Here is a 59,702-nt window from a genome sequence, read left to right as displayed (position 1 = left end):
AGAGTGGAAGGAATGAGGCCATCGAGATAGTGAAGTCTAAAAGATGAGGCAGATAAGGCAGACAAGGCAGTGCCTTGCAAACCATAATAGGGATTTTGGCTTATACTTTGAGTGAAATGAGAACCCTTACAGATTTTGAGTAGGAGTGTGCCGTGATTCTAGTGTCTGATTGTAATTGGGTTGGGATAGGGTGAAGGTTGGTGGGTAGCAGGAAGGGCAGAAGCAGACAGACCAGTTAGGAAGTCATTACAGTTATCTGTGTGAGAGATGACTATGGTTTTGGCCACTTTGGAACGGTGGAGGGCACGAGGGGTGTTTTGCTTATGGAGATGTTTCACAGAAAAGCCCAGCCAAATTTGCTCAAGGATTGGATGTAGACTTGGAGGAAAAGAAAGAAGTCATACATTAGTCCAAGGGTTTTGACCTGAATGACTGCAAGAACAGAAGTATCACTTATTGAGATCAGGAAGGATGCAAAAGGGACAGGTTTGAGGTTTGAGGTAGTGAAGATTCAAGCACTTGATTTGCAACAAGAAAAGTTTAGCAAATGTTTAGCAGGCAGTTGGGTCTAAGAGTCTGGAGTTCAGGGGAGAAGTCTGGGCTGGAGATAGTAACTGGGGAGTCATCAGTAAATCAATAGTTTTGAAGCTATGAACCAGGATGAGAATGCACAGAGTTGCAGAAGAGAAGAGGCCCAGGACTGAGTCTTAGCTGTGCCAAGTCGGAGAGATAAGGAGAACCCAGAAGGAGACTGGGAAGGAATGCAGTGATTTAGCAAGAAGTTGGGAGGGAGGTGTATGGGAATGGCAATGGAGGAGGGCAGTATGGGGTCCCAGAAGCTAAGTAAGAAAACTTTTCAAGATCTTTTAACTGTGTTAAATACTGCCAGTAGATCTGATGAAAACTGAGAATTGGTCAGTCCAACTGAAAATTGGATTTGGCAATGTGGACGTCATTGGTGACCTTAACGGGAATGATTTCTCTGGAGTGATAGAGGAAGAAACCTGATTGGAGTAGGTTTGAGAGACTGGAAGGAGACTTTAGAGACAGTGAGTACAACAACTCTTTCAAGGAGTTCTGGTGTAAAGGGGAGCAAAGATGAAGAGACTGAGGGTTCAAATATGAGAGAAGTTGTAGCATTATATGCTAATTAGAACCATATATTAGAGCAAAAAAAAAATGATGATGTAGTAGAGAAAAGATCATTGCAAGAGTGAGAGAGTGATTTCCTTGAGTGGACAAGCAGGGATGGAAGTCAATGCTCAATGGGGAGGAAGCTCTTGACTGAGTTCATTCAGGTGAACAAAGGAAGACACGTACAACAGGTAGACACATACAAGTAGGCTAGTAGAGTCTTGGGGGAGGATGTGGAAATGCTCTTCTGGTTGCTTTGCTTTTCTGCATGAAAAATGAAGCATCATCAGCTGAGAGAGAGGAAGGAAGGGGGTGTTGGCAGCATAAGAGAGGAAAGGAGATATAAGATAGGGGAGAATGAACAGGCTTAGGAAAGTGGGGGGGGTAGATAAGGTAGTAGGATTGCTGCTCCCTCTTGAGGTTGGGACCCAGTCATGAATTTCGAGTAAAACAGTCAGCGTGGGTATTTTCTCCAACTGCATTGAGCTGCTCAGGCTCTGTGTAGTCCAGTGGTGAGTTGGATTTAACCTGGGTAGAGGAGAGTGGAATAAGGTAGCCGAGCGTAAATGTAGAGGGATGATTAAAAGGATGGATCATGAGCTTTCAGTCCAATGCAGTGGGGCTGAGGACTTGTTGGCAGCAGAGGGAGAGAATTAGAGGTCGTAGCTAGAGAGCGGGATGCTGGCAAGTGAGATTATGGAGAGGGTACAGCCATTGGCAATAATAATATTTAGGGTATAATGAGGGAATGGATGGCTGAGGTGGGATGCAGTATAAGATCATTAGCAGAGAGAATATCAAAGAACTAAGAAGTGGGGGGTGTGGAATGAAAGTATCTCTACGTAGTTATTGGAATTACTAGAATTATGGCAGGGGTGGTATTGTACTTGGACGGTGAGCATTGCTGAAATACTCAGTGAATGAAGGAGTGATGGGACTCTGTGGGTGATGCAACCAGGAGGGGTAGGTTTCAAAGACTGATCTGGAGGTAGCAGTGAGAGTCAAGGACACCTACATCATTTCCAGGCCGTGAGGTGTGAAGGGTGCAGTTGAGGAAAACTGGCCACTAGAGGGCGATGTGTTTAGAATGACATTTACATCTAAGTGCCCTGATCCTTCTGAACTGGATCACCTGGAGAGCTTTCAAAATAATACTGATGCCTGGTGCCATCCTGGACCACTTAAGTCAGAATCTCTGAACATGTATGAGAGTTCCTGTTTCCTCATGATCTGACCAACATTTGGTATTAGATGTTTTAATTTTTGTCCATCCCAGGTGTGTACAATGGTGTCTCCTCTGTATTTTCCCATATTCTAATAAGGATTTATTCCTTACTATATGTTGAATCTATTTCTTTTTACTTTTCTGTTATCCATCTGTTTATATCTTCGCTAATTTCCCACCATTGGGCTTATTACTCATTTTCCTATTGGTTTGTAAGAATTCCTAATATATTTTGGATATTAATACTTTTGTGGTTACATGTGTTGCAAATAATTTTCCTAGACTGTGACTTGTCTTTTTTTTTTTAATTCAGCATATTTGGATTTTTTTTTTAAGTTTATTTATTTTTGAGACAGAGAGAGACAGAGATGAACAGGGGAGGGGCAGAGAGAGGGCGACACAGAATCGGAAGCAGGCTCCAGGCTCTGAGCCATCAGCCCAGAGCCCGACACGGAGCTGGAACTCACGGACCGCTAGATCGTGACCTGAGCTGAAGTCGGACGCTTAACCGACTGAGCCACCCGGGTGCCCCAGCATATTTGGATTTTAATACAAATTTTAAGTTATCAATTTTATTTTTAATGGTTTGTATATTTTATGATATAATTTTAATATAACCTGTTTTTAAAGCTGTTGATGGGGTGCCTGGGTGGCTCAGTCGGTTAAGCGTCTGACTTAGCTCAGGTCATGACCTCATGGTTCGTGAGTTCAAGCCCTGCATCTGGCTATCTGCTGTCAGCACAGAGCCCACTTTAGATCATCTGTCCCCCTCTCTGTGTGCCCCTCCCCAGCTCATGTGTGCGTGCACCCGCGCGCATGTGCGTGCTCTCTCTCTCTCTCAAAAATAAGCATTAAAAAAAATTTTAAGCTGTTGGTAAACAAAAGTAATTGTTGATTGATTTTTCCAGGGAAAGGAAGGCCAGTGTTTTAAAAAGTAAAAATCATCAAAATAATGTTTTGCTTCTCTATTGGGATAGTATATTTGCCATTTTTAGACTGTTATTTTACCTATCCCACTATGACACTTTTGTTTTTAAAAAATAAAACTAATGCATGCAAATAGTAATAAAAAATTCAAAAGGGACAAAAGAGCATAAAATGGTGAATATAAAGCTCTCTCTCTGTTGGTTCTTCTGCTCAAAGGTAACAATTTCTTAATTATCCTCTCAGAAAAAAAATATTTTTATGCATATATCAGCATAGGTATGTAGATTCTTGTATTAGTTTCCTGTGGCTATCATAACAATTTCCCATAAAATTGTGTGGCTTAAAACAGAGATTCATTCTCTCACAGTTCTGGAGGCCAGAAGTCCAAAACCAAGGTGTTGACAGGGCTACTGGTTTCTGATGCAAAACTCCAATCTCTGCCCATTTTCTAGCCTGCTCCTCTCTCTCTCCTTCCCTCCTCTGTGTGTCTCTTAAGGATAGGTGGACGGCAGCCTGGGGTAGTGCTGAAGCACACAGATGCTGGTGCTAGACTGCGTGTGGATTCAAACCCCAGCCCCACCGGTGACCAGCACGCACAACATTGATTGGACAGTTACCTGATTGCTCCTCCCCCAGTTTAAGTGAGGATAATGATAGTACTTACAGCATCTTTATGAGGGTTAAGTGACGTAATATTTGTAAAGCACTCAGAACAATGCCTGGCAAGGAGATAACCTAAGTACATAGACCAGATTTTATGAAAATGATAGCACGCTCTCCATACACTTCTGCACCTTGCTTTTCTTCACTTATTAGTATATCCTGAAGTCTTTTCATCTCAACAAGGAAAAATGTAAGGCTTATATAGAATTCCAAAGCTCCTTAGTATTGTAACTTCTCTTGTGTTCCCTGTCCCACCCACTTTATAGTCATTATCTTCCCTAAAAATCATAAGTACTCCCATTTTAGATAAATAAATGGAGTCTTTGTGAGATTAAGTAATTTGCCCAAGACCACACAGCTAGTATTTGGCATTGTGAGTTCAGCCCAGTATGATCTGTTCCTCTGCCGTCCTGTCTTCCATGTTACCTGACTTCTGTGGGTTTTGTCATGTCCTTAAAGATGTTTCTCAGAATTATAACAGCTCCGAATAGCAGCATTATGAAATGTCCTAGTGAGGGTTTGTTAAGTCATTGTGCAATGTGACCAAATCTGCAGTGATGTGTCTGTGTGTGCGCACGTGTTGTGTGTGTAAATACGTGTGTGTGTTTTCTTCAAGGCTTTAGTCCAGTGTTGCTTAAAACTCCCTTAAAACCCCAGCCAGCCCCTTTCTCCTCTGCCTGTTGCACAAAGCTGGTTTCCCAGTGTCACAGATACTCACTACTCCCTAGCTGTTTCCTTTGGTTGGTCCATCAGAGACCCATCGGCTCCTTGCTGACCCTCCCCACCTAAGAAGACTTCCTGTTATGTTTGATGACTAAGAATGAATAGTAAGAAGCTGGCCTTCTCTTCCTCCTGAAAGCAGAAGTGATTCTCATCCAAATGTCTCACTTCGTTATGGGTCAGATTGTAGGGTCTTAACTTGTTTTTTGTATAGATGAGGTAATGCCAGACAGTGATTATAGAATGGTTATTTAACTTATATGTTCATTTCTTTACATATTAGTCTTGATTAAGTGGAAAGTCTGGGGAATTGGATATCCTGGCTGCCTAAAGTATCTGGTTAACCAGACACCTTCTTTTTGTATTAACCTTTGTTGATTGTTCTAAAATTATTCTAAATGGCCTTCAGAAAATTGATTTTTAGTCCTGCAGCATCTGTGTTATTTATTATTCTAGAATTAAGAATTAATGCATCTAATAATACAAAATGTTGGGGGTGCCTGGGTGGCTCAGTCTGTTAAGCATCAGACTCTTGACTTCAGCTCAGGTCATGATCTGACAGTTCGTGAGTTTGAGTCCCATGTCAGGCTCCTTGCTGACAGGGTGGAGTCTGCTTGGGATTCTAGCTCTCTCTTTCTCGCTCTCTGCCCCTCCCCCATTCTCTCTTTCTCTCAAAGTAAATAAACTTAAAAAGATCATAATACCCAATGTGGTCAGAATGTGGAGAAACAGGTTCACAACTTCCCCTAGATGTGGCTATATATGTATCAACTACTAAACTTTCCTTGAAAGTTGATTTTTTAAAAAACAAATCTTGGACCTAAGCTTATTCTGCTTTAGAGTATCTCATCCAGCTAAAATAATGCTCCAAAATTGCTTGATAATGGTGGGTTGCAATGATTTTTGGAAATGTTAAATATCCTGATCATGGAAAACAGGCAGTGTTCAATAACTTTCTCCTCTGGGTGACAATTTAACGTTCTGGCTGCACACTTTGCAGATAAACATTACCTTAGAAAAAGCATTTTTTCTTCACACTGAAATTGTCCTAAGTCGTGTGCTCATACGAATTTAAAAATTGGATTACTGTTTTAGTCTGTAGCCCAGGAAAATCTGCTGGCCCACATGCTTGTCACGTGACTGTTGAAAGGGAAATTCCTGTCTAGGAGTAATTCCAGGAAGGTCCAACAGATGGCAGAAAACGGTTTCTATGGTCCTGCTCTACTTCCACGAAGGACGCGCAGTTTGTCAAGCACTTTTATCTTCCTGATCACTTAGAAGTTACTTTCTCTTCTTCTGAGAAGGAAACACGTCGGTAAGTAAAAAGGCTTTTATGGCTTTTTCAAATTGTGGAATAATTACTTCATATATGCAGGAAAATATCAACAATTACATAGGAAACAGGTACTAAAAATGTTTCTTTGAAATATTTGCAAGATGATTTTAGGTGTCTTTTTAAAATGTTGTGAACGTCCTTGGGATTCACAAGGCGGATAAAAAGTAGGGGGTCTTTTTATGACTGTCTTGAAAAGGTATAAAAGTCACTAGCACTGCAGCCATAGTTCAGGGAAAAACAGGATGTTGGTTCTGTTTTCGTCTACATTTCTCATCACCTCTCTCCAGTTGGTCTCTTTCAGCAACATGCGCAGCAGTTTCTGCCGCTCCACAACTTACATATTTTTGTAGTAGGCATGGGCATTTGATCTTCCCTGCACACAGCACTGTATTTGTTCCTTGGTCTCTGTCACTAATGTAGAAGTATTTTGAAAGCAGTGCTGTTCATAGTTCTATCCCTGGCTCCTGCCGTCTGGCATAGTGCTGGCACGTAGTGCCCTCTGAATAAACATTTATTAAATGGAGGAAGTGGCAGGGACGGGTCTAGCCCTGATTTCTTCCAGGTCTCTTATCTAAACGTTGACAAATAAAGCAGTGTCTTTCTTGCGTATTTGCTAACTTGACTACGGACTCACACTTAACCTCATTAATATTTTTTCATCTTGTCTTTTTCATAGACTGAATTTTCATGGATCCTATCCACCACAGTTTCTTCCCACTTGAAACAGGGCTTCTTCCATCTGTCTTTTTTTTCTCCCTCTTTTTATTTGATGCATTAAAGAAAAAAAAAACCGTTTACCTTTTATCTCTCTTTACTTCCTTTTAAAACAAATGATGAACTCTCTGAACTTCTGCTCCCTTTTTCCCCCTCTCCTTTATTTTTCTTAAATAGAAAAGCTCCTGACTGGCTTAAGTGTATACACGAGGAATCACTTGAGGATATAAATGCCCTTGGAGGAATATTTGTGTTTGGGGGGCAGGATGCTCACAGGGCAGCTGGTCAGCTTTCCGACAAGGTGGCTAAGTTTCAGTCCCCTGAACAGACACCGTGGAGGGACCTCTGGGTGGGTTCCCAGCCACAGCGTCAACCATCTAGCATCGTGTGGAAGACGTTCTCTGTATATGTCGATACCCCAAATAATACAAGCATACTTCTTTAAATATAAAATATTTTTACATTAGCTATATTTGAGGTAAATCTTTTGAGTTAAAAACAGTTCAAAATTAAAAATTTTGCAAATATACACAAAAGTATAAGAAAGAAAATTAAATGTATCTATGATTCAGAGATGCAGAAATAATGACTATTAACATCTGATATATTTCTTCCCATCCTTTTTCCCTAGGCTTTGTGTATTTTGTCAGATTTTATCACATTTTACAAAATTAGATCCTCCTACATGTACAATTTTGTATTCTCTTATTCACTTAACATTATATTATTTATAATTTATATTTAAAATAAATAGAAATAGAAATTATACTTATATAACATATTGCTTCAAAAGTGCAATATTTGAGGCTGCATGCTATCCCATGTCATAGGTTTAATAATTGATGAAACTATTTTCTACAGTAGACATTATCATTTTTTTCAATTTCTCATCACGCCAAGAGCATTTTCATAGCAATGTTTTTAGGTGTATTTCTGATAATTCCTTTAGAAGAAAATTCTGAAAAGTGGGATTGCTAAATTAAGGGTAGGCATGTTTTTAAGGAATTTATATATGTGACCAAATTGTCCTTCAGAAAGGTTGTACTAATTTTTCATTTCTGCCAGTAGTAAACAAGAGTTCTTATTTTAGTCCCACTTGCCAACACTGGCTGTTATATTTTTGAATATTTCAAATTTGGCAGGTAACAATAATACCTCTTTTTTTAATCTTTAAGAAATAAAAAATCCCATTTGATTCACTTTATCTTTTTACGGTTAAAAATCTTAAATTATAGACATCCTAACATTCCATCTGTAAGTGCTTCATTTTATATCTCTAAAAGAAGGACATTTTCCTACATGACCAAAGAACATTATAAAAAATTAACATTTATTATTTTTTAATAGAATCTAATACTGGGTTCATCTTAAAATCCTTTCTCCCCTTGTTACTCAAGTGCCTTCTTTGCTGGGTCTGTCTAAACTGATCACGATTCATCTAGATGTTATGTCCTATTTTGTTTTAATGTGCATTTTTAAAAATTGAAGTATAGTTGATATACAATGTTACATTAGTTTTAGGCATACAACATAGTGATTCAACAAGTCTAAATGTTATGCTATACTCACTATAAGTGTAGTTACCATCTGTCACCATAAAACCCTATTATAGTAACATTGACTATATTTCCTAAGCTGTACCTGTTATCACCTTGACTTATTCATTCCGTAACTATAAGACAATACCTCCCACTCCACTTCACCCATTTGCCCATCTCCCCACCCTCTCCCCTCCGGCAGCCACCAGTTTGTTCTCTGTATTTATGGGTCTGTTTTCTACTTTTTGTTTGTTTATTCATTTGTTTTGTTTTTTAGAGTCCACATATAAGTGAAATCATATGATATGTGTCTTTCTCTGACTTACTTCACTTAGCATTATAGATCCATTCATGTTGTTGCAAATGTCAGGTAATAATTATGGTTGAGTCACAATTCCATTGTATAAATATACCACATCTTCTTTATCCATTCATCTATGGTTGGACACGTGAGTTGCTTTCATATCTTGGCTTTTATAAATAATGCTGCAATAAACATAGAGTGCATTTTTATTTTTTGTGAGATTGGGCATAATTCATATTATTAACTATTGATTTTGAATTTTTTGGTAAATGTTCTGAGCAAATAATGTGTTCTTCTTAATTTTGATCGTTGAAAATTAAAAAAATACAGGTAACAGCTAAAAGGAAAATAAAATTCCCTTATAATCCTACCATGTAGAGATGATTACTATTAATATCTTGATATGTATCTTAATTTTTCCACATATATCTACATGTATTTATTGCTACCTGTTTAAAAAATAAACTTTATGTCACTTACATAAAGATAGTAGCAATTTCCCATGGAATTAGATTTTCATTATTTTTAAAGGCCACGTAGTCATATTTAGTTAAATGGAGATAGTAATGATTTATTTGACAACCCACTATTTTTAGACAGTTAGATTTCTTTTTCAAAAAATAATTTATTTTGTACTGACTGCTTTATCATACTCTTTTACTGGTTCTAACAGTTTTTCCATTACTTCTCTTGGATTTTACACACTAACAATCATATAATCTAAAAAGAGTGATATTTTTATTTTCTGCATTCCTGTATTTCTGTCTCTCATTTCCCTTTCACCTTAATTGCAATGGCTAGAACTTCTAGAACAGTGTTAAATAACAGTGGGCATCTTTGACATTGAATGTAACAGAAATGCCTTTAAGTTAGATACTTAATATATTTTTCATCAGGTTTTCAAAGTATCTCTTCTTTTTTTTTTTTTTAATGTTATTTTTGAGAGAGAGAGAGAGACAGAGAGAGAGAGAGAGACAGAGACAGAGTGTGAGTGGGGGCGGGGCAGAGAGCAAGGGAGACACAGAATCCCAAGCAGGTTCCAGGCTCTTAGCTGTCAGCACAGAGCCCTATATGGGCTCGAATTCACAAACCCCAAGATCATGACATGAGTCAAAGCTGGATGCTCAGCTGACTGAGGCACCCAGGTACCGCCCTTTTTTTCTTTAAAAATTTTTTAAATGTTTATTTTTTAGAGAGAGAGACCTAGCACGAGCAGGGGAGGGACAGAGAGAGAGGGAGACACAGAAACGAAAGCAGGCTCCAGGTTCTGAGCTGTCAGCACAGCCTGAGGCAGAGTTTGAACTCACAAACCCCAAGATCATGATCGGAGCTGAAGTCAGATGCTTAACCCACTGAGCCACCCAGGTGCCTCTCAACATATCTTTTCAATATCTACTTTAATTAAAGTTGTATATTTGGTCAAAGATGAATGCTAAATTTAACAAGTAAATTTTTAACACCCATGGAGATGCTCATCTGTTCTTTTCCTTTTATCTATTGATGTGTTATTGTCATAGATTTGCTAATAATAAGCCATTCTTACAATATTAGAAACATATTAATTAATCATTATGTGCTATTCCTTCAGTACAGTGCTAGATGGATTAGGGTTTCTTCACTCTAACTTCTCCCCACCCTCAAATGATTCGAGTTTGTCTCCTTCGTTGTATTTTCCTTTTTTTTATTAAAATTTTTTTTAACGTTTATTTATTTTTGAGACAGAGCATGAGCGGGGGAGGGTCAGAGAGAGAGGGAGACACAGAATCCGAAACAGGCTCCAGGCTCTGAGCGGTCAGCACAGAGCCCGACGTGGGGCTCAAACTCACGATCTGCAAGATCATGACCTGAGCCGAAGTTGGACGCTTAACCAACTGAGCCACCCAGGCGCCCCAGGCGCCCCTCTTTTGTTGTATTTTCTAATAATTACTCTTAATTTTATAATATACATACTTAAACTTGTATTTTTCTTGAATTAACACTTTGAATTAACTTGTCTCTATCTATAGATTCTCCTCAATCAGGCAAGGATCACAACATAGTTGTAGTTCACTCTTTCCCTCTCCCCCACTGTGTACTAATTCCCTTGTAATTATTGGCAATTTTAGTTCCAGATCATTACTAAAATTTTTGTCATCAATACTTATTGGAATTTAGCAATAAACTTTCCTACTTTCTTTGCAAAATATTCGTTCTAGCATCCCTGTTGTGGCTTTTTTGGGGATGGGGTGAGAAAGTTATCAGCTTACTTTTCAGAGGATCGTCCATCCTCTGGTAATTCAGATGGTGGATCTGTCTTGCATGTCTTTTAGTATTTCTTTGATATATTCTGTCTCTTATGCTTCTTGTACTATGTTTTGGGGAAATTCCTCTTCTTGGTCTTCTCACTAATTCTCACATCAGCATTGCTACTCTACAATTCAACTCATTTAATGAGTTGTCTATTCCGATGATTAAGTTTTTAATTTCTATGATTCCTACTCCATTCTTTTTTAGAATTCTTCTCTCTCTCTTAGGATATCATTATCAATCAATCCTCAGTATCTGAGGATACCATTGATAGTTTCCTTGGGTGTTAACTTCTCTTGTATCTTGAGTTTGGTTACTTTCTATTATGGTGTTTGCTTTGTAAGTGCCATGCTTTTTGATTGTGCAACCCAAAATGTGGTTGAGGCTCCATATCAAACTGCTTCTTGATCTGTTTTCACAGCCTATTTATCAGGAGGGTGGACCAAAGTAGTCTGTATTAATTTTATATTGCTGCTATAGCAAATTACTTCAAACTTAGTGGCTTAAAAAACACATTTATTATCTTACAGCTCTGTAAGTTAGTACTCCAACATAAGTCTTTTTGGGCATATATAAAGGTGTTGACAAGATTACATTTCTTCCGGAGGCTCTAGAGGAGAATGCATTTACTTGCCTTTTTGAGCTTCTGAATGCTACCTGCATTTCTTGGGTCATGGTCCCTTCCTCATGGCAGCTCAAGTCCTTCTTATATCATATCACTCTGACCTCTTCTTCTGCCTCCCTCTTTAGTTTTTAAGGACGCTTGTGATTACATTGGTTCCACTTGAATAATCCAGGATAACCCTCTTATTTTAAGGTCAGCAGATTAATGAATTTAATTCCATTTTCAACTCAAATTCCCTTTTCCCTTGTAATAGAATATTCACAAGTTCTGGGATGAAGAGTTGGACATCCTTTGGAAGTTAGTACTCTATCATAGTCCAATCTGCTTGTGGACCTCAGAGACTTTTCTTGGTTTCAGTTTCCCTAAAGACTTTTCTTTCTTTTCTTCCTGTGTGTGCGTAGTTTTCCACAATCATTCTGGGGATTTAGAGCAAGAGGAGAAGATTAGAGTATGTGCATATCACCCTGTTGACTCTCATACTTTCTAATGTTTGCAATTGAAAACGCAATGTTTTTGATGCAGAAAATGTTTAGGACATTTAAAAAAATGGTTTAAAAAGTTTATTGTGGGGTGCCTGGGTGGCTCAGTCAGTTAAGTGTCTGACTTTTGGTTTTGGCTCAGGTCATGATCTCATCGTTTGTGAGTTCTAGCCCCACATTGGGCTTTGTGCTGACAGTGTGTGGAGCCTGCTTGAGATTCTCTCTCTCCCTCTCTCTCTGCCCCTCCCCCACTCACTCTCGCTGCTTCTCTCTCAAAAATAAATAAATAAACTTTTTAAAAAATTTTATTTTTTACCCAAAAATATGACTTTGACAATTTCTGCTTTGGGGTATTTATTAAAAAAATTTGACTTAAGAATCAATATTAGTAAATGCTCCATGAAACCTGGGGACTTAGATATATAATATACTTTTTTTTATAGAGTCTAAGTCTCTATTAAATCCTTTATTAATTATTTCATCCAAATCCTCTTATGATTGTCTTACGCTGTTTGATCTAATTGTAACCCAAAGAAATGCACTAAATGTTTTCACTATCAATATCTCCTTGTGTTTTTAGCATTTTTACTTTGTAAATTTTGATGCAGTTATTCACTGTGTAGGTGTTCTTATCCGTTATATTTTCATTGTGGGCTATTTATTTTTACCAGCATGAAGTAGTAGCCTCTTTTATTCTCATTGCCCAATTCTCTGATACTTTGACCTAATGGAGTATTATATATACAAACTGTAATTTCTGTTGATACGGCTCCCTAGTGTTCCTATCTTTAACCCCTTTACAAGTATTGTATGACTTGCACATCTCAGAATGTAATATGTACCCTCAAGTCCCTCCCTACTTCTTTCCCCCCCAGTTTTATTGAGATAATTAACATACAACACTATAAATTTAAGATCTGCAACATAATTGTGTGTATATGACCACCGCAAAATGGTCACCACAATAATGTTAGTTAACACATCCATCACCTCACATAATGATCTTTTATTTTTGGTTGTAAGAATCTACTCTATTAGCAACTCTCAAGTATATAATACACTACTGTTAACTATAATCACCAGGCTGCACATTAGATCCCCAGAACTCATTCATCCTTATATCTGGAAGTTTTTAACCTTTGACCAACATCTCCTCATTTCCCCTGTCCCCCAGACCTTGGCAACCCCTTCCCTTTCTACTATCTGTTTGGCTTTTTTAGATTCTACATATGAGTGAGATCATACAGTATTTATTTTCTCTGACTTTATTTCCCTTGGCCTAATGCCCTTAAGGTCCACCCATGTTGTCAAAAATGGCAGAATATCTTTCTTTTAATGACTAAATAATATTCCATTATATCTATTTCTATCTCTCTCTAAATATCTCACATTTTCTTTACCTATTTATCTGTCAGTGGATGCCTATGTTGTTTGCATGCCTTGGCTATTGTGAACGATGCTGCAATGAGTATGGGGATGCATGATTTTCAAGACAGTGATTTCATTGCTTTCAGATATATGCCCAGAAATGGGATTGCTGGATCAGATGGCAATTCTATTTTTAATGTTTTGAGGAAAAAATTAAACATTAAAATGGAAACTCCTTACTGTTTTCCACAATAGCTATACCAATTTACATTCCCACCAATGGTGCACAAGGGTTCCCTTTTCTCAACATCTTTGTCAACACAGGTTACCTTTTGTCTTTTTGATAATGTCCATTCAAACAAGTGTGAGGTGATAGTTCATTGTGGTTTTGATTTTCATTTTCCTGCTGATAGTGACAATGAGCATCTTCTGATATGCCAGTTGGCTATTTGTATGTCTTCTTTAGAAAAATCTCTACTCAGGTCTTCTGTCCATTTTTTAATAAAATTATTTTAAAAATTTTATTATTACTATTACTATTATTATTATTAGCTATTGAGCTGTATGAGTTACTTATATATTTTGGATATTAATCCCTTATCATATATTTGTTTATTTTTGTTTTTGTTTCCTATAAAACATAGGCAGATGGTGTCAGATCCCAAAAATTATTGCCAAGACCAATGTAAGGAAGATTTCCCTCCATGTTTTCTTTTAGAAGTTTTATGATTTCAGGTCTTATAGTTAAATCTTTAATCCATTTGGAGTAATTTTTTTTTGTAAGTGGGGTAAGATAGGAGTCCACTTCTTTTACATGTGCATATATCCAGTTTTCCCAACACTATTCACTGAAGAGACTACACTTTCCTTATCAAGTATTTTTAACTCCCTTGCCAAATATTAGTTGACTGTATATGCATGGGTTTATTTCTAGACTCTTGATTCTGTTCCATACTATTTGTCTGTTTTTATGCTAATAACATACAAGACCATACTGTTTTGATTAGTACAGCTTTGTAGTATAGTTTGAGATCAGGAAGTGTAATGCCTCTAGCTTTATTCTGTCTTAGGGCTGCTCTGGATGGTTGGAGTCTTTTGTAATTTCATATGAATTTTAGAATTCTTTTTTCTGATTTTGTTAAAAATGCCATTGGAAATTTAAGAGATTGCACTGAGTCTGTAGATGACTTTGGGTAATGTGGACATTTTAACAATTTAACAATTTGAAGAACTTACCAATTCTGATCCATGAATATGGGTATCTTTTTATTTATTTGTGTCTTCTTCAACTTCTTTCATCAAAGTCTTATAATTTTTAGTATACGGGTCTTTCACCTCCTTGGTTAAAATTATTCCTAGGTATTTTATTCTTTTTGATGCATTTGTAAATGGGATTGTTTTATTTCTTTCTTTTTCAAATAGTTTGTTCGTGAATAGATATGCAACCGTTTGTAAGTTGGTTTTGTATCCTGCAACTTTACTGAATTTAATAGTTCTTGGAGTTTTTTTTTTTTATGAAGTCTTTCAGACTCTCTAAATGAAAGATCATACATCTGCAAACAGAGATATGCGAACAGAAAGAGGAATAAAATTCTTTCCCACCCTTTGTCAGGAAGTCTATTTTCCTGAGACAAAGGTAGAGTATACCATGTTTTCCTTAATATATTCCTGATACCTCTCATGAGTGTAGATGCTTTTGGATCCCTCCATTAATTTTCTACCCTTCTTTGTTTTTGGTGGCAAGGTGAGTTTTAAAATTTCTGTGTTTTCATGGCTGTTTTGCTGGCAATTGGGAGAGGTTCTACAAGAGAAGAAGTGAGGGACTTTTAACCATATGCCATTTTGTAATGAAATTCTCCAACCCAGAAGAGTTTTACTTTTTTCAAAGACTGGTTAATTGAAACACTACTTATCTCTTAACTATTTTACTATTTCCAATATACCCTTAGATGATGAACAGTGGATCCTTTTGTTAATAAAACTGAGCAACAAGTAGTCAAAAATCTGCTTTCAATTATTCCTGCTACACAAGGTCCTACTTAAGAAATGTTGTTGTCTGCTCTTGTCTCCTGGGAGCTTCTAGATATTTACTTGTGCAGATCACCTCCTGAATGGGGTAGAGTGAACCTCACATTCCAACCGTTTGTACCAGTTCCAAGTATGGGGTCTGTGGGTTCATGCACCAGCCTCCACCCTTCAGACAGTAATCTTTCCTCATTCACTTAGCATCAGTGTCATGAATATCATTGTCTGTAATTTGTCATAGTACAGTGAAACTTTCTGGGCTCTGGAAAAGCTGTTATCTCTTATATACAGCAGCTCCAAATTTACATGCTTTCTGACTTCTTCTTTGTACTTTTTAATATCTCTCTATCTTTTCCTGTTTTTTCAGTGTGTCAGCTGTAGGAACTTGATGTATTCAGATTATCATGTCTCTCTCAATTTGTTGCTTTCGGTCTGATATAAGTTGGAAAAAACACATATCCATTTTTATGGGAATTGTGTCAATGAATGAGATCCTATGACTAAAAAAAAAAAAAAATTCCTGTGTCCACAAAGAGTAGAGTATATGTTATCTTGTCTGCCTTTTCCCGGTTTGTAAGAATACTTCTAACGTCGACCTGTAGGTGTTTCCTAGGCAGGTGTGGTTGTGGGCGCTCCAGTGTATGTGCAGGATGCTGCCCAGGGGCCATCCCAGCTGCCATTGCTGCTTTTAGGATACTGCAGTTGGAGTTAGGCAGCTGTGGAGCCCCATCTGTCCTGCTAGCTTGTGTTCCCTGCAGGAGCTCATAAATTATTTTCCACACAGATCAGAGCTGGAATGGTATAGACTCATGAGTGTATTTCTTAGTTTCTGAGACTAGATTCTTGCTTGCCCTTTTGCACAATTATATCCCCACCCCTTTGTCTCAGTCACAAGCATGGGATCTGTGGGCTGGTGTGCCTGCTTCCACCCCTTCACCAGTCATGAATGCCCAGTTTGGACTATATTAATCAGATCTTTTCAAATGGCTCCATAAACAGTGGTATCACCTGTGCCAGCCCAGCCACAACTGGTTTTGGTGAGGTGCAAGTCATGGAGGTGGAGGGAGTAGGTGGTTCTTCCTTGTGCCACAAACTTGGCCTTATTCCAATCTTCACCCTCACAAAAGGACTTATCCTGTCATGTGCCACAGCGATTTAGCCATCAAGCCACAGGTAGATTGGCTTTCCAACCTGTCACCCACCTTCCTCTCTGTTCCTTTTATCTCATGTTGCCCTGGCCAAACTGGGTTGAGGATCTGAAAGTCTGGCCAGTGGTGGGCATGGCTTCACAATGACCACGATGAGTTTTTCTCAGGCTCACCTAGTCATTCAGACTCACAGCCCCAATAGGCCACACTTGGTCCATTTTTCTCTGGAAGATATAGGAGAGGAAATACAACACAGGCTTCCTACTTTCATACTTCTAGTTCATACACGGTCCTTTTAGCATGGATGCTGTTTACCATTCAAGAGTCATTTTACCCAAAAGTAATGTTTTTAGTAACACAGTGGACATTTTACATGTGTCAGATTTTCAGAAAAGAGCTGGAAAGTTAATCCTATGTAAGATTAGTCACTAGAGAAAGAGATAAATGGGTTTGTTAACCCTTCACCCATGAGAAGTCATGGGTTGTAGCAGATGGCAGAGTTATGGCCAAATTGAATACTGGTGTAGACTCTTGAGAATGTCTTGTAGTTTCTGGCAATAGCTCCTTGATTGCCCTTTTGTACAATTTTAGATTCTCAAAAGGAGTGATATAATATTTTGGAGGGATAAAAGGACTGCCCTTTAAAAGAGAATAAAGTATTCTCTGAGTCCAAAGAAAAGAGACCATAGTCACATAGTTAACTTCTAAGACAGTTGATTTAAGCCTTTGTCTAGTAAGTCAATGCCCATGTTTCTTCAGAAACCATTTATATTAACTTCTTCTCCTTTTTTATCCAATTTTTAAAATCCTTTGTGATTTTATTTTTGTGTTCGGTGTAAGAAGTGGTCCAGTTTTCTCAACACCATTTGCTGAATAGACTGTCTTCTCCTCATTGTATATTCCTGCCTCCTTTATTGTAAATGAATGGGCCATGTAAATGTGGGTTTATTTCTGGGCTCTCTATTCTGCTCTATTGATCTATGTGTCTATTTTTGTGCCAGTATCGTTTTGGGTTTTTTTGTTTTCTTTCTTTCTTTCTTTCTTTCTTTCTTTCTTGTACTAAAGCTTTGCAGTGTATTTTGAAATCTAACACTGTGATACCTCTGCTTTGTTCTTCTTTCTCAATATTTCTTTGGCTATTCAGGGTCTTTTGTTGTTCCATACAAATTTTCATATTATTTGTTCTAGTTTTATGAAAAATGATGTTGGCATATTGCACTAAATCTGTAGATTGCCTTGGGTAGTGTGGACATTTTAACAATATTGATTCTTCCAATCCATAAGCATGGAATATCTTTTAATTTTTTTGTGTCATCTTCACTTTCTTTCATCAGTGTTTTATAGTTTTTAGAGTGCAGACCTTTTACCTTCTTGATTAAGGTTATTCCTAGGTATTTTATTATTTTTGGTACAATTATAAATGGTATTGTTATTCTTAATTTCCAATTGTACAGCATAGAAGAAATGGATAAAATCCATTTGTAATAACCTACTGAAACAGAATCAGGAAGAAGAAAATGTGAATAGACTGATTGCTAGCAATAAAATTGGATCAGTAATCAAAAAACTCCCAACAAACAAAAGTTCAGGACCAGATGGCTTCACAGATGAATTCTAGCAAACTTTAAAGAAGAGTTAATATCTAGTCTTCTCAAACTATTCCAAAAATAGAAGAGGAAGAAAAGTTTCAAAATTGATTCTATGAGACCAATGTTACCCTGTTATCAAAACCAGATAAAGACACTAAAAAAAGAACTACAACCCAGTATCTCTGATGAACATAGATGCAAAAGTCCTCAACAGAATATTAGCAAACTGAATCCAATAATACACTGAAAAAAAATCATTGACCAGTATCAAATGGGATTTATTCCAGGGATTAAGTGTGGTTCAGTATTTGCAAATCAATCAGTGTGATACATCACATCAACAAGAGAAAGGATAAAACCATAGGATCATCTTAATAGACGCAGAAAAAGCATTTGACAAAGTATAACATCAATTCATGATGAAAACTGTCATCAAAGTGGGTTTACAGAGAAAATACCTCAACCTAATAAAGGCCTTATATGAAAAACCCACAGCTAACATCATACTCAATGGTGAAAAACTGAGACCTTTTCCTCTAAGATCAGGAACAAGACAAGGATGTCCGCTCTCACCACTTTTATTCAACATGGTACTGGAAGTCCTAGCCACAGCAATCAGACAAGAAAAAGAAATAAAAGGAATCCAAATTGGCAAGGAAGAAGTACAATTTTCACTACTTGCACATGACATGGTACTATATATAGAAAACCCTAAAGAGTGCAACCAAAAATTACTAGAATTGATAAATGAATTCAGTAAAGTCACAGGATACAAAATTAATATACAGAAATTTTGATGCATTTCTATATACTTCTCTGTTTAAATTAATGGACTCTATTTTTTTAGAGCAGTTTTAGTTTTACAGAAAAATTGAGTAAATAGTTCAGAAAGTTCTCATGTACCCCTTCTCCACTAGACAGTTTTTCCACAACATTTTGCATTAGTGTGGTATATTATATAATAGACATATTAGTATTAACTGAAGTCCATAATTTACATTTGGATTCAGCCTTTGTGTTATATAGTTCTGTGGGCTTTGAAAAATGCATAAGGTCATATATCCACAATTATAATATCATATGGAAGGAACAGTTTTACTGTACTAAAAATCCTCTGTGCCCTGGTTATTCATCCCTCCCTCTCCAAAACCCTAAAAACCACTGATCTTTTTATCTTTAGTTTTGCCTTTTTACGAATGTCATAGAATTGGAATTATACAGCATGTAGCCTTTTCAGATTTGTTTCTTTTACTTAGAAATATGCCTTCTGGTTCTTCTATGACTCTTTGTGGCTTGATCACTTATTTCTTTGCAGGACTGAATAACATCCCATTGTTTGGATATACCACAGTTTGTTTACCTTTCAACCCACTGAAGGACATCTTGTTGCTTTCAGTTTTGGGGAGTTATGAATAAAGCTGCTACAAACATCTACATGCAAGCTTTTTTTGTGGACTAGATTTTCAATTCATTTGGGTAAATACCTAGGATTGTAATTGCCAGAGAATATGGTAAGAGTGCACCTAAGAAACTGTCAGACTGTCTTCCAAAATGTCTGTACCATTTTGAATTCCCACCAAAAATGAATGAGAATCACTGTTGCTCCATACCCTTACCAATATTTGGTATTGTTTCAGGATTTTGGCCATTTTAATGGGTGTGTAATGGTATCTCATTGTTTTAATTTGCAATTCTCTGGTGACATCTGATACTGAGTATCTTTTCATATGCTTGTTTGCTATTTGGTGAGGTCTCTGTTCAGATCTTTTCCCCATTTTTAAATTGTGTTATTTTCTTATTGCTGAATTCAAGAGTTCATTGTATATTTTGGACACAAGTCCTTTATCAGATATGTGTTGTGTAAATATTTTCTCCCAGCCAGTGGCTTGTTTTTTCATTGCCTGAATTGTGTCTTTTGCAAAGTAGAAAAATTTAATTTTAATGAAGTCCAATTTAACAATGTTTTCTTTGATGGATTGTGCTTTTGATGTTGTGTCTAAAAGGTCATCTCCAAACCCAAGGTCACCTAAATTTTCACCTATATTATCCCCTAGATGTTTTCTAGTTTTATGTTTTACATTTAGGTTTATGATCCATTTATGGCTAATTTTGGTCAAAAGTGTAATACCTGTGTCTAGATCCTCTCTCTCTCTCTCTCTTTTTTTTTTTTTTTTTTTTTGCATATGGACGTCTAGTAGTTCTAGCACCATTTGTTGAAAAGACTATCTTTTCTTTACTGAATTGCCTTTGCTTCTTTGTCAAAGACCAGTTGGCTATATTTGTGTAGGCCTATTTCTGAGTTATTCATTTTGGTCCATTGATCTGTTCATTCTTTCACCAGTATCATACTGTCTTGATTACTGTAGCTTTATAGGAAGTCTTGAAGTTGGGTAATGTCACTTCTCAGTTTCCTTTTTTTTTTTGTTTATTTTATATTTGAGAGAGATAGAGCATGAGCCAGGGAAGGACAGAGTGAGAGAGAGAGAGAGGCACAGAATCCAAAGCAGGTTCCAGGCTCTGAGCTGTCAGCACAGAGCCCAACACGGGGCTGGAACTCAAACTGTGAGGTCATGACCTGAGCTGAGGTTGGATGCTTAACCGATTGAGCCATCCAGATGCCCCAGGTAGTGTTAGTTCTCTAATTTTGTTCTTTTCCTTTTTCTCCTATAAATGGGTAATAGTCTATAATTTATTTGCATGCCTCTGTTGTTTAAAGTAGGCATTTTGAATATTATAATGTGGTAACTCAGGTTGTCCTGTCTCCCAGGGTTTGCTGTTGCTGATTGTCGTGGGAGTACTGTTGGCTGTTTGTTTAGTGACTGCTCTGAACTATTTTGTAAAGACTATATTCTTTGTTATGTGTGGCCATTGTATTCTGTGCTTGATTCACTTAGTGGCCAGCTAGTGCTTTGATAGAGATTTTCTTAAATATCTAGAGATAAAATGAAACAAAACTTTGGATTTTTGTAGATTGGTTCTGTGTGGAAACATTTCCTGGATGTTTATCCAGGCTGTTTACAACTCTGCCCTAGCTTTCACTTTCGGCTTTCACAGAGCCAAAGGTCAACCAAAGGTGAAAGTTTAGGATTTTCTTAGCTCTTTTCTGAACATGCATCCAGCCCTAGACATGGGTGGCTTTCTAGATTTCCTGGTTCACATGGAGATTTCCAAAGACTCTTATCTACCATGTATCTCTTGTGAGCTTCTTCCTTCCCTGGCTTTTTGATGTGTGTGCTGTTTGTCACATTTGCTATTCCTTGTTCCAGTGCCTGTGGCTAGTATATTTGCCTATAAAGATTTTCAGTAAACATTACCCAGGAGGTTTCTCCAGCCCTGAGAAAGTTCTGAAAAGGGTGAAACAAAGCCAAGCCCCTGAGTGCATCCCTCAGAGAATGCCTAGACAGGTTAAAACACAGAAGCACAATTTTTTGATGATAAGGTCTGTATTGCCTCCCCTGGTACCAGCAAGCTGCATAACTGGAGAATATATCACATTTAATTATGCAAACAGAAATGACTCTGATAGTGAATGAAAAGATCACTGGGATTTTGTGTTAGGAAGTGGAGGTCTGAGAGCAATCATCCAATATTTATATGTCTTAATGTATATTGTATTTCTAGAATTTGGACACATATCAAGATGCCCTGAAGAACAGCACAACCCTTTGGGGAATAGCCTTTTAAACATCATGACCAAAGACAAAGAATCTATCACCAGAAGCTTTTGCTTTGTGTACATTTTGACCTTAATAGTTGGAACCATAATCCAGTTCTCTGATGAAAGTGAATTTGCAGTAGACATGTCGAAAATGAAACTTACGCATGTTCCAAAAGACCTGTCACCAAAAACCAAAGTCTTAGATATATCTCAAAACTACATATCTAAGCTTCACATCTCTGACATTAGCTATCTCTTAGGGCTGGAAGTTTTGACACTTTCCTATAATAGACTCCAGTGCCTCGATTTTAGCATTTTCAAGTTCAACCAGGATTTGGAATATTTGGATTTATCTCACAATCAGTTGCAGAAGACCTCTTGCCACCTTATCAGGAGTCTCAAGCATTTAGACCTCTCATTCAATGACTTTGATGTCCTGCCCATCTGTAAGGAATTTGGCAACTTGACGCAACTGAATTTCTTAGGATTAAGTGGTACAAGGTTACGACAATTAGATCTGCTACCAATTGCTCATTTGCATCTAAGTCACATCCTTCTGGATTTAGAAGGTTATTATGCAAAAGAAAGTGAAACAGAAAGTCTTCAAATTCTGAATACAAAAACACTTCACCTTGTTTTTCACCCAAATCAGTTATTCTCTGTCCAAGTGAACATATCAGTTAACAGTTTAAGGTGCTTACAACTGACTAATATTAAATTGAATAACGACAACTGTCAAATTCTAATTAAATTTTTATCAGAACTCATTAGAGGCCCAACTTTACTGAATTTTACTCTCAAACATGTGGAAACAACTTGGAAATGCCTGGTTAGAGTTTTTCAATTTCTTTGGCCCAAACCTGTAGAATATCTCAATATTTACAATTTAATAATAGTTGAAAGCATTGATGAAGAAGATTTTACTTATTCTAAAACAGCACTGAAAGCATTGAAAATAGAGCATGTTACAAACAGAGTTTTTATTTATTCACAGACGGTGTTATATACATTTTTTTCTGAGATGAACATTATGATGTTAACCCTATCAGATACACCTTTTATACACATGCTTTGTCCTCAGACATCAAGCACATTTAAATTTTTGAACTTTACCCAGAATGTTTTCACAGACAGTGTATTTCAAAACTGTTCCAAACTAGTTAGATTGGAAACCCTTATCTTACGAAAGAATAAATTAAAAGGCCTTTACAATATAGGTCTCATGACTAAGCATATGACATCTTTGGAAATATTGGATGTTAGTTGGAATTCTTTGGAATATGATAGACATGATGGAAATTGCACTTGGGGTGGGAGTATAGTGGTGTTAAATTTGTCTTCAAATATACTTACTGACTCTGTTTTCAGATGTTTACCTCCTAAGGTCAAGGTACTTGATCTTTATGATAACCAAATAAGAAGCATTCCTAAACTAATCATGAAACTAGAAGCTTTGCAAGAACTCAATGTTGCCTCCAATTCCTTAGCCCACCTTCCTGACTGTGGAGCTTTTAGCAGCCTTTCTGTACTGATCATTGACCATAATTCAATTTCCAACCCATCAGCTGATTTCTTCCACAGCTGCCAGAAGATTAGGTCCATAAGAGCAGGAAACAATCCATTCCAATGCACCTGTGAGCTAAGAGAATTTATCCAGAATATAGGCCAAGTATCAAGTGAAGTGGTAGAGGGTTGGCCTGATTCTTATAAGTGTGACAATCCAGAAAGTTATAAGGGAACCCCACTAAAGGACTTTCATGTGTCTCAGTTATCCTGCAACACAGCTCTGCTGCTTGTCACCATTGGGGTCACTGTGCTGGTGTTGACTGTTACTGTGACTGCCCTCTGTATGTACTTTGATCTGCCCTGGTATCTCAGGATGGTGTGTCAGTGGACCCAGACCCGGCACAGGGCAAGGAACCTACCCTTAGAAGAACTCCAAAGAACCCTTCAGTTCCACGCTTTTATTTCATACAGTGAACACGATTCTGCCTGGGTGAAGAGTGAATTATTACCAAACCTAGAAAAAGAAGACCTAAGGATTTGTCTCCATGAGAGAAACTTTGTTCCTGGCAAGAGCATTGTGGAAAATATCATCAACTGCATTGAGAAAAGTTACAAGTCCATCTTTGTTTTGTCTCCCAACTTTGTTCAGAGTGAGTGGTGTCATTATGAACTCTACTTTGCTCATCACAATCTCTTTCATGAAGGATCTAATAATTTAATCCTGATCTTGCTGGAACCCATTCCACAGAACTGCATTCCCAGCAAGTATCACAAGCTGAAGGCTCTCATGACACAGCGGACTTACTTGGAATGGCCCAAGGAGAAGAGCAAACATGGACTTTTTTGGGCTAATATTAGAGCTGCTTTTAACATGAAGTTGACATTAATTGCTGAAAATAATAATGCAGAAACTTATAAAAAATCAGGAAATTCAATTTAAGAAACCATCATTAACTTGGATTCTGATGAACATGATGATTTTAAGTTTCTGTCTAGATGATACCTCTATTATATCTACACATTCTGGAAGACTAAATGAAAACTAGGTTTTAATGAAGCTGAGGACCAAGGCTGGAGGCTGAGGTGGTGCTCAAACTTGCCTATTACAGGTAGCTCAGTCTCTTCTGGTTCAACCATTCAGTTTTGAGTGGAAACACACAAGTAAATGGTCATTCAAGGACCCTTCCTCTCCCTTCTCCTTTCCCAAAGAGAGTCTGTGTGAGCAGGAGTTTATGGGACTTTATGGCAGCGAGGAAAGTCAAACTCAGAAGTGTACCCAATGGCCCTTGGAGTGTCCTATGGAGCCTCATTGAACTCTGGGTGAGCTTTGTCATCCTGTTCAACTTTGGAGCTTGGGAAAAAATTAGACCATTTATGGAAAATAAAGAATTTTAGTTCACATCTGAGGAAATTATTTAATTTCTGACGCTGTCACACAAATATGCAATTAACCAGTGGGGACTCATGACATAATTTATATATATAAAGGAAAATACAGTTGCCCCTTGAACAACATGGGTTTGAATTACATGGATCTGCTTATAGTTCCTTTTTTTTTTTAATGGACTTTTTACAGTACAGTACTATAATTATATTTTCTCTTCCTTGTGACTCTCTTAATGTTTTCTTTTTTATAGTATATTTTATTGTGAGAATACAGTATTTAATACATGTAACATCCAAAATGTATGTTAATTATTTATGTTATCGGTAAGGCTTCTGGTCAACAGGAGGCCATTTTGAAGTTATTAAGGTAAGTTGAGGTTATTGAGGTAATTAAGTTTTGGGGTTGTTAAAAGTTATACACAGATTTGTGACTACACAGGGGGTCAGCACCTCTAACCCCCATGTTGTTCAAGGGTCAACTGTATAGCCTTTAGTTACAGGCTGTTAAGGACAAAGACATGGATTTATTTGTTTGCAAAGGAAACTCCGAGCCAACTTTATTTGTAACTGGTTATTGAATAGGAGTTTTCTGGTTGTCTTAGTTTTAGCAAATGCCTCAAAGCTGACAAAAGGTAATAAATGCCACCACATTTTAAGTGGAGATACTAGACATAGCCAGGCTGGATGTATTAAAGAATAGCAGAAAGAGCCTTGTAACTACCAACACATATCACCTATCTCCAGAATAGATTCAAAAGGGTGGTTAGATATCATTAAGTAGAGGTTCTAGACCTATGGGGAGATTGCTTTGGATTTCTTCCAAAGGTAAATGAGAGGGTCTCTAAGCATAATATAAAAGTATCCTGGCATCCCACTCTCAGCCTGCAGCTTATAGAATAACAAGAGTACACAAATTCAGTGCATGATGTGAGAGCTCTTGGAAGAGCCTGATGAGTGTCCCTGGGAGTTTTGTGGCAGGGGTGGGGATTGTGCACATAAAGATTGGTAAATAATGTTTTGAAAATATAGGTGCTTGATAAATTTTGTTGAAATGAATGGATGAGTGCTACCCACCTAGAGAATTCAGTAGGTGAGAGGTTGATGTGGATAGCCCAAAATGGGAATATGAGGAGAGAAGAGAAGCAATGATTGCAACCTGACTTCCATTTTTTGTCATGGCAAAGTCTGTGAATTTCTTGTAGACCATGTTGACTACGGGAAGGGTAGGTGGGCTTGAGTTGTCATGATGGGACTTCAGCTACCAGGGCAACCTGTTTGCAAAGGGACTACAGTAATAGAAGCCATGGGGTTAGGCGGAAGAGATGTATGGGGGGAATTGCTGCAAGGAACCAGCCAGAGACTATGCCCCCTGCATCAAGGAACTGTGCAATGGGGTATCCACCTGAGACTTCTGAATAACCAACAGATACATACTGTGAAAGAGACAACAGTTGGACTCTGCCATAATAAGAGCCGACATGATGGCTTGTCTGCCTTACCCAATAGTTAAATGCAGGGATATCTGCTCCTCTTTGTCTAAAATACTCTTCCCTTGAAGTGGTCTGGGCACATCCAGAATATAAAGAAAGCAGAGAAGATGGTGGAAGAAAAAAGAAACTGACCACACTTATTCCCTGATTCACTGCAAGAAAGACCTGAGATGGAGCCAAACAAAATTTTAAATTAGGTGTGAGAGTGATATTACTTGGACTGTCCCGGACATTTTAATGCCTGAAATAGAGATGCAATTATTATAATATGACTTGTCAATAAAATCTATGGCATCTGCCCAAGATTCAGGGTAGATTCTGAATAGATCCTGATAGAGAAAGATTCCACAAAACCTGGTTGTAAGGCAGTGGTTAGAGAAAAAAAATAAAGTCCTCTCCTTCTGGAGTTAGCTCATTCAATAATAACTGAGTTTATTTAATAATAAACCAGTTTCATAATTAATAGTTGTAAAGAAATAAGCTTTAAGGGAATTCTATTAGAGTCATCTTTTATTGGCATTAGCCCTCCTCTGCCTTTCAAGAGAGCACTTAATTCTCCTTCACAGGACCTCTCTCAAGTTGTAAATTTTCCTTTGCCTCTGTTGGACTGTTTTCTAAACCAACAAAACAAAACAAAACAGCAAACAACAAACTATGTCACACATTTATGAATAGCTCTGAATGGCCACAAGCATAAAATGCTTTTGAAATCCTCATTTTTATCTTAAAACTCCATGCAAATAGAATGTCCCCTTCCTTCATATTTGTGTGATGCCTTTCCATGCTCCAAATCTACTGCCACAAGTTGAGAAGTTTGCCTTAATATATTTTTAGTTATTAACGCCGTGATGAGAATAAAAACTAAGCATGTCAATAAGGTGACAGGTTCAAAGGAATGGGACATGGCAAAGATGATTAGGGAGTGCTTCTGGCTTCAGAGGTTTTGGGCAAGCCTTGTTCAGCATAAAGGCCCTCAGCCTCTGGCGGGGATGGCCCTTCAAAGGGAAGGCACAGTGGGCACAAAGTTGGAATTGAAAGGGAGCCGTAAGCAAAGAAAGCATCCAACTGGCAGCCTTACTGGATGTGTTAGGTTTCCACGGCTGCTATAACCAATTACCACAAAGCTTAGAACACCAGAAGTTGATCTCTCACAATTTCGGAAGCCAGAAGTCCAAAATCAAGGTGTCAGCAGGCTTACTTCCTTCTGGAGGCTCTGAGGGAGAAATGTCCCGTGCCTTTCTCCCAGTGTCTGGTGGTTGCTGGCAATCCTGGCCATTGCTTGGCTTGTGGATGTATCACCCCAGTCCCTGCCTCTATCTTCGCATGGCCTTCTCCTGTCTTCTTTTCCGTCTCTTATAGGGACACTCTCATTGGATTTAGGGCCCTTCTTAATCTAGTATGATCTTGTCTTAACTTCTCACTGTATCTGCAAAGACCCTGTTTCAAAACAAGGCCACATTCTGAGGTTTCAAGTGCACAGGAATTTTTTTTGGAAGGGGGCATTATTCAACCCACCACCCTGGGGAAGACACAACTGTCTCTGGTGGCTTGGAGACCCAACTGGGTGTGGCAGAATAAGTAAATGCTATCTTAGAGAGAGGGAAAAATATGAAAGAAGCAGCTTGGGAAGTCCCGAGGTGCAAACGAGAGATAGTGGTAAAGAGATTGCAATGGATGGGTGGGGGAGAATGGGAAAGAGATGGTGGGTGACTGGAATATACATGGGCTAGAGTCTGGGTTTTAATGAGAGTGAAAACACAAAAAACAATGCTGAGAAAGGAGGAAGTCAGTTTCTGTCTAGATTTATTGAGAGTGATTTGATTAGAAAAGAATGAGAATAAATCACAAAGAGACCTGGAGGGATTTCTAAGGCCATAGAGACTTTCTAGAGGTTTTTAGTTATGGTAAGTTTATAAGGAATCTCAACAGAGCCAAGTGTAAATATGAAGTAGTTTTTATTTTTCCCCACTCAGTTAACTGAATTCTAAAGTTCTCCTCTTCTCATCCCTTAGTAATATCTCAAGCAGATTTCATATCTCTCTAGCCCTTCGAGGTATTAAAAGTGCAATCTAGGGGCAACAAGGAGGCTCTGTCGGTTAAGCGTCCCACTTCGGCTCGTGTCATGATCTCACAGTTTATGGGTTCAAGCCCCACGTTGGGCTCTGTGATGACAGTTCAGAGCCTGGAGCCTTCTTTGGATCCTGTGTCTCCCTCTTTCTCTGTTCCTCCCCTGCTCGTGCGCTGTCTCTTCTGGACCTGATGTAGAGACCAGGAATGAGGGGTTGGAAGGCAGATGTCCCTTTCTATAATTGTGTTGGTTAAGGTACAGAACAAGGAGACCTCAAACTCAAGGGCTTAAATAAGATAGAAGTTTCTTTCTTTCTTAAATGTAGGACAAATATAGTCAGGAGGTCTAGGATAGGTAGCTGTGTCTACTCCACAAAGTCATTCAAGAGCTCAGACTGGCCAGTTGGCTCTGTTTTCCATAGCTCTTGCCTCCATTCTTTTTACATGGAGTCACCGGGATGAATGAAGTCCTCCTGTGCTTTCTCTGAGTATGTGGACCAAGGGAAGGTGAGTGGAGATGTACCCCTTCTCCCAGGTACATGGTCACAGGTCTCTAATTACCTGTTGGCAAGGGTTACTCCAACAGAAACCTCCGTGAGAGTAGATACCGGGTCCTCTGTTTAGTTACACTCCTAAACTCCCTGGGAGTTTCCTCAGAGAGGGACAACCCTTGGGTGAGGGGAGGGGTGTCCTGCACATTTGTGTATCAAAGCCAGCATTCACCTGAGGAAACAAATGCCTAGTCTCTCTGTCCAGTCTCCATAAATGATTCTACTGGCATAGCCCCTTTACTTGGCTTGAAAAGGAGAGAGGATGTTACTTCTCCCCTGAGGAGAAGAGGGTGCAGCCTAAGATCATAAACCCTGGTATCCCAGTGCTGCTGACTTGCTGCCATCCCCAGCACTCTCAGGTGGCTGGGAAGTATGAGAGTGAGGCAGTGGTGGGGAGGGCCATTGTCTGGTTCAGCTGCTTTTTAGAATGCCCTGATGGAAGTCCTTGGCCTTTGGCAGCTCTCTGAAGAACAAGGGGTATATAACACTTTGTTGTCTTTGGTTTTGGATCCAAATCGTAGGGAAAGTTCCAGTCAATACCCTGTTATGTAATCAGTAGAACCAACAGATGGGAAGGGAAATTGAAATTGTTGGTGGGCTACTGAATTACATAGAAGATGAGCAACTTAAAATTCTATCCTAAATTTGGATTAAATAATCATAGAAAAGACATATCACTCATAGTAGTAGAAGAACAAGCAGAGAATAATAGCATGGATTTATGTCCATTGACTAAGAAAGTCCACTTAATGGATATATCCTAAAGAAATAATTGTTCAGACACATCCTAAGGAAATGCATGAAGATGCTGCTTATGGCAGAATTGTTTATAATAGCAAAAATTGAAAACAACTTAAATACCTAACATCAGAAGATTGGTTAAATACATTGTTAATTAAAATATGCATTGTAGGGGCGCCTGGGTGGCTCAGTCGGTTAAGCGTCCGACTTCGGCTCAGGTCACCATCTCGCAGTCAGTGAGTTCGAGCCCCGCGTCGGGCTCTGGGCTGATGGCTCGGAGCCTGCTTCCGATTCTGTGTCTCCCTCTCTCTCTGCCCCTCCCCCGTTCATGCTCTGTCTCTCTCTGTCCCCAAAATAAATAAATGTTAAAAAAAATATGCATTGTAAATAAAATGGAATGTTATTTAGCCAATACTAAAATTGTAGATGATGAGGAGAACAGAAGCAAAAGAAATGTGGATAAAATTAAATTTCCTCACAACCTGCAGCCCGTTGACAAATATTGAGACAGGCAGAACATGACACTCAAGGAATTCACAACTGCTCTAACTTTAATGCTTTGCTAGAAGCCAAACACCTTAGCTTGACAATAGCCTGATCTCCAGGATCCTGTAAATCTTCTTTAACATATGAAAATCCTTTTGGAAATTTCTTTGTCTTTATCCCCCTAACTTAAAACTATATAATCAATCTTTCCTCACAATCACAGCGCAGCTCTTTCTGTCTACAGGTCCTGTCCCCGTGCTTTGATAAAAACACCTTTTGCAGCAAAAGTGTCTCAAGAATTCTTTCTTGACCATTCACTCCTGGCCCACATTACATCATAGATAGATATTTACTGACATGAAAAGATATTTATAATGTGTTATAAATTAAGAAGAGCAGATAACAAAACAGCATACAGTCTAATGCTATCAGTGTGTGTGTGTGTGTGTGTGTGTGTGTGTGTGTACAAATTTTCTGAACAGCAATTTGGCAGCAGGTATCAAGAGACTAAATCATGTTCATTTACATTAAAAAAGTTTGCATGGTTACTACAAAAATGATATTGGCTTATCTGTATACAGTGAGATTACCATTGATTTATTTTTTTTCCTTTTTATTGATTTATATTTTTTGATTCTATTCAGTTAACATATATTCCTTGGGTAATAAAAAAAGTAAAATAACGAAGAAACTTTTCTTGAGAACACATACACATATATTTGCTTGACCTTGTCGTAGAGAAGAACTTTCTAAACCTAAAAGCAATGTAACAGTAGTCTGCTGGAACTTGTCTGTATAGATTGTGAGAGCTTCCTGTTAAACATTCAGGAATTTTGCATTCATGTCAGTTGGCAGCTAGAAATCAACCATAGTGGAAATATTTATACTGCAGGTATTGGCAAATGCTACAAATCAGGCTTTTTGGGGGAGTGGTGGTGGTGGTGAGCAACCTGGTTTACCAGCACACAACTGAATGACAGTGCTAGCAAAGAGAAAGTCAGTTTTCTTATTTAGATAAAAATATATGCATTTATTGGTTCAAAAGATCATGAAATGAAAAGTAAACAATGGGGGAAGGTGTTTGCAAAAAGTCTGACAGACAGTGTCAGTGACATAAAATAGAATGCATAGTTAAATAGTAAAAACATAACCCTGCTAGAGAAATAGGCAAATGACATGAACAGGTAATTCACTAAAAGATACAAATTGCCAATAAACGTGAATAACTGAGACATTTATAATAAAAGAAAATAAAAATGAAACATAGATATCACTCTTCATGTATGAAATTGTCTCCAAAATGCTACTTTTGTGGAGAATGTGGAGAGTGAGTATTCTGACCCCCTTGGGAGCAGGCAGATTGGCACAAACTTAATGGTGAGCACTTGGCAGTTATGTGTCAAGAACATAAACTTGTCCATGCCCTTTAACCTGTTAATTTCTTTCAAAAATATATCCTAGACAACAGTAGAAAACTCCAACCAAGATTGTGTACAAAGTGCTTGTTGACATTTTATGAAACTGAAAGAGGGAACCTCCTACCAGGTAAATAGCTAGAGACAAGGATGGCCTTGGCCTACGATTTACTCAGGTAGCAGTTTCAAAAATTTGGCTGGAAAACTTTCAGTAATTAAGGGAGAATTAATGAAAAGGCAGATGTCCAGGTGATGCCATTTTTTATTCCCAGCCAGCTTGATAGGACACAATTTGAGCTCTAGGATCAGGTGGGTAGGAGGAATGGTGGTGTGGGGGAGAGTAGGGAGGGGAGGAAGGAAGCAGAGGCACTCCCCCCCCCCAAACTAAGGCACTGTGGTCATAGCATTGTTCTTGTCCTTATTGATTAAGAAACCATACTCTATACCCCTTCCTGATAAAAGCACTCAACAAACAAGGACTAGATGGGAACTTTCTCAGCCTGGTGAAAAGCATCAGTGAAACATTCCCAGCTAGCATCATACTTAATGGTGCAATACTCCACGCTTTGCCCCCTAACATAAGGAACAAGATGAGGAGGTCTGGTCTCATCACCTCTATTCGACATTGTCCTGGAAATGCTAGCCATGACAATAAGGCAAGCACGTGTTATAAAAAAGCATGCATACGGGGCGCCTGGGTGGCGCAGTCGGTTAAGCGTCCGACTTCAGCCAGGTCACGATCTCGCGGTCCGTGAGTTCGAGCCCCGTGTCGGGCTCTGGGCTGATGGCTCAGAGCCTGGAGCCTGTTTCCGATTCTGTGTCTCCCTCTCTCTCTGCCCCTCCCCCGTTCATGCTCTGTCTCTCTCTGTCCCAAAAATAAATAAATGTTGAAAAAAAAAAATTAAAAAAAAAAAAAAAGCATGCATATTGGAAAGAAAGAAGACGACATTTTGCAGATGACATGATCTTGTTTGTAGAAAATATTTAGGAATCCACTAAAAAACTAATTAAAACTAATAAACAAGTGTAGCAAAGTTGCAGAGAAGATATACATACAGCCAATCTACACATGATGCTCAACATCATTAGGCATCGGGGAATTGCAAATTAAAACCATAACGAAATACCACTTCATTCCCACTAAGAAGGCTATAGTAAAAGTCAGACAATCACTAGTGTTAGCAAGGATGTGGAGAAATTGGAAGACTTTCACACTGCTGGTGGTAATGTAGAATGGTGCAGCTGCTTTGGAAACAGCCTAGAACTTTTCAAAAGGCTAAACAGAGCTACCAAATGATGCAGCAATTCCACACCTAAGTACATACCCAAGAGAAAATGTGTCCATAGAAAAACCTGTACCCAAATGTTCACAGCAGCATTATTCATAAAAGCTGTTAAGTGTAAGCAACTCAATTGTCCATCATCTTGTCAAGTAGATAAATAAAATGTGATACATCCATACAATGGAAAATTATTTAGCAATAAAAAATGAAACACTGATAGCAGCCTAATATGGATAAATCTTGAAAACACCAAGCTAAGTGAAGAGACCAATTACAAAGAAGCCCATATTGTAGATTCCATTTACATGAAATGTCCAGAATGGGCAAATCTATAGGGATTAGTACAATGTGTAGTAGCTTTCTAAAGTTGGAGCACATGCAGGTGTGGCCGGTGACAGCTAAGGCGTGTGGTGTTTCTCTTTAAGGTGATGAAATATTCTAAATGGATTGTGGTAACAGTTGCATAATTCTGTGAATATATTTAAAGCCATTGAATTGTGTACTTTAAGTGGGTAAACTTTTTTATGGTATGTGAGTTCTATCTCAATAAAGCTTTTGTTTAAAAAAGAAGAAAAAAAACAACTATAGGTCATATCTTAGAGGCAGGATATTTACAATGCCCTAGATCCAAAGAGAATGCCTGGGTATGGAATTAGGGATGGGCAGAAACTGCTATTGAGAGAACGTGAGGAGTGGCCTGGAGTGTAAGATATGGGAGCTCTATTTGAAGTTAGTTCTCTGGGCTGCTATTAACTGGGCTTAGGTTTGTGCTTATTTGCATGGCTGTGATGACACTCCATCTAGACCTGGGCTTTCCAATATCTCCAGCCCACTGAGCACCTGAAGTGCGGGTAGTCCAAATAGGATGTGCTGTAGGTATAAAACACACACTGGATTCTGAAGACTTAGAATAAAGCACATACGAAATATCTCATTAATAATGTTTGATATTGATTACCTGTGGAAATAATATTTTGTAGCTATTAAAGTAAAATGTTAAACATTTTACAAAGAGGGGTGCCTGGGTGGCTCAATCGGTTGAGCATCAGACTTTGGATCAGGTCACGATCTCATGGTTCGTGGGTTCAAGCCCCACACCAGGCTCTGTGCTGACAGCTCAGAGCCTGGAGCCTGCTTGGGATTCTGTCTTTCTCTCTCTCTCTCTCTCTGCCTTTCCCCTGCTCATGCTCTGCCTCTCTCTCTCTCTCTCTCTCTCAAAAATAAATAAATAAATAAATAAATAAATAAATAAATAATAAACATTTAAAAAAATTTTTTACAAAGAAATTATATTCCTGAGAATTAAAGTTTTCTTTAGGACACATGGATCAATGCATGGGTGTACATGATTACAAGTGTGTGTTCGTCCAATGGCAATAGGGAGGAAAGAAGGAGGTGGGTGGGCAATCAGAGTGGTGGGAGGAAATTTGAAGGGAATCACAGGACTTCAGAGTGCTCACAGGCTTTGCTTCCTGCCCTGTGGGCTTTCCTCTCCAGACCTGGTTCAAAGTCAAATACGTCTGGGAGCTGAATTCTTACTCAGAAACCACCCTCATCTCCAGTGAAGGGTCTGAGGGAAGAAATGGTAAGAGTGGAGGAGGGGGAGGTTCATTCTTGCAGTTTCAGAAATATATTTATAGATACATTTCCCCTATTAAACAAAGTGTAGGGGCGTGGTAGGAGGAAACAGAGAGATACACAGAATATTAGAAGAACCCCAAGTTCTGATACTAGGCTGGGGACAAGTTCTGAGGCAGACAGCTGGCATTTCTTAACCTTATTTGCCCATTTGTGGTGGTTGCTGATGAGGTTTTGGGGTGATGGTGGGGGGGTCCGGAGCTGACAACCAAGAACATTCTTGAAGACGTCTTTGGTGCAAAAAAGATGATTTTATTAAAGCATGGGGACAGGACCCATGGGCAGTAAGAGCTGCCCAGGGACCATGAGGAGAGACTGGTTATATGTTATGGAGTTGGGGGAGGTAAAGTCCAGGGGAAGTTTCCGATGAGATTTTCATACGCTGAAGACTCCCAGGATACTGGAGGCCTAGCTATTGTCAAACTAAGGTTGTTTTCCCTCTAGCAAAGCATTAGCATGAAGACAATAGGGAGTCCCTGGGAAAAAAGCCTCAAGTATTTGTCTGGGCTGCAGGTTATAAGGAAATTTAATTTTTTCTGCCATTTCTTTCTGCCTTTGTTTCCCACATCAGTTGTTGCTTTTGTTATGTTAAAAGAATGGCACTATCAGAATGAATTCCTAGAGTGTGCAGACAACTAACCAGAAGGAGATGTCTTCGACTTTACTGTTAGATAGTATGTTTCTCACATGGAGTTTTAAAAAATAACTTAAGTTTATTTATTCATTAAGAGAGAGAGAGAGAGAGAGAGAGGGAGAGAGAGAGAGGGAGAGAGGGGGGGGGGGGAGAACAAGTGTGGGAGGGGCAGAGAGAGAGAGTCCCAAGCAAGCTCTGTGCTGTCAGCACAGAACTTGACTCAGGGCTCCATCCCCTGGAACTGGGAGATCATAACCTGAGGTGAAATCAAGAGTCAGACGCTTAACTGACCGAGCCGCCCAGGTGCCCCTAAAAAATCACTTTTTGAACTAAGTTTGAAAATATCAATGGCAAAAAATTCAAGCACCAGACTGTCTCGGAAAACAAGTTTGTTAAAAACAAGGGACTAGTTAGCATCCATTCTCTATTAGCACATGAATGATCTTCTCTCTCTAGGAGTTTTAGCAGAGTGCTGATCTTGACCCCTCCCTCTTTAATGGGGGACTGATCAAAACGCAAGAATAGAAGCAAAGCATCTGAGACACAGCCAGGTCTGCTCTTCCTTTCTCAGCCCAGCCGCCACAATATGCATTTTGAATTCAGCCAATAATCATCTGTGGTTTATCAACAGCATGTTTTTCACTTCGCACAGAAACAGCAGTCAGCTGTCTAGAATGAAAGAGCCACAGAAATTCTATTTTAATACAGGCCTATCAATTAACCCACCAGCCCCTATTCTACATATGAATAGGAGAAAATTGGTTTACACTTCCTGTGTAATTTCAGTGGGATTCAGTAGATGGCACAAAAGAGCTTTTCTTCCCACCCCCAACATTTAAATATAGTTGCTAGTGAAATAAATGTTCCAGGAAGTACTTAAATTTCCTACAGATTGCCAATGCGACCGACTGGCAGGTTTGTTGGTAAGCAGCAATATATATTTTTTTAATATCCTATAGAAAGAAAATAACGGTTTAACTAGTGATCAGACACAAAAATCTCAAAAGTCTCTGTGATTAAGAGACACTGTGGGGGGCGCCTGGGTGGCTCAGTTGGTTGAGCGTCCGACTTCGGCTCAGGTCACGATCTCGCGGTTTGTGGGTTCGAGCCCCGCGTCGGGCTCTGTGCTGACGGCTCGGAGCCTGGAGCCTGCTTCTGCTTCTGTGTCTCCCTCTCTCTCTGCCCCTGACCCACTCGCATTCTGTCTCTGTCTCTGTGAAAAATAAATAAACATTAAAAAAAAAAAAAGAGACACTGTGGGTTTGGGGTGTTTTTCTAAGTGGGTTATTTCTGATGCGTACTTACTGTGGTTTGCACTAGTGTTTAATTATCAGCTGCTCATCCTAAGTCAGAGAAAGGGTTTTTTTGGCGTGTCTTTGTTTTTCTTTGGATGACACCTCATCGCATGCATGGCTGGCTCTCAGGAGACTTATGTGAGTTGAAGGATGAATATTCCAGTCGCAAACACCTCACGGTTTTCTTACAGAGCTTCTCTCTGTTGGTTTCAGATGGCATCGTTCTTCCCGTCCTTCCCCGTTTCTCCCTTTGCAATGAGAATGCTGCGGAAAAGGGGGGTGTAGGTAAATTAGTCCTGGAGGTGGTGCTGTCCTATAACCCCTCTGTTTTATGGACAGGTTTATTTTATTTCTCTGGGCTGTTCCACAAGATCTTCTTTTCTGTTTTCTCAAGCCACCGAAACCATTCTGGGTGCTACTAGTCAGATGGAATTGTAGATCTTGAAAATGTTTCCCAGGCTACACCCACTTTGATCAAAAGAGTCGAAAGTAACTGCATCTTGGGACATCTGGGTGGCTCAGTCTGTTAAGCTTTTAACTATTGATTTCAGCTCAGGTCACGATCTCCTGGTTGGTCAGATGGAGCTCTGTGTTGGGCTTCAGGCTGTCAGTGCAGATTCTCTCTCTCTCTCAAAATAAGTAAACTTAAAAAAAAAAAACAAAAAAAAGGAAGTTCATCTTTACAATAAAAAGGAAAAGTTTACAAAACCACTTAGGAAACAAAGCCAAAAAACTCTTGAACTGGTTCTGATCTTTTCAACTTAATAGCTAGTTGGCCTTGTGTAGAGAAGACTTGTAAATACTATTTGTGGTGCCGAACTTAATAGTGCCAGATTGATTGTATGGATTTTATCCATTCAATTTCCCCAAAGTCTCTAAAGATAATTCAAATGTATCGATGCATTGTCTCATATAAAGTGAGGCTAAATCTATCTTTTTTAAAATGTTTATTTTTATGGAATACTTGGGTGGCTCAGTCAGTTAAGCCTCTGACTTCGGCTCAGGTCATGATCTCATGGTTCATGGGTTCAAACCCCATCTTGGACTCTGCTGACAGCTCAGAACCTGAAGCCTGCTTCGGATTCTGTGTCTCACTTTATCTCCACCCCTTCCTGCTCGTGCTCTCTGTCTCTCAAAAGTAAATCAACACTAAAAAATGTTTTAATGTTTGTTTTTTTTGGTGTATAGAAATGCCACAGATTTCTGCATATTGATTTTTATATCCTGTGACTTTCCTGAACTTCACGTATCAGTTCTAGCAGTTTTGTGGTGGAGTCTGGGTTTTCCACATAGAGTATCATGTCATCTGCAAAGAGTGAAACTTTGACTTCTTTCTTGCTGATTTGAATGCCTTTTATTTCTTTTTGTTTTCTGATTGCTGAGGCTAGGACTCCTAGTACTATGTTAAACCACAGTGGTGAGAGTGAACATCCTTGTTCCTTAGGGGGAAAGCTCTGTTTTTCCCCTTTGAGGATGATATTAGGAGTGTGTCTTCCATATATGGCTTTTATGATCTTGAGGTATGCTCCTTCTATCCCTACTTTCTTGAGGGTTTTCATCAAGAAAAGATGCTGTATTTTGTCAAATGCTTTCTCTGCATCTACCGAGAGGAGGTTCTTGCTTGTCCTTTCTTTTACTGATGTGATGTATCACATTGATTGTTTTGCAGATATTGAACCAGTTCTGCATCCCAGGTATAAATCCCACTTGGTCGTGGTGAATAATTTTTTTAATGTATTGTTGGATCTTATTGGCTAGTATCTTGTTGAGAAATTTTGCACCCATGTTCATCAGGGAAATTGGTCTATACTTCTTTCTAGTGGGGTCTTTGTCTGGTTTTAGAATCAAGGTAATGCTGGCCTTGTAGAATGAGTTTGGAAAATTTTCTTCCATTTCTATTTTTTGGAACAATTTCAAAAGAGTAGGTGCTAACTCTTCTTTAAATGTTTGGCAGAGGGGCGCCTGGGTGGCGCAGTCGGTTAAGCGTCCGACTTCAGCCAGGTCACGATCTCGCGGTCTGTGAGTTCGAGCCCCGCGTCGGGCTCTGGGCTGATGGCTCAGAGCCTGGAGCCTGTTTCCGATTCTGTGTCTCCCTCTCTCTGCCCCTCCCCCGTTCATGCTCTGTCTCTCTCTGTCCCAAAAATAAATAAACGTTGAAAAAAAAAAATTAAAAAAAAAAAAAAATAAATGTTTGGCAGAATTCCCCTGGAAAGCCATCTGGTGCTGAACTGTGGTTTGTTGGGAGAATTTTGATTACTAATTCGATTTCTTTACTGGTTATGGGTCTGTTCAAATTTCTATCTCTTCCTGTTTCAGTTTTGGTAGTTTACATGTTTCTAGGAATTTGTACGTTTCTTCCAGATTGTCCATTTTATTGGCATATAATTGTTCCTAATATTCACTTATTATTGTTTGTATTTCTGTTGTGTTGGTTGTGATCTCTCCTGTTTCAATCTTGATTTTATTTATTTGGGTCCTTTCCTTTTTCTTTTTAATCAAAGTAGCTAGTGGTTTATCAGTTTTGTTAATTCTTTCAAATAACCAGCTTCTGGTTTCACTGATCTATTCTACTGTTTTTTGTTATCGTTGTTTTGATAGTATTTATTTCTGCTCTAATCATTATTATTTCCTGTCTCCTGCTGGTTTGGGGTTTTATTTGCTGTTCTTTTTCCTGCTCTTTAAGGTGTAAGGTTAGGATGTGTATCTCTGACCGTTCTTCCTTCTTTAGAAGGCCTGGATTGCTACATACTTCCCTCTTCTGACCAACTTTGCCGTGTCCCAGAGGTTTGGGGCTGTGGTGTTATCATTTTCATTGGCTTCCATGTACTTTCTAATTTCCTCTTTAGCTTCTTGGTTAGCCCATTCAGTCTTTAGTAGGATGGTCTTTAGTCTCCAAGTATTTGTTGTCTTTCCACATTTTTTCTTGTGGTTGATTTCGAGTTTCATAGCATTGTGGTCTGAAAATATGCACAATATTATCTCCATTTTTTTGTACTTGTTGAGGGCTGATTTGTGTCCCAGTATGTGATCTGATCTGGAGAATGTTCCATGAATGTGTATTCTGCTGTTTTAGGATGAAACGTTCTGAATATATCTGAGAAGTCCATCCAGTCCAGTGTGGCATTCAAAGCTATTGTTTCCTTGTTGATTTTCTGTTTAGATGATCTGTCCATTGTTGTAAGTGGGGCGTTGACGTCCCCTACTATTATGGCATTGTTATCTATCAGTTTCTTTATGTTTGTGATTAATTGATTTGTATATTTGGGTGCTTTCACATTTGGAGCATAAATGTTTACAATTGTTAGATCTTCTTAGTGGATAGACTCCTTAATTATGATATAAGGCCTTCTTCATCTCTTTACAGTCTTTATTTTAATGTCTGGATTGTCTGATGTAAGTGTGGCTACTCCAGCTTTCTTTTGGTGACCATTAGCATGATAGATGGTTCTCCATCCCCTTACTTTCAATCTGAAGGTTTCTTTGGTCTAAAATGGGTCTCTTGTAAACAGCATGTAGATGGATCTTGTTTTCTTATCCATTCTGTTACCCTGTGTCTTTTGATTGGAGCATCCGGTCCATTGACGTTTAGAATGAGTGCTGAAAGATATGAATTTATTGCCATTATGTTCCCTGTAGAGTTGGAGTTTCTAGTGGTGTTCTCTGGTCCTTTCTAGTCTTTGTTGCTTTGGTCTTTTTTTTTTTTTTTTAATCTTTTCTTCCCTTAGAGAGTCCCCCTTAAAATTTCTTACAGGGCTGGTTTAGTAGTCACGAAACACTTTAATTTTTGTTTGTCTGGGAAACTTTTTATCTCTCCTTCTATTTTAAATGACAGTCTTGCTGGATAAAGAATTCTTGGCTGTATATTTTTCCAATTCTGCACTTTGAATATATCCTGCCACTCCTTTCTGGCTTGCCAAGTTTCTGTGGATAGGTCTGCTGTGAACCTGGTCTGTCTTCCCTTGTAGGTTAAGGACTCTTTTTCCCTTTCTGCTTTCATGATTCTTTCTTGGCCTGAGTCTTTTGTGAATTTGGCTATGATAACCCTTGTTGATGGACAGTTTTTGTTGAACCTAATGGGAGTCCTCTGTGCTTTCTGGATTTTAATGTCTGTGTCTTTCCCCAGGTTAGGAAAGGTTTCCACTATGATTTGCTCACATAACCGTTCTATCCCTTTTTCCTCTCTCTTCATCTTCTGGGACCCCTCTGATTCTGATGTAGTTCCTTTTTAATGAGTCACTGATTTCTCTAATTCTTAAATTGTGCTCTTTTGCCTTAGTCTCCCTCTTTTTTCTGCTTCATTGTTCTCCACAAGTTTTTCCTCTCTATTGCTGATTCACTGCTCTGCCTCATTCATCCTTGCTGCTGTGGCATCCATCAAGATTGCAGCTTGGTTATAGCATTTTTTATTTCATTCTGACTAGCTTTTATCTCTGCAGAAAGGGATTCTAATCTGTTTTCAATCCCAGCTGGTATTCTTATTATCGTGATTCTAAATTCTGGTTCAAACATCTTGCTTTTATCTGTGTTGATTAAGTCCCTGGCTGCCCTTTCTTCCTGTTCTTTCTTTTGGGGTGAATCCCTTCATTTTGTAATTTTGAAGGAAGAAAAGAAATTAATAAGGTAAAAAAATTAAAATTAAAAAATTAAGAACAACACAAAAAAATCAAATAAAGGATGCTAAATCCTAGGTGTGTCCTGATTTGGTTGTTGAAAGGAGCTTGATAGGTTAGAGAAAAAAAAACGAAAGAAAAGAAAAGAAAAGAGGAAAATGCTTGCAAATTTGAAAAAAAAATGAATACAATTAAATTGAGTAAAATGAAATAGTGGAAGTAAAAAATAAAATTTGAAAATTTTTACAAAAAAGTAAAAAGATATAGTAGAAAAAATTAAAGAAAAATATTTTTAATAGAATGGAAACTAAAAATAATTTTTTTTCTCTTTTTGTATTCAAGAATAAGAAAAGAAAAGAAAAAAAAATTGGATAGATGGACCAGCAAAAAGACTGAACTATGATTGAAATTACATCGGTTTCCCCTGGAAGTCAAACTATGAAGCACTTTATAATCTGTAAACTAAGCAGGTGGAGAGACTTGTGTCGTTCTTGAAGAGTGAGGTTGGCCAAGTTGGGCAGAGCTCAGTGTAATGGCTCCATTTTCCACTAGAAGACACTGCGTAGCTTACTGGGATGAATTGTTGTGGCACTTGTAGGTGTGTATGCACATGCGCAGGAGGGGTGAAGATGGCATCACCCAGCTGCCCAGTCTCTAGTATCAGAACTCTGTACTTATAGTTTGTCTCTATACTCTTTCTGACCAGCAGTTGCACACCCTTCCTTTGTCTCCAGCTTTCCCCTCCCTGTTTTTATATTATTCTTGCTTCCTTTCCCTTATGTTCATCTATTTTGTATCTTAAATTCCACATATAAGTGAAATCGTATATTTATCTTTCTCTGACTTATTTCACTTGCCATAATACAATCTAGTTCCATCCATGCTGTTGCAAATGGCAAGACTTCATTATTTTTCATTGCCAAGTAACATTCCATTGAATATATATGCCACACCTTCTTTATCCATTCATCAGCTGATGGACATTTGGCCTCTTTCCATAATTTGGCTATTTTCGATAGTGCTGCTATAAACATGGGGGTGCAGGTGCCCCTTCAAATCAGCATTTTTGTATCCTTTGAATGAGTACCTATTAGTGCAATTGTTGGGTCATAGAGTAGTTCTATTTTTTTTTGAGGAACCTCCATACTGTTTTCTAGAGAGTGGCTGCACCAGTTTGAATTCCCACCAGCAGTGCAAAAGGGTTCATCTTTCTCTGCATCCTCACCAACATCTGTTGTTGCCTGAGTTGTTAATTTTAGCCATTCTGACAGGTGTGAGGTGGCATCTCATTGTGGTTTTGATTTTCATTTCCCTGATAATAAGTGATGTTGAGCATTTTTCATGTGTCTTCTAGCCACCTGGAGGTCTTCTTTGGAAGAAGAGAAGAAAAGAAAATCTTTTGCCCATTTCTTCACTGGATTATTTGGGTTTTTTTTGGGGGGGGCGTGTTGATTTTGATAAGTTTTTTATAGATTTTGGATACTAACCCTTTACCTAATATGTCATTTGCAAATATCTTCTCCCATTCTTGGTTGCCTTTTAGTTTTGCTGATTGTTTCCTTCGCTGTGCAGAAGCTTTTTATCTTGATGAGGTCCCAATGGTTCATTTTGCTTTTGTTTCCCATACCTCTAGAGACACATCAAGTAAGAAGTTATGGGACTGAGGTCAAAGAGGTTGTTGCCTGTTTTCTCCTCTAGGATTTGGATGGCTTCCTGTCTTACGTTTAGGTATTTCATCCATTTTGAGTTTATTTTTGTGTATGGTGTAAGAAAGTGGTCCAGTTTTCCCAACACTATTTGCTGAAGAGACTTTTCTTTTCTATTGGATATTTTTTCCTGCTTTGTCAAAGATTAGTTGGTCATAGATTTGTGGGTCTATTTCTGGGTTCTGGAAAACTATTCTGGGTTCTTGATCTATGTGTCTGTTTTTGTGCCAGTACCAGACTGTCTTGATGATTACAGCTTTGAAATACAGCTTGAAGTCTGGAATTGTGATGCCTCCAACTTTGGTTATCTTTTTCAGGATTGATTTGGCTATTTGGGGTCTATTGTGGATCCATACAAATTCTAGTATTGTTTGTTTGAGCTCTGTGAAAAATGCTATTGGTATTTTGATAGGAACTGCATTAAATGTGTACACTGTTTTGGGTAGTATAGACATTTTAACAATATTTATTCTTCCAATCCACAAGCGTGGAATGTTTTTCCATTTTTTGTGTCTTCTTTAATATCTTTCATAAGCTTTCTATAGTTTTCAGTGTATAAATTTTTCACCTCTTTGGTTAGGCTTATTCCTAGGTATTTTATGTTTTTTGGTGCAATTGTAAATGGGATCGATTCCTTGATTTCTCTTTCTGCTGCTTCCTTATTGGTGTACAGAAATGCAACTGAGGGGCACCTGGGTGGCTCAGTCAATTAAGCATCTGATTTCAGTTCAGGTCATGATCTCGCAGTTTGTGTGTTCAAGCTCCGTGTTGGGCTCTGTGCCGACAGCTCAGAGCCTGGAGTCTCCTTTGGATTCTGTGTCTCCCTCTCTCTCTGCCCCTCCCCTGCTCATGCTCTGTCTCTCTAGCTCTCTTAAAAATAAATAAAACATTTAAAATTTTTTTTATAAAACCACACTAAAAAAATGCAACCGATTTCTGTAATTGATTTTATATCCTGCAACTTTCCTGAGTTACATATTAGTTCTAGCAGGACTTGATAGAGTCTTCTGGGTTTTCCACATAGGGTATCATGTCATCTGCGAAGAGTGAAACTTTGAATTCCTTCTTGCCAATTTGGATGCCTTTTATTTCTTTGCATTGTCCAATTTCTGAGGCTAGGACTTCTGGTACTATGTTGACTAACAGTAGTGAGAGTGGATGATCCTTGTCGTGTTCCTGACCTTAGGGGGAAAGCTCTCAGTTTTTCCCCATTGAGGATGATATTAGGGGTGTGTCTTTTGTATATGGCTTTTATGATCTTGACGTATGATCTCTCTATCCCTACTTTCTTGAGGGTTTTTATCAAGAAAGGATGCTGTATTTTGTCAAATGCTTTCTCTGCATCTCTTGAGAGGATCATGTGATTCTTATCCTCTCTTTTATTAATGTGATATATCACATTGACTGATTTGCAGATATTGAGCCAGCCCTGCAGCCCAAGAATAAATCCCACTTGATCGTGGTGAATATTTCTCTTAATGAATTGTTGGATCCAGTTTGCTAGTATCTTGTTGAGAATTTTTGCATCTATGTTCATCAGAGAAATTGGTCTATAATTCTCCTTTAGTGGAGTCTTTGGTTTTGGAATCGAGGTAGTGCTGGCCTCAAAGAATGAGTTTGGAAGTTTTCCTTCCATTTCTATTTTTTGGAACAGCTTCAAGAGAATAGGTGTTTACTCTTCTTTATATGTTTGGTGGAATTCCCCTGGAACGCCATCTGGCACTGGACTCTTGTTTGTTTGGAAATTTTTGATTACTGATTGAATTTCTTTACTCGTTATGGGGTCTGTTCAAATTTTCTACGTCTTCTTGTTTCAGTTTTGGTAGTTTACATGTTTCTAGGAATTTGTCCATTTCTTCCAGATTGCCCAATTTGTTGGCCTATAATTGTTCATAATATTCTCTTATTATTTTTTGTATTTCTGAGGTGTTGGTTGTGATCTCTCCTCTTTCATTTGTGATTTTATTTATTGGGGCCCTTTCCTTTTTCTTTTTCATCAGTCAGGCTAGGCGTTTACCAATTTTGTTAATTCTTTCAAAGAACCAGCTCCTGGATTTGTTGACCTGTCTACTGCTTTTTTAAAAATTTTGATATCATTGATTTCTCCTCTAATCTTTATCATTTCCCTTCTGGTTTTGGGTATTATTTGCTGTTCTTTTTCTGGCTCTTTAAGGTATAAGATTAGGTTATGTATTTGAGACTTTCTTCCTTCTTTAGGAAGTCCTGGATTGCTGTATACTTCCCTCATATGACTGCCTTTGTTGCATCCTAAACGATTGGGGCTGTTATGTTTTCATTTTTATTGGCTTTCACGTACTTTTTAATTTCGTCTTTAATTTCTTGGTTAACCCATTCATTCTTTAGTAGGTTGTTCTTCAGTCTCCAAGTATTCATGGTCTTTCCATTTTTTCTTGTGATTCGTTTCAAGTTTCATAGCATTGTGGCCTGAAAATATGCAAGGTATGATCTCGATCTTTTTTACTTGTTGAGGGCTGATCTGTGTCCCAGTGTGTGATCTATTCTGGAGAATATTCCATGTGCATTTGAGAAGAATGTGTATTCTGCTGCTGTAGGATAAAATGTTCTGACTGTATCTGTTAAGTCTATTCAGTCAAGTGTATCATTCAAAGCCCTCTTTCCTTCTTGATTTTCTGCTTAGATGATCTGTCTATTGCTGTATGTGGGGTGTTGAATTCCTACTATTATGGTATTGTTATCAATGAGTGTCTTTATGTTTGTGATTAATTGATTTATATATTTGGGTGCTTCGTGTTGGGGACATAAATTGTTACAATTATTAGATCTTGGTGGATAGACACCTTAATTATGATATAATACCCTTATTCATCTCTTGTTACAGTCTGTGTTTTAAAATCTAGATCGTCTGATATAAGTATGGCTGCTCCAGCTTTCTTTTAATGACCATTAGCATGATAAGACTGTTCTCCATCCCCTTCCTTTCAATCTGCAGGTGTCTCTAGGTCTAAAATGGGTCTCTTATAAGCAGCATATAGATGGGTCTTGTTTTCTTATCCATTCTGATACCCTATGTCTTTTGATTGGAGCATTTAGTTTATTGACATTTAGAGTGAGTACTTAAGATATGAATTTAGTGCCGGTGTGTTGCCTGTAGAATTGGTGTTTCTGGTGATGTTCTCTGGTCCTTTCTAGTCTTTGTTGCTTTTGTTTGTTTGTTTTTTTTTTTTTTGTTTTGTTTCATCTTTTCTCTATTCAAGGAGTCCCCCTTAAAAATTTTTGCAGGGTTGGTTTAGTGGTCATGAACTTCTGTAGTTTTTGTTTGTCTGGGAAACTCTTTATCTCTCTTTGTATTTTGTTTGCTTTTTTTTTTTTAATTTTTTTAATGTTTATTTATTTTTGAGACAGAGACAGAGCATGAACAGGGGAGGAGCAGAGAGAGAGGGAGACACAGAATCTGAAACAGGCTCCAGGCTCTGAGCTGTCAGCACAGAGCCCGACGCGGGGCTTGAACTCACGGACGGCGAGATCATGACCTGAGCCGAAGTCAGACGCTTAACCGACCAGCCACCCAGGCGCCCCTCTCTTTGTATTTTGAATGACAGTCTTGCTGGATAAAGAATCCTTGGCTGCATATTTTTCCTCTTCAGTACATTGAATATATCCTGCCACTCCTTTATGGCCTGCTAAGTTTCTGTGTATAGGTCTACTGTGAACCAGATATGTCTTCTCTTATAGGTTAAGTACTTTTTTCCCCTTGCTGCTTTCATAATTCTTTGTCTGTGTATTTTGTGTATTTGACTATGATATGCCTTGTTGATGGTCAATTTTTGTTGAATCTAATGGGAATTCTCTGTGCTTCTTGGATTTTGGTGTTGGTGTCCTTGACCAGATTAGGAAAATTTTCCACTGTAATTTGCTCACACAAACCTTCTGCCCCCTTTTCTCTCTCTTCATCTTATGGGACTCCTATGATTCAGATGTTATTCCTTTTTAATAAGTCACTGAGTTCTCTAAGTCTTATATCATGCACTTTTGCCTCTGTTTCCCTCTTTTTTTCTACTTCATTACTCCATAATTTTGTCTTATATATTGATGATTCACTGCTCTGCTTCATCCATTTTTGCCATTGTGGCATGGATTTGAGATTGCATCTTGGTTATAGCATTTTTAATTTCATCCTGACCAGATTTTACTTCTTTTATCTCCACAGAAAGTGATTCTATGCTTTTCTCAACCCCAGGTAGCATTCTTTTTGCCACGGTTCTATATTCTAGTTCATACATTTTGCTTATATCTGCATTGATTAAGCCCCTGACTGTCATTTCTTCTGCTCTTTCTTTTGGGGTGAATTTCTTTGTTTTATCATTTTGGAGGAAGAAAAAAAACTAATAAAATAAAGTAAAAATTAAAAAATTAAAAACAAAACAAATCAAATGAAGGAAACTAGATCCTAGCTGTGTTTTGGTCTGCTTGTTGAAAGAAGCTTGATAGAATACAGAAAAATTGGAAAGAAAAGAAAGAAAAGGAAAAAAAGTTAAGAAAATTTTAAATTCAAAAAATTATGTAGTAAAATAGAATAAAATGAAATTAAGAAAATGAAATAGAATAAAAGTTTAAAAATAATAAAGAATAAAGTAAATAATTAAACATTTTAATTAAAAAATAAAATAAAAATAAAATTTTCTCCTTATACAAGACAAAGAAAAAGAAAAAAAACAATTTAAGCAAAAAAAAAATGAATAAATGAACCAGCAAACACAGTGAAACTTGAATGAAGTTAAATTCAGTCTCCCCTAGAACTGAAACTATGAACTATGTCCTAGAACTGGACACTTTGCAGATGGAGTGACTTATGCTCATCTTCTAGAGGTTGTTCTTGGAGAGCACAGTTGGGCGGGGCTTGGTGTAACATCTGCCTTCTCCACTAGGTGGTGCTGCTTAGCTTACTGGTGTGGATCAGCATGGCGGGCATGCTCATGCCCATGTGCATGCATGGGAGAGGTGGAAATGGCTTCACTCAGCTCCCTATTCTCTGGCACAGGAACTTCACGCTCTCACTGATCCATGATCAAGCACCTCTTCTTTGTCTCAGGCCTCTGTCCATTCCCTGCCTCTAACCTGTCCGTGTCCAAGCCATCCACCTCCCAGGTGGCACCTCCCTCCAGAGTTTTATCTTAGATGGGGTTGTGTTTCAAAACCCCACACTTCAGAGATCTTTGCAGCTTGGATCCACACTGACTCTCTGGGGGAGGGTCTTGCTGAACAATGGCCAGGTACCGACTTGCCCCAGAAAACATTCATGAGATCACACAGTGGCAGAAGTTCAGAGATTATGGTATATCACAACATACAACTAGTGCCAGGTTTCATCCCACTCTGGAGTCATTTTCCCAATCCCAGCAAACATGGCTGCTCTCCAGGGTCTGCTGGGAACTTTGCCTTTGGGGAGGCTTTATGGCCTCTACCAAATGGTTTCCAAGCAGGGGAACCATTTCTCCCCATTGCACAGGGACTCCTCAGACGCTGCTGCCTGCATCTGGGGATTCGCCCTACTTCCTTACCGGAGCATCACCAGGCACTGAACTCCAGAACTTCAGACTTTGTGCTCCACTGATTATAGAATCTTGGTATTATTGAAACTCTCCTTTCTCTCCATCACTGGTTTTGGGCAACACATTTCTTGTTCAGTCCTCTGTGTTTTCACTCTTTCTCTCTCTCTCCTACTACTTTCGGGCGAGTATTTTTCCTTCACTCTCCTGATGTACTGCAGTCTTCTTTCTCTATCTTCTGTTTGCAAAAAGAGCTCCTTACCCTCTGTGGCTTTTCTCTCCCCCCGTTCACCTCTCCACACCATGTACCTGCTGAGTTCTGTGGCTCAGGTTATGCAGATTATTGTGTTAATCCTCAGATCAATTTTCTAGGTGTACAAAATGCTTTGGTGCTGATCTAGCTTCATTGCAGAGATGAGACAAGCTGAGGGTCTTCATGCTGCTCCACCATCTTATATCCTCCCTTCCTACCATTATTCTTGATTCATTTACTCTGCTTAAGTTTTCCATGTCATTTACTACTACATGAAATTACATTTAGTCATTTGTTTTCTGTCTACCCACCAGAGAACAAACCCCTTGAGAATTAGGGCTTTATTTTGCTCACGGCTTTATCTCTAGTTCCTAAAACATGGCCAGTAGATTATCAATAAATACTGGATGAATAAACAAATGGATGAATAAATGGATTTTGAGAGACCTTTAGTTATCTAATTACCTTTTGAATAATACCAAAGTTAGGCATGAAGCCATGTGTAAATAATAGAAAGTAATGCAAGAAAGCCTGAATTCAACCCCATGTGAAAGGAACTCTTAAGAAAGCCATGAGGTGGTGCATGTCAAAAGTAGAAAACATACCAGCTGTGAATCCTAGCTTGAATTCTATATGATCTTGGGAAGGTTGTGGTCAGTGGACTTTCCATAAATATGTAAAACTACCTTTCCATAAATATTAGTTTCCTGTGGCTGCTATAACAAATTACCATACACTTGGTAGCTAAAAACAACAGAAATTTATTCTCTCATGGTTCTGGAGACCAGAGGTCTAAAATCAAGGTGTTGGTAGCACTAAGCTCTCTCTAAAGCCTCTTTCAGCTTCTGGTAGCTGTCGGCATTCCTTGGTTTGTGGCTGTATCTGATCCAATTTCTGCCTCCATCTTCAGATGGCCTTCTCTGTGTCTCTATTATCTCCATCAAATATCCCTCTGCTTTTCTCTTATAAGAACGCTTGTCACTGGATTTAGAGACCACCTGGATAATCCAGGATGATCCCCTCATCTAAAGATCCTTAACTTAATCATCTCTACAAAGATCCTTTTTCCAAGTTAGGTAATATTCACAGTTTCTGGTGATTAGGACAGAGTTACAAGGTGTATATCTTTTGGGTGACGTCACCATTCAACCCATTACACCATGCATATTAAAAATTATTTGATTAGAGGTAGTGTAATTGTTTATCAATATGTGTATTTCCCTGGTTTCAGATTGTGTGACTTCAAAGAATGTAGACTTCATTTTATGAGTCCCTAGGAAAAAATGTTTCATGCCAGTCATGCCTAGTTTAATACAATTATTTAAAGTGGATTTTTTTTTTTTTTTTTAGGATTTGTACCTGTATCAAGATGCTCTAAAGGATAACAACTATTCTTAGGAATGTCTAATATTACAAAATGATGAAAACTAATTCTAGCATCTTCCATTTTGCCATCATCTTCATGTTAATACTTGAGGCCAAAATCCAACTGACTGATGAAAGTGAATTTTTGGTTGACAGATCAGAATCAAGTCTCTTTCATGTTCCCAAAAACCTATCCCTGAAAACAACAATCTTAAATATATCACAAAACTATATATCTGAGCTTCAGACTTCTGACATCGTATCACTATCAAAGCTAAGGATTTTGATAGTTTCTCATAACAGAATTCAATATCTTGATATTAGTGTTTTCAAATTCAACCAGGAATTGGAATATTTGGATTTGTCCCACAATGAATTGTGGAAGATTTCTTGCCATCCTACTGTGAATCTCAAGCATTTAGACCTCTCATTTAATGCATTTGTTGGCCTACCCATATGCAAAGAGTTTGGCAATATGTCTCAACTAGAATTTCTGGGGTTGAGCGCCACACAATTACAAAAATCTAGTGTGCTACCAATTGCTTCTTTGCATATAAGTAAGGTTTTACTGGTCTTAGGAGACGCTTATGGGGAAAAAGAAGACCCTGAGAGCCTTCAAAACTTTAATATAGAAAGTCTACACATAATTTTCCCCACAAGAAAAGAATTCAGTTTTATTTTGGATGTATCAGTCAGCACAGCACTAAGTCTGGAACTTTCCAATATCAAATGTGTGCTAGATGATAATGGATGTTCTTATTTCCAAAATGTTCTGTTAAAACTTCAGAACAACTCAAGGTTATCAAATCTTACTTTAAACAACATTGAAACAACTTGGAATTTTTTCATTATGATCATCCAGTTGGTTTGGCATACAAGCATAAAGTATTTCTCAATTTCAAATGTAAAACTACAAGGTCACCTTGACTTCAGAGATTTTGATTATTCGAACACTTCACTGAAGGCCTTCTCTATACACCAAGTGGTCACTGATGTGTTCAGTTTTCCACAAAGTTATATCTATGAAATCTTTTCAAATATGAACGTTCAAAATTTCACAGTGTCTGGTACACATATGGTCCACATGGTTTGTCCATCCCAAATTAGCACATTTTTATATTTGGATTTTTCTAATAATCTCTTAACAGACATGGTTTTCAAAAATTGTGGAAACTTGGCTAAATTAGAGACACTTAGTTTACAAATGAATCAATTAAAAGAACTTGCAAGTATAGTTTATATGACCAAGGAGATGAAGTCTCTACAACAATTGGATGTTAGTCAGAATTCTCTAAGGTATGATAAAAATGAAGGAGATTGCTCTTGGACTACAAGTTTATTAAGTTTAAATATGTCTTCAAATATACTTACTGACTCTGTTTTCAGATGTTTACCTCCTAAGGTCAAGGTACTTGATCTTCACAATAACCAAATAAGAAGCATTCCTAAACCAATCATGAAACTAGAAGCTTTGCAAGAACTCAATGTTGCCTCCAATTCCTTAGCCCACCTTCCTGACTGTGGAGCTTTTAGCAGCCTTTCTGTACTGATCATTGACCATAATTCAATTTCCAACCCATCAGCTGATTTCTTCCACAGCTGCCAGAAGATTAGGTCCATAAGAGCAGGAAACAATCCATTCCAATGCACCTGTGAGCTAAGAGAATTTATCCAGAATATAGGCCAAGTATCAAGTGAAGTGGTAGAGGGTTGGCCTGATTCTTATAAGTGTGACTATCCAGAAAGCTATAAGGGAACCCCACTAAAGGACTTTCATGTGTCTCAGTTATCCTGCAACACAGCTCTGCTGCTTGTCACCATTGGGGTCACTGTGCTGGTGTTGACTGTTACTGTGACTGCCCTCTGTATGTACTTTGATCTGCCCTGGTATCTCAGGATGGTGTGTCAGTGGACTCAGACCCGGCACAGGGCAAGAAACCTACCCTTAGAAGAACTCCAAAGAACCCTTCAGTTCCACGCTTTTATTTCTTATAGTGGGCATGATTCTGTGTGGGTGAAGAGTGAATTATTACCAAACCTAGAAAAAGAAGACCTAAGGATTTGTCTCCATGAGAGAAACTTTGTTCCTGGCAAGAGCATTGTGGAGAATATCATCAACTGCATTGAGAAAAGTTACAAGTCCATCTTTGTTTTGTCTCCCAACTTTGTTCAGAGTGAGTGGTGTCATTATGAACTCTACTTTGCCCACCACAATCTATTTCATGAAGCTTTTGATAACTTAATCTTGATCTTGCTGGAGCCTATTCCACAGTATTCCATTCCCAGCAGCTATCACAAGCTCAAAAATCTCATGGCACGAAGGACTTATTTGGAATGGCCCAAGGAGAAGAGCAAACATGGGCTTTTTTGGGCTAACCTAAGAGCAGCTATTAATATTAAATTGATGGAGCAAGCAAAATAAATAGATCACACATAGATCAAAAAATATATGTGTGCTGCTTTTGGAAAAATGTTGCTGCTTTTGGAAGTTCCAACAATGACTTTATTTTCATCAACACAAATCTAAATGCAATTTTGAATGTGTGATGCAGATAAACACAGGTACTTTCAGGCTCTAGTTCACCATTTACATATGGCAATGAAAATTAATGAAATAATTTTAAACAGTTAACGTCTAACACATGAAGAACTCACTTTTTCTTTTCTCCTTCCTTCCTTCCTTCCTTCCTTCCTTCCTTCCTTCCTTCTTTCCTTCCTTCCTTCCTCTAGCCCTGAATTCATTGAATTTGTCATGTAATCAAGAGAAGTAGCTGTTTAAACAACTTTAGTTTCTATAGCAGATATCTATAGCTATTGATGCCCTTCTCATTTCTACTCAGGTTTGCCCCTGCATGTTGAAAGCTACTTATTGCTAATGCTGTAGGCTCTTTGCCTGAAGGATTTCTCCTGGCCATGATAATCCACTTTCCTCACACAAAGGGCAATTTAGAAATGCTGGATATTTTTCTTGGAGGGAGCTCTCAACCAATGTCAGGAGAACTGGCAGATAAATACCCCAAATTTCTCACCCATTTTGGGGATAAATCTGGGGTGTGCTTTATACTATCCCTGAGTTCCCCAGTAGAATGGAATTCTAATTCTCCATGGTAGAAACAGCTTAATAAATGTATTTTTTATTGGCTTCCTTTCTACGCTTATCTCATATCCTCATTTCTTCAAGGGTGTTTCCTGAGATCACCTCTGAAATAAACTACTTGTAGTTGAATAATTGTCTCAGGGTCTGCATTTGGAGGAACCCAAACTAAGAGTGAGTTACATCTCAGGTCAAATGGAAATTCTGAGCCTGTTTTTTTTTTTTGTGGCTGGATATCTTGCTGAGATTCTAGCTGCCTAACCTAGCATGCACGGGTGACTTTACTCTTTTGATCAGAAGGAGGAATACAGTCCACGTGTACTGTTTCTATACATAGTATTCTTGTCTTTAGGAACTATTAAACTAGGGCATGAACAGATTAGAACATTGCAAGGAATGGGCCATGTTAGATATGTTTTCTAGCACAATTTTATCAGATTTTTTCAATATTCATGAGTAATTCTCCCTGTCTATCCTTTTAGTCTAACTGCTAGCTCTGGGCAGGTGTAGTCAGAGAGCATCTTGTCATAGCTGCACCATGTATCTCTCAGTTTATGCCCTGTGGCTTCATTAATAGCACTGCACATGATATTTGTAGAAGCCTGTTAAACCATTCTGATAGATGCATAAACCTGGAAGTGCCAGAGATATACCTTGAGATTTTTTGACCACTTAAGGGATGGGACCTATTAGATAAATATTGCTGTCTTTTATTCTTGGGTAAACATAATTATATTCTACACCATTTCTCAATGAGTTCCTGGTGGGACTGAGGCTTACTCACTCTGAGATTTGCTTTTCTTTCTTCCTTGTTTCATTCTTCTCAGTCTCCTCACTCTTGAGCCCTGAGACTACTTCTCCAAACAAATGACCTGCACCCAAAGCTCTTATCTCAGTCTCCACTTTTGGAAGAATAAACCAAAATAACACTTAACCTGTACTAGTTGCTTCTTGCCCTAATTTACTTAAAGTCGATAAGAGCATATTACATAAAGCCAGAGAAGTAAAATAAAAATCAATGAAGCAAAAATGTAAAATGGTATTTCAGAACCATTTAGATTCTTAGAAGTGAAGGTTTTTTCACTGGGCACTGAAGGAAGATTTTAACTTTGGATTTTTCAAAGTATGATGATAAAGAATGGAAAGGCCATTCTAAATAGAGAGATGAAGAGAACAAAGATAGGAATACCCAGGCCTATTTTGGGACTAGTGTCCCAATTTGACTTGGTCATGTAATTTATGAAAAACAACAGTGAGATATAAGCATGAAAAGTTAGACTAAGATCATGTCAAAGATCCTGAAAAGTTAAGCTATGGAGTTAGAACTTAGGGATATAGAAAAGTCATCATTTAAATTCCTATGAGGTATTATAGCAGAAAGGAAACTAAAACCATGAAATATATGCTTAAAAATGTATAAAAGCTTTTGTTCTCTAATGGAAATTGCAACAGTTGTTAGGACTGAAATTTTCTGTTTTCTCTAGGATGATTGCACTTCCTGTATTGAACTTCAAGATTTCATAACCAAGCTTCAATACTCAGCACTAGTTGTGTATTAGTTTGCTAGGGCTGGTGTAAAACAGTACTACAACCTGAGTGGCCTAACCAATAGAAAGGTACTGGCTCACAGTTCTGAAGGCTTGACGTCCAATATCAAGGTCTTGGCAGTGTTGGTTCCTTTCGAGGGGTGGGAGGGAAGGATCTGTTTCAGGCCTCTTCTCCTTGGCTTATAGATGACCATATTTCTGTCTTTGTCTTCTCTCTATGTCTGTCTGTTTCCAAACTCCCCCACACCTTTAAAAAAAAGATTTTATTTTTAAATAATCTCTACACCCAATGTGGGGCTTAACTTACAATCCTGAGATCATATACTCTACTGACTGGGCCAGCCAGATGCTCCAAATTTCCCTTCTTTTAAATAAGGATGCCAATAATATTGTATTAGAGACCATTCTAATGACCTCATCTTAACTAATAACATCTACAACAACCTTATATCCAAATAAGGTCACGTTCTGAAGTACAGGGGTTTAAGCCTTCAACAAATGAATTTTGGGGAGCAAAATTCAACCTATTGCATCTTGCAAGTATAAAAAATCCTTAAAGAGAGTAATAGAGTCAGTTAAAGTTTATCTAACAAATTCAACATTTTAAGAATAGCAGTTATGTCAGTCCTGAATATAAATATCTGATCTCATAAATATTTTTAAGGGGGCTGCTAGAAGTTGAAATTGTATTGGTGGAATCCAAAGAATTCCAAGTTGGAAGATGAAGAATTCAGGTCAGGTCAAAGTATGAACAAATATATAGTAATGAAAATAATAAAGATTTCACAGGTAAATGAGAAAAAATATTGCAGAATGGGTAAATATTCAAGCACTGATTCAGAACATTTGGGTTTCAGTTCTAGCTCCATTACTTCCACTGCTTACTTGCAAAGACCTTGAACAATTTACTTAAACTTTCTAGGCCTAAATTTCATTATTTGTAAAATATGCCCTTAGAGTACCTAGCCAAGACCTTTAGATCTTGGTATGAATTAAAGACTGGTTACAATATGTGCCCCAACTGCACAGTTCACCTGGGCAAGGTTTCCAAATGGTTCTATTGAAGCCTTTTTCCTAGGATTGAGGTAAGAGAGAGCACATCTGATCTCTTCTTCAGGATAAATAGAACTCATAATACACCCCAAACTCTCCAAAAATCCTCTTCTAATCTTTAACTCCTCTCAGACTCTCCAACCCCATTTATTGGCTATAGGTCAGCAAAGGGTTACAAAACCAGTTATCTAATCTCACACTTCACTCCAGAAGCCTTAACCAAATTGAGATTAAAATAGTACCATTTTTATCAGCCTGTTATACTAATGAGATTGCAGTCAAATGGGCATTTTATATAGTGATAATAGGAGGGCAAAGTTTTTTGGGAATGTATATTAAGGGCTTTAAAATAATCATGTTCTTTGACCTGTAATTCTACTTCCAAAAATCTAGTCTAAGGAAGTAAGTTAAAATGTGGACAAAGTATGTTAATTGCAGAGTCATTGTTAACAGTGAAAAATTTGAAACATTCTAAATTTCTAACAATGGAGGAATATACTGTGTTTAGTAACATATTTTATAATCATTAAAAATAGTGTATGGGGTTAAGATGATAAATTTTGTGTTATGTGTTTTTTACCACAATTTGAAAAAAATAATGTATAGGAAGTTGTTTTTTATTAATAGAGAATGCTTATATTACAATATAAATGAAAAACACAGGATACAAAACATATGTATATCAAGGTTTCATATGTTAAAAATATGCAGAGAAAGAGGTCTAGATGAAAATATACAAAACATTATCATTGCTTACCTGTGTTTGGTGCTTAGTTTTGCTTTTATACTTTTCTGTACTTGAAAATTTATAACCAACAAAAGGAAATTATATCAAAACTAAGTCTTAATCAGCTCCCAGATAGAAGGCAAGAAAACAATCTGGGGAGAGACAGTGTGGAAACAACAATCTGAAAAATGTCCAGGGCACACAGAGGGGAGTTATTCCCTATTCTAGAAATGCTCCTCTGAGAGGTAGCATTCACAGAGCCTCTCCAGGAACAAAGGAGATGACTGGTGCCATTTCCCTACCCCGTCCCTCAGCATAAACACAGAGCCACCTGAGGGAAGCAGCTCAGAGAGGACACTGACTGTCTAACTTGCTTACACCAAGGCCCACCCCTCTGTGCTGTTGCAGGACTGTTCTCAGTTAGGCTTGCCTCAGTCCCAGTAGAGTGGGCCCCTTCCCCAGAGGACCAGAACAAACCTCTGCCCACACCATATCTCCTGACCAGAGAGTTCTGCAGGGCCTCAATTCTGGTGGAGTTGGTGTCAGGTCTCATTTCACAAGCAGACCAGAGCACATTTAGATAATACTTGCCACATTCAGGCCAAGGACCAAACAGTGCCCATAGCAAGCAAGGAGAGCCTTTGCAGGTGACTGGCCTGAAGGATGGAGCAGCCAACACACAATAGCTGAGCACACACAGCACACACCAGAGACACTTCTTTTTTTTTTTTTTTAATTTTTTTTAACATTTATCTATCCTTGAGACAGAGAGAGACAGAGCATGAACGGGGGAGGGTCAGAGAGAGGGAGACACAGAATCTGAAACAGGCTCCAGGCTCCGAGCCGTCAGCACAGAGCCCGACGCGGGGCTTGAACTCACGGACCGTGAGATCATGACCTGAGCCGAAGTCGGCTGCCCAACCGACTGAGCCACCCAGGCGCCCCCAGAGACACTTCTTAAAGCACTAGGCCATGGGCACTATATGACCTCTCCTTCACAAGGCCATTACTTTCATGAGCAGGAGACAGAACTAGTTTTTCTAATACAGAGAAGAAGACAGAGATTTATTCAAAATGCCAAGATGGAGGAATTTATCCCAAATAAAAGAACAAAATAAGGCCACAGCCAGAGCTCTAAGTGAAACATATATAAGTAACATGTCTGATGGAGAATTTAAAGCAGTGATGATGAAGATACTGGGCCTGAGAAAAGAATATAAGACATCAGTGAGACATTTACCACAGAGATAAAAGAGTTAAGAAAGAATCAATCAGAGATGAAGAATGCAATAAATAAGATTAGAAATAGGTTACTGCAATGAACAGCAGACTGGAGATAGCAAAGGAATGAATTAGTGACAAAGAAGACAAAATAATGGAAAATAATGAAGCTGAACAAAAGAGAGAATGAAGAATTATGGAACATCAGAATAGATATAGGAAACTCAGTGACATTGATATTACAGGAGTATCCAAAAGAAAAAGAGAGAAAAGGGGGGAAGAAAATTTGTTTGAGAAAATAATAGCTGAAAACTTCCCTAATTTGGGGAAGGAAATGGAGATTCAGATCCAGGAGACACAAAGAATGCCCATTAAAATCAATAAAAGCAGGCCAAAAAGAAGACATATTGTAATTAAATTTGCAAAATATAGTGATACAGAAACAATTTTAAAAGCAGCAAGACAAAAGAAGTCCATAATTTATAAGGGAAAATCTGTAAGTCAAGCTGGATATTTCTCAACAGAAACTTGCAAGCAAGAAGGGAGTGGCATGATATCCTCAAAGTGCTGAATGGGAAAAGTCTGCAGCCAAGAAAGCTCTATGCAGCAAGGCTATCATACAGAATAGAAGTAGAGATAAAGTTTCCCAGAAAAACAAAAATTAAAGGAGTTTGTGACCACTAAACCAGCTCTGCAGGAAATATTAAAGAGGACTCTGAGCATGAAGAAGAGACCAAAAGTGACAAAGACAAGAACGGATCAGAAAAAATCTCCAGAAACAACAACAAAACAAGTAGTAAAATGGGAATAAATACATATCTATCAATAATTACTTGGAATGTAAATGGACTAAATGCTCCAATCAAAAGACATAGGGTGTCAGAAAGGATAAAAAAAAAAATGACCTATCTATATGCTGCCTACAAGAAACTCATTTTAGACCTAAAGACATGTACAGATTGAAAGTGAGGGGGTGGGGCGCCTGGGTGGCTCAGGTTACAATCATGCAGTTCGTGAGTTCGAGCCCCGCGTCAGGCTGTGTGCTGACAGTTCAGAGCCTAGAGCCTGCTTTGGATTCTGTGTCTCCCTCTCTCTCTGCCCCTCCCCAGCTCACTATCTGTCTCTCTCTCTCTCTCTCAAAAATAAATAAATGTTAAAAAATATTAAAACAAAAAAGGTGAGGGGGAGAAGAAACATTTAACACTCAATTGGTTGTCAAAAGAAATCCAGAGTAGCAATACTTATATTTGGACAAACTAGAGTTTAAAACAAAGACTGGGGGCACCTGGGTGACTCAGTCAGTTGAGCTTCCGACTTCGGCTCAGGTCATGATCTCACTGTCTGTGAGTTTGAGCCCCGCGTCAGGCTCTTTGCTGACAGCTCAGAGCCTGGAGCCTTCTTCAGATTCTGTGTCTCCCTCTCTCTCTGACCCTCCCCCATTCATGCTCTGTCTCTCTCTGTCTCAAAAATAAACATTAAAAAAAATAAAAAAAAAAAAAGCAAAGGCTGTAACAGGAGACAAAGAAGGGCATTACATAATCATAAAGGGGACAATCCAACAAGAAGATAAAACAATTGTAGATATTTATGCACCCAACATGAAGCACCTATATATATAAAACATTAACAAAGGAACTAATTGATAATAACACAATAGTAATAGAGGACTTTAACACCCCACTTACATGAATGGACAGATCATCCACATAGAAAATCAACAAGGAAACAATGGCATTGAATGACACACTGGACCAGATGGACATAACATATATTCAGAACATTCCATCCTAAAACAGCAGAATACACATTCTTTTCATATACATATAGACCATTCTCCAGAATTCATCACATATTAGGTCACAAAACAGGCCTCAACAAACACAAAAATATTGAAATCATACCATGCATCTTTTTGGACCACAACACTATGAAACTAGAAGTCAACCACAAGAAAAAAATCTAGGAAGACCACAAATACATGGAAGTTAAATAACATGCTAGTAAACAATGAATGGGTCAACCAGGAAACCAAAGAAGAAATTTTAAAAATACATGGAAACAAATAGAAATTAAAACACAACAGTTCAAAATCTTTGGGATGTAACAAAAGTGGTCCCAAGAGGACAGTATATAGCAATACAGGCCTATATCAGGAAGCAAGAAAAATCTCAAGTAAACAACCTAACCTTACACCAAAAGAAGCTAGAAAAAGAACAACAAATTAAGCTTAAAGCCAGAAGAAGGAAGGGAATAATAAAGAATTGAGCAGAAATAAATGATACAGAAACTAAAAAAACACAATAGAACATAACGATGAAACCCTGGAGCTGGTTCTTTGAATCAAAATCAATAAAATTTATAAACCTC

The 59,702-nt window shown here is 38.2% G+C and overlaps 2 protein-coding genes across 5 annotated transcripts; both read left to right on the top strand.

Moving 5' to 3' along the window:
* The first annotated feature begins 5,899 nt into the window (after positions 1 to 5,899).
* On the top strand, positions 5,900 to 52,139 carry TLR1 (toll like receptor 1). 3 transcript variants are annotated; one of them, XM_047091671.1, is made up of 2 exons: positions 5,900 to 5,984; positions 49,679 to 52,139. In XM_047091671.1, the coding sequence occupies exon 2, from the start codon at positions 49,746 to 49,748 to the stop codon at positions 52,113 to 52,115; it is 2,370 nt and encodes a 789-aa protein (XP_046947627.1). In that variant the 5' UTR covers positions 5,900 to 5,984; positions 49,679 to 49,745; the 3' UTR covers positions 52,116 to 52,139. The 3 variants fall into 3 exon arrangements, with proteins under 3 accessions (XP_046947627.1, XP_046947629.1, XP_046947630.1); XM_047091673.1 differs by lacking the exon at positions 5,900 to 5,984 and adding an exon at positions 19,572 to 19,592; XM_047091674.1 differs by lacking the exon at positions 5,900 to 5,984 and adding an exon at positions 41,310 to 41,439.
* TLR6 (toll like receptor 6) lies at positions 5,907 to 24,646 on the top strand. Of its 2 annotated transcripts, none has more exons than XM_047091665.1 (2): positions 5,907 to 5,984; positions 21,703 to 24,646. In XM_047091665.1, the coding sequence occupies exon 2, from the start codon at positions 21,771 to 21,773 to the stop codon at positions 24,183 to 24,185; it is 2,415 nt and encodes an 804-aa protein (XP_046947621.1). In that variant the 5' UTR covers positions 5,907 to 5,984; positions 21,703 to 21,770; the 3' UTR covers positions 24,186 to 24,646. The 2 variants fall into 2 exon arrangements, with proteins under 2 accessions (XP_046947621.1, XP_046947622.1); XM_047091666.1 differs by lacking the exon at positions 5,907 to 5,984 and adding an exon at positions 19,513 to 19,592.
* Positions 52,140 to 59,702: the final 7,563 nt, after the last annotated feature.

The sequence above is a fragment of the Lynx rufus genome, unplaced genomic scaffold (genome assembly GCF_022079265.1).
Source record: "Lynx rufus isolate CCGP_SWC_20201006 ecotype Redwood Valley unplaced genomic scaffold, mLynRuf1.p SCAF_3, whole genome shotgun sequence".
Lineage (NCBI taxonomy): Eukaryota > Metazoa > Chordata > Mammalia > Carnivora > Felidae > Lynx > Lynx rufus.
The sequence above is the reverse complement of the archived record's forward strand: the minus strand, read 5'-3'. Positions and strand labels throughout refer to the sequence as shown.

What these genes read in the sequence shown, in the direction of transcription:
- TLR6 (XM_047091665.1), top strand. Translation starts at nt 21,771, where the DNA reads ATGACCAAAGACAAAGAATCTATCACCAGAAGCTTTTGCTTTGTGTAC.
- TLR1 (XM_047091671.1), top strand. Translation starts at nt 49,746, where the DNA reads ATGATGAAAACTAATTCTAGCATCTTCCATTTTGCCATCATCTTCATG.